The 72,089-nt window shown below is 39.3% G+C and overlaps 1 long non-coding RNA gene across 1 annotated transcript; it reads right to left on the bottom strand.

Annotated features, from left to right (window-relative positions):
- Positions 1–48,688: 48,688 nt before the first annotated feature.
- Positions 48,689–50,722, bottom strand: LOC135443174 (uncharacterized). Its single transcript, XR_010438858.1, has 4 exons — positions 50,530–50,722; positions 49,928–49,960; positions 49,323–49,420; positions 48,689–49,223 (listed from the first exon to the last, which is right to left on the bottom strand). It is a non-coding gene; the product is annotated as an uncharacterized LOC135443174 (long non-coding RNA).
- Between the last annotated feature and the right edge of the window lie 21,367 nt (positions 50,723–72,089).

Genomic DNA, 72,089 nt, shown 5'->3' with positions numbered 1-72,089 from the left:
ACAAGGGATTCTTTGAATTGTTCTGGGAAGCAGGCAAGGACAAATGTTTCCACAAGGTTGAAATGGTCAGCTGGTCCTCTGAGCTGATTTCCTGTTTGAGTATTTAACCCACAACATAGCAAATAGGAACTCCAGGAAGGCACATCAAAAAGCCAAACAAAATTAAATCAGCACACTCTGCCTGCCAGCTCTCCTCCTGACCTGTGTGTATTTGGCCGAGTCTACCAAGTACAGTAGCTGAGTGTCCAGTGTGAGATGTGAAATTGTGGTATGACAAAATTCTCCCTGGATCCGAGAAGTTGCCACAATCCTGTCCTCATTTATGCTATCAGCTCACTGGATGTCAAAAAAGGCATTCAGTCTTTCTGGGGCTCAATTTCTGATGCCATTTTTGAGAGTATGACTGTGCCCGGGCCCAGAGTTATCTGTGTTAAGCCTTCAAAAATCTCAGTTTCTGCAAGGTTTTGTATCCCCTCTGAAGATGAAGTCCCCTGCTCATAATTGGTCACCACCTGGTAATCTGTCCATTGTTTCAATTGCACTGCAGATGTGCATCCAAGGCAAATACACAGGGAGGTATATTCAAAATTAGCATTTTTCTTTCATATGTAAAACCTGGAAATTAAAACTGCTCCACTTTAAACTGCACAGAGATGTTTTGCCACTTTTTACTTGATTTCAGAGACAAACTCATTGGAGCCAGGTAACTGGGTTTTTGTGGCAAGGTTTTGGTAGCCGGAGGGGTGCTACAGGGCTGGCCTCTGTGAGAAGACATTGGAAATTCCTCTTGCAGCTCTAAGTGGAGCTCAGACTGGAGCAGCCTGTTCCAGAGAGACTGCACCCTGTAGAAGGGACCCACAGTGGAGCAGTTCAGGAAGAATGCAGCCTGTTGGGGAAGTTTGGGAAGGACTGTTTCCTGTGGGAGGGACCCCAAGCTGGAGCATGGGAGGAATGTGAGGAATCCTTCCCTGAGAGAGAGGGAGCAGTACAGATGATGTGATGAACCAGCTGCCAGAGGAGGTAGAAAATCTGAAAGTGAAGCTGTGTTTGGGAAGGAGGGAGGAGTGCAGGAGATTTGGTTTTAGTTACCTTAATCCTACTCTGATTTGACTGGTAATAAATTAAATTAATTTTCCCCAGGTCAAGTATGCTTTGCCTATGACAGTAATTGGTGAGAGATCTTCCCCTGACCTTATTTTGACCCACAAGCTTTTAATTTTATTTCCTCTCCGCTGCCCAGTGAAGAGGACAGTGACAATGTGGTCACGGTGGGCACCTGCTGTCCATCCAGGATCAACCCACCACAAATAGAAAGATTGAAAATAACATGCCATGGTTCTCTGAGTATTAGGGTAGCAATTTCTGGCCACATATGGAGTCCTTGTGGTGGCCATTAGTACAATATTTCTTATTGTACTCCATGCCCTTATAGAGGGTGGATCAAGTGCTAGCTGAGGCAGTTCCATGTTTAAAAAATCCCCAAAAAATTTACAAGGACACTGATGACCCCATTTTCAGATTTTTACCATCAAACTGCACCAGGCACTGGATTAATCCTTAAGCAAGTTAAGAGCTCAGTTCAACAATGACTTGAGCTGTAAATCAGCAAATAATCTCACTGAAGTGAGCAACACCATTTTGTGCTCATGGCTATGCACTAAGCCAGGCACTTGATCCCACCCCTATCAGAGCACACACTGACATGCCTGGCTTTCTGTGCTGGGCCCAGCCTTCCCATCAGCAACACTCTACTGTCAATCAGTGCACTTGGATGCATGACTTTTTGCTAACCTTATGAAATGTCATTTTTATTTTTTCTACTTTAAATTCTGTTATTTTTTCCACTCTGCCTTCTGGTTTTTGAACATTGTGAGAGCATTTGGCACATGTTTTTTGACTTTCCCAGTAACCACAAGGGTTCAAATCATGCTATTTTTGGTTATAGTGGTGTTTAAGTGAAAACTGGGGATCCTATCCAGTTGCCCAGTTTCAAAGGCTGGGGTTTTAAAAAAAGCAATAATAAATGCCACAAAGCCTGTGATGAGATCATGACATCTGACAATACAGGGTGTGATAGCTGTGAAAAAAGAGTTATTCTCTGTCACACTGGTAGGAGATAAAATCCCAAAAATTTATTAGGGACCACATATTTTGTTGCCCAATATTTCACAGCTACCACAAAATTCCCCTGGGGGAGAAGGTGGGCTGTTTCTGACCCTTTGTATGGCCATATTTTCTCATTTATTTTTCACTTCCCTTCCTTCTAGCACCTACTGAGCCTGTTTCCCACTTTTACATTAAGAAGACTGAAGAGTTATCAAAACTTCACCTTCCTGCCTGTCCATAACCGCATAAATTCATCAAACCCATAAATTCAAGGCAGCAGTGTGTACATCCTGAATGTAAAGAGCTTTCAGCTTTCTGGACATGTTGATTGAGGGGACTCTTTTTTCTTTTTCTTTTTTTTTTCTTTTCTTTTTTCCCCTACTGGACTGAACGATGTTGAGATGCTGCCACCTTCTGATAGACACTTGAGCTGCCAGTGGGCTGCAGAAGCACATTCCCCCATTTCCTCCAGACTTGTAAGTTGATTTATACTGATCCTCAACTGCATTGCTGCAATATATAACATGACAAGTTAAACGCAGTGCCTGCCAAAAAATCTTGATAGGCTCAGCTTTTGTGCAGAGGCACTTGAAAAGACCATTACTGCTGCCATCCAACTAAAGTATGCTCAATATTTTTGACAGTGAATTATCTGAACAGCAGTTTATCTCAATGTTCACTTGGTGTTATAACAATTTAAAGATTAAAAAGATGGGAGAGAGAAAAAAGAAATAAAAGGAAAACCTAGTTTTTTCAACTACAGAAAAGTGGAATTACTTTTTCTGTGAATTTTAGATCCATTCTGTACTTGCTCCCAAATGCATTTCAGAGCACACACATATCAGTGGGCTGATAATTAACATAGTTGTAGATCACATTTATTTTTTTTCATTTGTTGTCAAGATCTTATGTCTTCAAAAATCCACCCATGGTTGTATCTTCTCAGAGATATCTTGTGTGGGATCTTCAAGGCAGTGGCTTCAAAACTGAACCAGGGAGGAACAGATCTGAGTTTCCCATCTGCCTCTCTGTAAGACCTGTGTCCTGCTCTCTGAACCTCTTTAGAAGATACAAAATCAATAGCTGCATGACTGCAGTGATACAATGCACAGCCCCATCTCAAGAAAGCATCATTCTCACTCACTCCTTGTTTTTTGCAGCTTTATGCTCAGGAGAGCAGAATATGTTTTCCTCCACTATATTTCTGTAGACTAGAAATCACCTCTGGTTGCAATGCCAAGACTGTCCTAAGACCATTCTCAAATCTCAAATTTGACAAAAAAGATCCTTCTGCTTATTTATCTGAAAATAAGTAAACTTTTCTAGCTTAAATTCATTATTTAGGAGATAAGGATTTGAGTCAACTAAGATGTTTTGTAAACTCTTGTAAATTTCATAAAATTATTCTGGCTTCATAATTAAAGTAATTGTTGTAATAATCAGAATATTTTGGGCATTTTCTAAACCTAAGGCTTTGATTTAACAATCTACAATTATTTGGTAATCTTAGTTTTCAAAGCTTGTTAAAACTTCAGAAAGTTTTTTTTTCAGTTACACTGAAATTGTCATGTTTGTTTTCTGAAAGTCCAGCTGAACCAAAAACCGTGTTGTTTCCTACTGAACACTCAAAAGCACCTTGGCCAGAAACTATCAGGATTAGTGGCTTCAAGGTAAAACATCCCCAAACCCAGAAAACTCCAAAGCAAGTAACATGATGGGAGCAACACCAGTGTGCCCTCCCTGGCTGGCGTGACATGGCCAAGGACAAAGTCAGGAGGTGCCAAAGCCAGCATGGTGCCTCAAAGCTGTGTGCAGGAAAAAAGGGGCTAAAGCAGAAACTGGAATGTGGGCTTGCAGTGTTCCTTAAGCTACTGCGAAGAGGTTTGTCAAACCCAAAGTGGAGGGCAAGTCCCATGTCATTTGGTTTAAGTTACTTAGGCAGGATCTGCACCTCTATATTTAGGGGCCCATAAATCAAAAGGAGTGGCAGATTACTGGCCTGAGCTACTTATTATGATAGATGCCAATCACTTTGATATTTAAGACAAGAAAGTTCAGCTTCATTTCATGTTGGAAAGTGTTTCTGGTGGAGAAAAAACATTTCATGTGAGTTAAACAAAGCTCACTACACCAAACTATGCCAGGGTGTCTTTATGCATTCATACATGAATGTTTCACTCCTCCAGCAATTCAACACTTTCTTTCCTCTACCATAAACATTACTCTGTTATGTTATAATTCATTTCACTACTGTACTGGATAAAACTGATCCATTCTTCAAGCCATTTGTGGTTCATTTTCCTAAGTAGTGAGGTATTAACAGAATCATGAGCAAAACAAGACAACAAACTTTCATGTATTGGCTATATTTCTTTGGCCACATTAAAAGTACACCACAGTGACCAAAACCCCACACTTAATGGCAGTGCAACACAGAATGATTTAATGATTTTTCTGCATGTGAATTATCTGAATTAGGCTCCATATTCTGGCCTGGAGGAAAGCTTTCAGCAAGAACTGAGCAGGAGACCTGACAGCAGCTACAGAGAACTAGTGAGGAAGAAAAATTCTCTGATGCATTCTAAGAGATGTTGTGTCACCCGAAATGAAGGCACCTGTTTGAGTCCAAGAGAAAAAGATGAAAAAGATGAAAGAAAATAAGCGAGGCATATTTACTTGAACTTCAAAAAATTTGATCTTATCATGGTATGAGAACAGGAGAATGTAGGAACTTCTGCATCCTGATCCAAATCACTGTGAAATTATGTTTTCAAAATAAAAGTCAGTGATTACTGTTTCACAGATATAAGAAACATCCTGACAGCAATGAGTAGGCATGATAAAGTAGGTCAAAATTTCTACTGCTCTCTGCAGGCTATGGCAATTCCTTGGGGTCAGTGCACAAGGAGAGACCCTTTCTTTGTCAATACTATATCATTTCTGAATTACACTTCAATTGTACAAACTGTGTAGTTTAGAAAAATGGTGGCTATTCCACTGCAAACCAGATGACATTTTAGAAATACGATTTGACACGAGTCTTTCTTTTAAGAGTGAGTTCCTCCTTCTGCTAAAGGCTGTGAGAAATTCCCACCCATGTCACTTAGTATTATCATATCAGCTCCACCTTCCAGACCCTTAGCCATCTTGGTACTTATGGCAGCAATATATGGTGCTGTGACCTACAGAGCTGCTACGAAACTAGTTTAAAAATTGTGCAAGAAATACCCCTGGGTTTTAGAGAAATGTTTTAATTAACTACAGTCAAATGGATCACAGTCTTTCTATTTCCTAATCTAGCCATGTTATAAATTATTCTCTACCTTACCAGGGATCAGTCTGAGTGAGGCAGAAAGAGAGGTTCCACCAGGGCTTTGTGATCATTTTGAGCTCGGATGCCAGCCAGCCTCTGACTGCCTCAGGGATGCTTTTTTGCCCATCACCCCTCAGCAAGCCTCCACAGAGGAGTTCATATCCTTCAGGCAGTTCCTTTCTTCACAATGTGGAGACACAAATATCTTCTCCTCTTCACCTGGTATTTCAGATCAATACCTTGTCATTTCATTCACCAGTTGCTACTTTAGCCTGTAGTGAATTTTCTGGGGTGTTTGTGTTTTTTCATCGTTTTCTTTTTTCTTTTTATTTTTTTAATTAGTATTTTTAGCTCATTCCTTCAGCTTTCTTGCACAGCAGTGATTATCTTCAGTGTAGCTCTCTCCTAACTCCATATATCACTTCATTACCAGAGATTTCTTAGAAATCAACCTTAGCATTCTGAATAAAAACACAACCAGGCCTTTGGTTTCTGGAAAGTGCTGTTCTATGGGATGTCAGAGTACCACAACAATGAACTGCTGTGTGATCTGCAGCCGGCCTTTGCTCAGTGCCTTGAGCAGTATTAGCTCTGTTTTCTGATTTTCCATTTGGACCCTCTTTGGGTGCTGCATTTCTCAAATGCTGGAACGTGTTGCTAGAGTGTAAACATTGCAGTACCAAAATCAGCTGCTCCTCCATCTGTAACTATCATTTAAACATCCCATTCCTGCTATGCAAGAAGAAGGAACATTGGCAGATTTGAGGGGCATCGTTAGCAGTGCACTGCTGATAAGAACTCCTTGCATATTGCAGCTAGAGGTGGGAAAGCAATGCTCCAGGGAGAGGTCCCTTCCCACAGCCATGGCTTCTGCAAGTGTCAGCCCATTCCAGCTCTGGTGTTTTGCTGCTTTTTTTTTTTTTTTTTTTTTTTTTTAAATTAGGACACATTGTGCTGATAATTCATACTTAGGAAATGAAAATCAAAGTTGCTGGACATGTGTGAATCTGGAGCCACCATCACAGGTTTGTGTGCAAAGGGACATGGCCTCATGGGCCAAAATGTGAACTAGGTTGTTTTCGTCCTCTTTACAGAAATCAAGGTAATCAGTCACCTCCTGCTCCTCAGTGCCTTTTCTGCTCATGGAATGTGTCAGTCCCTTACTACCCTTACTTTAAGAGAAAAGTTAAAATCATTCAAATCACTGAAGAATCAGGTGTTATGCTGAGGATAGCCATGAAAGTAGGTTGGGAAGTAACGTCTAGATGTCAAGTTTCTGACAGAAAACAGATGAGAAATGCAATGGAACACAGATATCATTCAGGCCAAAATGCTGTCCATATTGCCAGGAAAGTACTTTGAAAGAAAAATTGTTACAAAGATTATTTTAAACTTAATCTTTTGTCTTAGGCGTGTATGGGAAGAAAGGAGGTTTTTTTAAGCTTGAAAAAATGTTGTATTAAAATATTATGCTAACCTTTGACAGCACTTCCAAAATCAAGGATTTTGACTTTTCATTTGCGCAAATTTTACAAAATGGATGACTATCCTGAAATATGTGTTCTGTGTTGTATAACTTGCTACTATATTTTTTTAAATTTGTTTTTGAGTGGGTTTTAACTTAATAAAACTGTGGAGGTTCTACCAAATTTTACTTGAATAAACAGAACTTTCATTTGAAAACTTGGGGGAAAAAATACTTGAAAGAACCATTCATCCATGCCTATGCAAACCTTCACTCCATCCACACTAACAAGCAAGAGGATGCCAATGTAGAAACACAGGCACTTGGCTCTAATCTGAGTGAGACTAAGAGGACAAACAGTTTTTTGTGAGGAGAAGACTGCCCATGAGGCATTTCTGTAGTACAGATGCCTATGCATACTAGGGTGAGCAGCAAGAATCTGGCCTGCTTATTTGAACAGCAGTAAGGTAAATACAAAAGCAATAAGATAAAATACTATTAGTTTTTCACTGCTTTCCCCCCCTTTCTTATTAAACTCCACTTTTCATTTTCTATTAAGGTCAACTGGGCAGTTTTTTCTGAAACTCCTATATGTTGAAATGTAAATAAAATAAACCAAGGAGGGACATGAAAAGAAATGACTGGTCCTAATGAGTGTAAGTTTATACTCTGCGCTACAGAGCCGACAGGAACGTCCCACAGGCAGGGTCAGATACTGAGGGGGATGTTTACAGCCCCACTGACATCAGCTGAGGGCTCAGCCTGGCTGTGGAGCCTGGTTTCTAGCATGGCAGTAAGCGTCGGCACGCTGCCTTTTGGCCGCTCTGCGGCATCTGCAGAGCTGAGACGCTGCTGCACAGAGGTGGCTCCAATGCCTTCCCTTCTCCATCCCTCGTGATGCAGCACCCAAAAGGATCAACAGGAAAGGATGTGTGTGGCTGTCCTCTTCCTCCATCAGGCAGTGAGAAGGAAGGGGGAGAAAGGAGGGGGAAAGCCCTTCATCCTCATGCGTTTCTCTTTCTGCCAGCAGCTGATGGGGAGTTGCCACCAGCCTTCCCATTAGAAGTTTACAGAAAAGGTGAGCTCATCTCATTTGATTAGGACTGTCACCATCAGACAGTGTTTGCAATTAGTCCACGCCAACCTTATTCAGGCTTTGGATGCCTTTCAGCAGCGAAAAAGGGAACACTTGAGCTCCATTGAATTGGAGCGTGGCATCTGCTGCATGCTGGGGGGAGAGGTTGGGGGTCAGCGCTTGATTTTGATAAAGCGTGCCAGATTAATTGTCTTCGGTAATCCTGTTTGTCATGGTAGATGTGCAGAGAAGTCTTTGTGGCACAGCCTGACATATGGGCTGGCCGGCTGCTTGCCTATTCAGTCCCTCCCAGCACATGCTCTTCACAGTTGGCCTAGTTCCCAGCGCCTTGTTTTCCTGGGGAGCCAGCCTCCTGCGCCTATTCAGCTGGCCCCCCGCTCCACAAACAGGCTCCCTAATCTTCAGGCCTGTCTGGGCTATTCAAAGTGATTGCATTATTCAAAGAGATCAAGAAAGAGAACGGGGCGGGAGGGGTAAGCGAGAGAGGGGGAAAGAGAGCGGTGCAATTTGGAAAAGAAATAAGCAGCCATGTACTTCAGGCAGAGCTCTTCAGGAGGCTGATTATAGACCCTCTCCAAATCTGAATCTATCGTGAAATTATACCCTGCCTCTTTTGTAAAATAAATGCTAATAAGAGGTAATTTGGACCCTGCTGATTATTAACTTCAGTGGAGATGGTCTTTTTACCCCATGTTTTGTTATGAATTCTTGGATTTCTCCCCCCTGTTAGGATCCATGCTCCACAGCAGAGGAAGAAGCAGGAGAGTTAAGGCGCAGGACAAATGTGGCATGACAGAGGATAGGGGAGCATCTATCTGGGCAGACCAGTCTGGAGTTACTGAGAGACCACAAGTGGATCAGTTTCCTGACAATGGATCCAGCACACCCGTGTTCCCACAGCATAAGTGCAGAGTCTATCCTGCAGCTGTACAGCCACCTTACAACAGCTTGCTTCCCCAGGGAAGGGGAGAAAGGAGATGGTTCTAAGCTGATGCGAAAACGAAACAGAAAGAAATAGCTGAAACTACCCTTACCTGGGTTTCTTAAGTGCTATTTGATTATACATTTAATTACACATTCATACGTCTTACTTTACAAGAGCTCTTAGGATACATAGTGTCTAGTTTGTTTTTTTTTAGATGCGAGCAGCTTTGGAGAGATGCTGAGAATTCAGTATGTCAGGCAAGCCCTGGACTTCTACAGGCCATAACCTAATCTATTTCAAAACCCATCTTGACTGGGCTAGAGTCAAGTCTTCTGCCAAAGAACAATCTTCTAAGTATACGTGTAACATATCAATAGGAAAAACAACAAGCCAAACCCAAAAACAACCAACCAACCCATCATGAAAAAAACCCAAACAACATCCATCTTCAATTAGAAATAAAGCACACAATTTCCTTCTGTGGTTTTTTTTGGGGGTTTTTTTTGTTCTTTTTTTTTTTTTTTGCTTTTTTATGATTCAGAGAAACATCAGAAAGAAACAGATGCTGCTGAAATGTATGTCCTGTATGAACATGCAGAGAGCACATTAACTGCTCTGACCCAGAGTGCACATACACCAGTTATTTCCTGTACCAAGGTGGCATTAGTGTGGTGTGATTTGCATGTGCTGTATGGTCGTCTGGCAGATCTTCACCGTCATCTGCCACATTTCAGCCAATATTGAAGAATTCTCTAAACCTCTGACTGATGCACTACTAAAATTTGGTATAGTGTCCTGTAAGGAAACAACAAAAGCATTGAAGAATGACACGGAGTATCTAAGTTTAAAAGATCTTTCTTTGATATTTTTTTAAAGCCAGTTTTACCTCTCTATGCTTTTCCCACAATGTCTTTAGCATCATCCTCTCCCATTGCCCAGAATTTTCTGATTAACAGCTTGACAAATCAGATCCTGGCTTCTCCTGAGCCCTAGAACTTCAGGCAAGCTCATCACAGTCACATGCTGTCGTCTGCAAAGGCTCAGCATCACCCAGATGAATTCAGTTTAACATTAAGGGAGCCATTGAGGCCATTAGGCTTTTGCTGGGTGTGTGCTGAAGGAGAGGGGTGGCATGCTCAAGTCAAGAATCTTATTTTTAACCACAGTTTAGTTGTTGTAGCAGGAGGATAGCTCAATTTATTTTTGCAACAGTGTTGGTTGTCTCTTAGAGATATACAAATCTTCATCTTCAATAGTGCCACTTTTATGGTCAACTGAAAAAAGGGATTTTTGTAACTCTGAATTTATTTGTTAATATATCTGCAACAATATAGGTTATTTCCCCCTAAAAAAAACTTCAGAAATCCTATTTGTTGCAGTCAGATTTATTAGAAAGAGGAAAAGCATCCCAAATATTCATATTCAAGGCAAGTGTTTTCCAATTCCCTGAGAAACTGTAAGTTTCATCCATCCTTGATAAAATATCTTGATCTAACATTTGTTTGTGAAGACAATTATCAGAGAAATTAGTAGAACTTCAAAATTTGGTTTTAATGCTGCACACCAACAAGTTCATTCAGAAGACAAAATTTTACATGACCATTGCGTCAATTTTTTCCCATAATTTCTGAGAAAAATGAGAAAAAATATCAGCAAATAATCCAAACTGAATTGCTATCATTCAGTGAATTTGAGTCAAGGTGAAGTGGTCACAGCACCAGCCCCCCAGAGTTCAAGAAACATTTGGATAATGCTCTCAAGCACATGAGGTGGGGTGAGATTTGTGGGGTGGTCTGGTGCAGGACTAGGAGAGCTTTTTTTATAATCATCCTTGTGGGTCCCTTCCAACCCAGGGTAGTCTAGGCAATTTTAGCTATTAAAATTATTCCAGTTACATTTTAAATAGAAGTGAGTAATTTAATCAATACCTTAAGCCTTTCTTAAGAAAGAGGGAGGAATCTTCTTTCCTCCAGTGTCTCTGAAAGTTGGCCATAGGCAGGTGGCAGCAACAAATAGGAGTTTCTAATACCAGCCATCCCTGATGCACATACATCTCCCTTTTCTTCTTGTTTAAATCCACAAAGATTTACGAGGAATGAAACATCTTCTTGCTTTAGGGATAGTTTGAATGATATCAGTATTTTTAGCAACCAAATGCACAGCGAGAGATTCTTCAAAGATTAAAATAAAGTAAAAACTGGGACTTTACTTGTGAATTTAGCAAAGTCCTTTAATACATTTTGAGTAATGCTTGCCATGTATTTTGATGGGAACCAAGGGCAAACTTCTGACTTACTGTGTGACCTAGTACAGCACACATAGAAAACAGCAGGGAAGGAAGGGAATGAGCTCATCAGTGCCCTCTAACTTGCAAGTTAAGGCCAGATGTGCAACATTGACAGGAAGATGCTATATGGAGATATATTTCACAGCATCAAGCAGTTTTTAGAAGAAGATAGTTGGAAGAGATTTGAACAAGGTCACCTCTCAAAAAATAGCTGTTCTCAGTGGATAAGTAAGTCATAAGTAGTGTGTGTCCCTGCCACCTTCTTAATAATACTGTTTTCCTTCATACCTTTTGCAAAATTAATTTTTTATTTCTACAGGGAATAAACTAAGTTCCAGGTCCTTCCTGGGTTCTTGGGCTTATTAGTTATCAAAAGCATCCAAAACCTGTAGTTGAACTGGGGAACACATGCATGTCGTTATGTTGTATGACACTGATAGTAAATGAAAAAGTAACATATGCAGTGAAGGGTCATTGACATAGCAAGAGTCTCAAGAGCAAGAGCAAGAGTTACTAGAGATACAGCTATTATTTTCTGCTTTTCTCAGTACATATCAGAGTGCAGGAGAAGCTTTTCCTAAGCAGGGAATGTCCTTTCATTCGTATCACTCACAAGATTACTGAGTTAAAGAACAAATTAATCTCAGCACACTGTTTTACATTCTTGTTCATGCCTCCATTTTAAGGTCAAAAATGTCCCAGTCATCTCACTGAATGTGTCAGGAGTGAGAGCAGGTCTAGGGCTGTAAGGACACATGCCTCTGACAAGGAGCACAGTTGCTGTGGCTGAGACTTCTCCCTTCTCCTTGGGTCCCTGTGAGAGCAGTGCCCCCTGATCAATCACTTCAGGGTGAGTCTCATTGTTCCAGCACTTGAAAAAAAAACATCAGAAAGATTTACAAAATATACAGGATTAAGTAAAGATCCAAAAATGATGACACACACAGTAAATGTCAGCCTAATGTTCTGCCATGCATTTTTAAAAATAATCCTGGGACAGAAACATGTGTTTTGGGTTGGGATTCACATCATTTAACTTCAATAACCTAAAAGTCAAGTGCCAGACTAAAGCTCAGTTTTAGAGCACACAGAATACCCAGGAGGAGCCACCATCTTCTCCAGAGGGCAATTAGTCCTGTTCTAAGATAACTGATCTCAGGTTTAACCTCTGGAATGACGCTTTCTGTATTAGCTATGAGGGATAAAAGTGGGTAGTGTAGTTCAGATGGATACATTCCAGTATAATGAAAACCTCCTTTAGTGTTACCAGTGGAATTTTTTCAGGCAAAAGACATTAGGATTTTATCTGACCATTGTTATTACACACTTCTATAATGCTGTGCGACCATAATGTTCTCCATAGTTCATAGAATAGAATGTTATTCTGCCCAATAGGGACTTGATATTTTCATGGATGCAGTTTTTACTTTAAAATAAGCTATTAAAGTAAACTTTCATGCGCTTTTGTTATTTGCTAAAAAATAAAATTATTCTCCACAGAAATGGCTCTGGTTTAATAAGACAGGTTGCAGTAAACCTGTTTGCTCTGGTTTGATAAGACAGGTTGCACCATTCAGAGGATTATTTCAGATAAACTGACCAGCCATTGTAAATGCTTTCCAAGAGGAAGAAGTGAGAACAGAGGCCCCACAAGTCAGAAAGTAATGCTAATTCCTCTGTGTTAGAAGACTACTGAATCTGCATCACCATAAAATCTGAAGTGCAATTAATGTGACTGAATCAGGAGACATATGCAACTGAGTATTTTTTTCCTTACTGATATCCACCCTAATACTGAAGTAGGCAATAGAGTCTTCAAAGAGTCAAAAGTTGTCCATTTATTGCCAAATTATGCAAAAAAACGTGGAGTGCATAAAGATTCTGTCAAGCTAAGAGAATGTTCACATGTAGAACAAATCTTACCAGTGATCAAGGAATCTGAAAAGAAGAATTTATCAGTCTTTTCTGGACAAGGTCTCTTTTAGCCCCCAATCCTTTTCTTTCTGGCTTCTCTCTTTCCCCTTCCCCCCGTCTCTTCAAAGCTTCCAACCACTGTCATCATTTCCCGTGTTTGCAAATGGATAAGCACAGGGCCCTGCTTCTCAGAAATGCCCTGCAATCAGCTCCCCACCCCCAGCCACTGTGCACAATGTCCTGGTGACAGGTGGCTGCTGCTTTCTGTAATTCTGGATACAGCTCCACTCAGACTCAGTGGCCTGTAAAAAAACCTAGAGCTTATGAAGAGAAAAAGCTCTGGCTCTGAAAGTGCTGAGACAGGCTGGTACGGGGACTCAGTACAAAAAGCATTCAGCACAAAAAGCCAAACCCAAATGAAAAGAGCTGCTGCCAGGATCATCACGAGGTCCTCTGCTGCACAGATGTCTACTGAACTAAGCTGAAACTGATGAGTCTTTTATCGCAGCCCCCACCCCCCCTCCCTGTAGATACCCACAGCAAGACTCAGCTGCCTGGCTCAATTATTATTATTCCAAGGGACACAGTATATGTGATAGACATACGACACTCAGAGAATTAAGCTCAGATAGGACTGTCTGGCAGAATTCCTCTTTCTTTTTTTTTTATTTCCTTTTTTTCTTTTTTTTCTTTCTTTTTTTGTTTTTTTTTTTTTTTGGTTTTTTTTTGGTTTTTGCTAATCCGCAAGAAGCTCATTAGTTAGTTACAGGAATGGAAAAGATTTGGGTGCACTATGGCAGCAGTAGAAGCAGTGTTTTAACAAACGAATTGTTTTCAGTATACTCAGGCAGGAGAGAGCTAACACAGGTGGCCTCTGCAGCTTGGTACTTACATGGGTGCTCTGTGGTTTATTGCCTCCCTTGCAGCATTTTGCCATTCCAGTTAAATAGAAACAGGACTGTTAACTGTGTGTTAACATGATCAGTCTGATCTATGCACATTTTACCCCTTTACCTCATTCTATGACTGAAAGTTCATTACACAGTTTCTTCCCTTGTATTATAAAATGGGTTTATAAATTCTGAGCCAGTTGCAAGCTTGTGATGGGCTATATCTCAGAAAGAATTCAGCACCTAAAAGCCCTTTGCTGTCCAAGGCTCAGTTGATGTTTACTTTTCAGTAAGTCAGAAGCACATGCTTATTTTCACTGTCGTGTTATCAAACATGGGACATAGACTTTGTCATGTCAGAGTGCCTGTCAAACACCTGTTAATTCCTCTGAAAGCAGCAGGCATATAAAGCAAGCAAGGGCAATGGAAGCTGGGCACTCAGCACCTTATGAACCTTGGCAATAGAGAAGTGAGTGAAAGAGAGCTGCCTCTGGTTACTGCAGGTGCTGCAGTTTGCTAAAGAACAATTTTCAAGAAATGTTGAACAGGCAAAACATAAAGATCCCATTGTTTATATATTAGAACGGAGAGCCTGAGGGGTTTTTACTTTAACCATCTGCCTTCCAACTTTTACATATAAATTCTGCTCCCTAATAAATGTTTAACACATTAGGAAATATATATTGCTGGAAAGAAACCAGACCAAACTCCTTCTACTTCACAAGGATAAATTAGCAAGTGAAAAGCAAGACTTTCCAAACCCTCTTTTGTATGAATACAATCATTTAACTTAGGTTTTGGAAAGTTGAAGGTCTAGTCACTAATCTACTGACTCCATCACAGAAGGGTGAATTTAATTTAGGAACTGCTGGCTCCAGCACTGCATTTAGTTATACCAACTTGAAGAAATTTATGTGATAATCCTTTCTATTAGCGTATCTATTCTTTTTTTTTGAGCCAAACAGCAGATCAACCAAACAAAAGATGTGCTTTACTGGCTAAGAAGTTAGCTGGTTATCTTTTTTGGCTGGACTGTTCCCTGTTTATCTGCAGTGGGTGATGAGACATATAAATCAGTGTCTACATGGAGAGGTGACAGGCTGTTTACACAGCAGGCTTGTATTATCATAGCAATCATATATGGGTAATAAATTAAACTGCATCAAGAAGGCAAAGATTTGCCCCATTGGAACAAGGTATATTTTCTTATAGTTTTACCAAGAGCCTGATAAAATATACAGATCTCTCCTGTAAACTGTACCAAAGCATTCAGACTTGACAAAGTTAAATGTAAAGCATTTCTCTGTTGCACTTAAATTTGCCTTGTTGGAAAGCTTAAATCTTGCATGTAGCCCTGAGCTGGCTTCGTGCATCTGCATTGCCTTGCAAATACCTGCTACCCTTGCAGGCAGGAACAAGGAAAGACTTTGTGACACTTTGTCCACCCAAGAAAGGCCTCATTGTTGATAAGGGAGTGGGGAAACAGGAAAGCAGCTGGACAACAAGACCAATGCATGTGGGTCTGCTCCAAAGGGGAGGATAGGGCCAGCTTTTCACCACTGGCTTGCTCCAGAGATTGCCTGGGTGGTTGGTGATGTTGGTTTGGAGAGTCCTGAGCTTCTGGATCATGACAAATGATGCAAGTGTAGCTGCCGTGTCCTGTATCAGCTGCTGTTTTCAATTTCCTAGTTAGTCATCAGAGGTATTAATGCAGACTGCAACGTGGGAGCCTTTTCTCACAGACAGCTACTTGTCTCTTGCTTCCAATTCCACCTCTGATTTTGTTAGGCAAAACTCAGAGAATCTCCCTCAAGAGAGGAAATATGTCCTTTTGCAGAGTATTTTAAGAATCTTGTATTAGGGAAACAAAATATAAGCACTGTGGAATTTAATATTTCAGCAAATATAAGCATGTAACTATACTTTCACCTCAAATGCAAATATTGGAAGGTTTTGGCCCATCTTCTTTTTTTACTTTGGCCATTTCAACAGGAGGAACTCCAACAAATATGGTGTCTTTCTGATTCAGCACAAGAAGTTTGTTATTGTTTAGACTCCTGTGTGCAAACAATACTTGATGTCATTGGGCCAAATTTATCCCTGGGTTAGGTGCTCTGACGTCAACATAATTACAGTAGGAATTAATTTGCCTCACTGATATAATTTTCTAGATCCTATATCTACTTCCAAAATGCAATTAGAATCCAATTTCCTCAGTCTTTTATTTTGGAGCTAGGCAGCTTGAGTTTCCCCACAAAGAGACTGGGCTAACAAAAAAATGTATCTCCTGGTCACTTACCCCATCATGGTTGTTGGTACCTGCACAAGGGAGCGCAGGCTCAGAGGTTCTGCACTTTAAGTGGAAGATACCTGCATCTCAGAATTGCAGATTAAACACATCCCAGGAGATTCACAGTCCTGGGTTAACCCCCCTAATTTTCTTTTCACAGGTTTTGGTTCATTCACTTTGACAAAATACAACATAGTGATTGATTTTGCTGGGAGTTTACTGGGTGTCTGTACACCATGAATCTGCTGTATAGTAATGCCCTTACTTGGGAAATATTGACTTGCTCTGTGCCATTACAAAGGATTACTGAATCAGACAATATTGAGCAAATGTTTATTATAGTAGGTTTTAACAGTGACTTTATTAATCAATTCACCAGCTGTCTCACCACTTGCACCAGATCCAGCTAAATATAAGCTTTTTAAAAAGTGTATCTCGTTACTTTCTAAAAGCTTCTGTATCAAATTCAGTAATTTGCTTGCACACAAAAATGTGCAGATCTCATTAAGAAACCTTCAAAATACTATAGAAAAAAAGAAATAAGGGTGTTTAAAATAATTATCGAGGAGATCCATTAAGGCAAGCATGAATTTTCCACCTCTTGCAGCAGATAGGTCTGAATGTGCTTTCAGCTCAGCCTATTCTGAACCACATTAAACACCATTGTGAATGTCAGGAGAAGCTTGAACTGAGGTATTGCTCACCACTTCATGGCAGCATGCATATCTATTTGCCAGGAGGGATATTAAACAAAATAAGCCTGCTCTTCTTCATAAAGGTGTACTGTAACTCCTTGCTTCTGGCTGTCATGCATAAAAGTGTAGCAATCCAAGGCAGAAATACTGCAAATAATAGAAAAAGTGTATGACACACAGAAGAAAAAGACAGGAAAAAACTGTGTGGAGCAGGAGAAAAAAATTGAAAAAATTAAACATTAGCAATTACTCCATTGTTAGAATAATCCATTAGCCTGGGCTCATACCAGATTTGCCCATTTCTGGGATAACAACAGAAACAGATTATATTCACTTCTCAAGGACCACATTTACCAAACCCGTGCCACTAATATACAATCTACAGCAGCAAAGTCCCCACAAGGAGAGAGCAGCCATGCATGAGGCCATCCTGGTCTGTGATGCCCCAATTGCACCAGCTGGAGAAGGGCCAGAACTCTTTAAAAAGAGGGGCTGCATAGGGCCAGTCACAGAGGCTCAAGCTGAGATCAGCTCTGCAAGGCCCAACTGTGCTTGCTGGTTGAAATCCCTTCATGGCACAGATTAAAGAAATGCAGATGTTTATATTAAACAGAAATGCTAGCCTGTGGCATATTTAAGATTTGTCAGTTTTAGCTGTCCTGTGGATTTGTCTTTCAGTTTAATCTTTGAGTCTTTTAGACATGGGGCATGGCTTCCTGTTCTAAGAAGCCAAAGACAGTGCATGTTCCCCAAATCTTTCTCAGATGTTTTTGTGTCCTGACTCAGTGTTTCTCCAGATAATGGGATAAGAAAGTAAAGCACTTTGGAGCAATGTCAGTGAATGTAATTTTCTTTATACATAATGTGCCTATTTTCCAGGCATCAAACCAGATTTTAGGGAAATCATCCTCCTTCCCTTCTCCAGGTCCTACTCAAACTGTAAACATGCTTCACATGGGGAAGCATGGCTGGCACCAGGTCTAACCAGATCACAAAACAATTTATATAAAAGTTTGGACCTGAACAGTCTCATGGAGGGAACCTTACTTAATCATCACAGAGATCAGAACTGGAACAAAATTTCCTGGCCCACAGTTTTTGGAGGTTACTTTAGGTCTCTGGCTAAAAGTTAGTCATTAATTTGTTGAATGCTTGGCCAGCATGCCAGGGAAAGCTCTCTGGATAACAACAGGTTTCAGCATGGAGGAGATTTTTCAGTGCCTGTTCTTGCAGCATAAGCTGAAAATGACACTAGAAAAGGAGTATAGGATCATATTTGCTTTGTCTGACAAATAGGCTCTTAAGCCTCTGGGAATTGAGACCTCCAACCCACTACGATAAGAAAAACAACCTCTATGAGCAGAAAGTTATGACCTTCCCCCTTCCCCATTCTCCTTCTGAGCAGATTATAAAACAAAGAGAGAATTTCTGGAGTTGTCTCCAGCTCCTGCAGAGTTTCCATGGACACTGGTTGCCTAAATATCTTTGTGTGTCTTAAGGGAGAAAAAGTATCTCCTTGTTTGATTCAGGGGGGTCTGTTCCTTTGAATGCCAGCCCTGTCCAGCCTCACAGAAAAGATTACTGGAGCATACCAGAAATGTAATAAAATTGAGAACTTGTTTACTTGTCCCAAGCAGCAGAAGCAAAGTTCTTGACTGGAGGACAGAAAGCTCCACCAAGTCACTAGGGCAAACTCAAATGTATTAATACATAAATTGATCTTGGGGTTAGTGTGTTTTTTGATTAGTTGGTTGGTTTTGGTTTTGAGTTTTGTTTTGTTGTTTGGGTTTTTGTTTGTTTAGGGTTTTTTTTTTGTTTGGGTTTTGGCTTTTTTGAGGTTTGGTTTGGTTTTTTGGGGCTTTTTTTGTGGTGTTTTGTGGTTAGCTTGGTCTCTTTTTTGTGGTATTTGGTTTTGGTTTCCACTGTTTATGATACACACTGTAAGTATGCTATACAAGGGAGATATGCCCTTTCCAGCCACGCCTCATCTTATGGCAGATTTTGAACATTTTGCTGTTACCATACACTACATGAACAACAGTGGGTTATAGGGATGGCAACCAAATTAAGAGTTGCACACACAAAAAATCAACATATTTCCTAGGCTGAGATATCTCCCACATTTTGGGTGAGAGGAGATGCTTTTACACATCTTAGTACCTCATTTGATCACTGATGTCTCACCGATCAAATTTTATTGATTATTACTCAATACTAATAATTTGTCAAACTCCATTGCTCATAGGTGTGTAAAATCAGATAGCTTTTGAACAAGCACAGTAGAATTTGGCAAATTTTGCCAGCAATTACTCTGTCTCCAAATTAGATGCATGGATATGTTCCACTTTAACTGTATCTGACATCTGTTGAGTGCTTTGGGGATACTGGTGATGGGAAGAGAGGCATAAGGTTAGGGTCATTGCCTAAGGGCAGCTCTAGTGCATGTTATTTCTTTGATCACATATTTATGCTGTGAGAGAACATAAAGGAGTCTATTCTGTGCTTGATAGACATATCTGAGTGTCATTGATGCTAGAGGACTCAGATTACCAGTTACAGCTTTGCACCACAGTCCTTTTTGTATATTAATTAGCTTGAGCATTGCATAAGGCTGTTTTGATAGGGATCCTTAAAGCGTACAGCCTATATTACAACGACACTCCTGTCTCCTTCCATGGGAGCCCTGCCTTCTGTTAACATTTTGCCTGAGGATGAACTGAAGGACTTTCTCCCCCCACCCCCCACAGAGCCTCCATCACCTCCACTTCATGTTTAAAAATCAACCCAGACTCTTGGCAAGGTGAGACAAAAAGCCAGGCACGGCAGACTAATGCAGAGTTTGTATTAACATTTTGACTCAATCTAGATTTTTACAACGGTTCCTGAAATGCTATACCGGAGAAAACACCACTGAGTTGTAAACAGAAAAACTGCACACAAGTGGCAGAATTTGCTTTACAGACTTTGTTATCTGTTAAGTAAGCAGGAAATGATGGTACTAATGCAAACAGAAAGGCAAGATTTATTCCCAGAACGGAGGGCTGTGGAAGTCTATTCATTCAGAGACATTGCCCCTGGGGGTCCCTGATCCATGCAATGTTTTCACCCTCCACCACACCCGGGCAGAAATTTTCCTGATGACTTCTATGCTGAATATATATTTTGACTTCTGAGGGCTTTTAAGACTGGTGATAAATACACAAATGTCATACATACAAACAGAACATACGTGTCAAATATCACAAGAGCATTAAATTTACCTATCTGGCCCCTGGGTTCATTTCAGCCCTTTTCACTGCCGTTTGCCCCGTCAGTGCTATTTCCTGGCCCAGCTCAATTAAAGGACAAATTCATCACTGCACGTGTCCTAAGGGCCCTAATGAAGTCAGCTGTCAAACTCCCATCATGCAGCTGCCTGGCTGCAGGATCTGATGGCCACTTGTCAGCTGCTTCACCAAGTCAACCCCGGACAAAGGCCCCTTTGATGGGCTGCCTTTCTCCAATCAATCTACACCTTCTCCTCTTGGACTTCAGCATCTGCTTCTGTGTAATTTGATTTTATATTCAGTGCAGCCTGACCCTATTGATAAATTAAATCTATCTAAACCTGATATCCTCATGCCACCACGGGGTAAATGACTTGCTTTAATTTTGGCTTTTGCCAGACATGACATGGTATCAATACTGACTCTTTTTTGTGTGTTTGTGTTTGGGTCATTATTTGAATGGTTCAGGCTCCAGGTCACAATTAGGGTGGGGGGAAAGAGGAGAGAGCCATTTTAGAAGTATGCACAAAAAAGTAAATCAGAATAATTCCTTCTAGTATTTTAGCATTGCTTTCCATAATTATGTTTGTTTCTTTCCTGATAATCACATTTTATTTCTCTGCCTTCCAAATGTATTTGACGTACACACAAAAAATCCAGCTTTAATAAACAAACAAGAAAACAAACATGTAACATTAATTTATAAATTCTCTAATAACTAGAAAAACTACTCACAAAAGTCAGTTTTCTATGTAGATTGAAATAGACCATTTTTTCATGTGCACAGTTTGTATTTGTAAACCAATATAACACATACACAAAAGCAACAAATGAGAAAAATCCTGAAACTCTATATACCTTAGCTATATCTTTGCCATGCTTCAAAATTAAAACAAATACAATATTTTATCTTCCCAACATCCCATTTGATGTGTAAAAATCATAGAAGTCTACCTTCCTAGGAAATCCAGCCCTTTTCCTTCAAACTACTGACAGTTCACAGTTCTTAACTTTTTTTTTCTTTCAAAGAAGCCTAAAAATTCTGTGAGATCTTCTGTTTCCACATATACCTGCCCTCTTCACCAAAGACTTTTTGATCCCATCTTCTCTTAATCTATTTCCTTCTTCTCTTTTCCCAGACTGAGAGGTCCACCTACGATCATAACCCCCCTGAGGTCTAGGCAAAACAATTCCAGGGCATTGGGAAACAGATTGTACATAAATGTGTGCACAGAAAACACTCTGAGGTATTTTGGTGAAGAAGAAAATTCTTCTCTTTCCATTGTAATAGTCTGAGTATATTTCAGAAAAGGACCTTACTCTTCCTACGACCGTCCACCTATCCTTTTCTAGCTGTGTGTTGCCCTAAAGCTACCGTGTGAGAACAACTGGTGCACACTGAGTTCTTCTGGACTGGGAGCTGGAGGAGGAGTGAACTGAAATACTTTGCAAGCTGCCTGGCAACAAAAAACCCCAACCAACCCACCAACCAATCAACCAACCAACAGAAAAAAAAAAAATTTAAAAAATTTAAAAAAAAAAGAGGAAGGAAGGCAGAAAAGTAAAAAAAAAAAAATAAAAATCTTCATACTACATTTGGAATGAGACCATCTGAGAGTAGGCACCAATTCATCATTACATGACAAACTGGATTCTCCAGTCATAAATGGGCAGCATCTCCTGTTATAAAATCCTGTTACCTGGCAACCAACAAATATTGTAAAACCTTCCCCAGGTGGAATAAAATTTTCCATATGATGTTATCTGGTTTGAAGTTTCTCTTCTTTTTAAAAGCTAAAAAGTTCAAAAGTTTTAGAAGTTTTGATTAATGAACAGTGTTCCCTTATGCTCACCTCAATTTCCTCACCCAAGAAGGCAGAAATAACTTCTTTGCTTAACATAACACCCCCTGCTTACAACCAGGGCAATCAGGGCATCCTGGTCCTAGCATCACATGAAGGCATCTTGCTGACCTACTTGTCCAGGTTGAATCTCCTAATTTTCTTGAAACCAGAGCATGCTTTGCTGACAGTGCTTTTGACAAGGGGGGTTTACAAGAGGTTTCTCCTCTACTGTCTACCTGTGTCTGCAGTACGTTTGCAGACATGGCAGCTCTAGCCCCTGTCAGCTTTCTGGTTGGCTTCCCGGCTCGGGCACTAAAGCCTCTGAGGAGCACTTTCTAAAGTGATGGCAGAGCTGAAGTTTTACATTTCAACCTAAAACTAACAGTTTAGTTTGGATTGTTTTTTTATTTTTTTTTTTTTTACTTTGATAGGTGAAATGTAAACTTTTATCCAACTTAAGAGAAAATGTCAAAGTAATTGTGTATTCATGAAGAAAACCACCATTCTTTATTTGTGTTTGAGATCTAATTACTCAAAGACTTTTCTCAGCTGTTTGTGCACTAGCTTGACAGTGCCTTGAGAGTGGTTTGAAATTGGAGTTGCTTTTCAGGAAAGAAAAGAGTCTAGACTACAACATTCTCCAATCACTGATGTTGTTCAGGCCTTTGTAAAGGACTGAGGCCTCTATAAACAGAAAGCAATCGGTGACCACTATCAGGATTACTTTATTTCAAAGAAATGACTGTAGACATTTTTTAAACCAGGACACCAAACTTCCAAAATATCCACTTATTATTATTATAATTACATTTTATCCTTCCTTACAGCTGTGCAAAGTGGAATGAAGTGCACAGCTGCACCAGTCTAGAAGAAAATCTGTGATCTTCCACCCTGCTAAGTTTTGTCTATCCCACCACACCCTAAGAAACCATTAATGCTTCCAGCAGAGAAGTGCAGAGGGCAAAGCCAGGTCCCTATTTGCCATGTAAAGTGGCCAAAGACCAACACTGCTGTGAGGAATCAGCCATGTGGATTGGGAGGACAAGGGTGTATAACTCCACATTAATGCATCTGCACACAATCTGTGAGATTCCTTAAAACAAAGCTACTCAGCTTTGGCCATGTCCCAGAATAATGACCTTAGGAGATGATATTAAATGCCTGTGGGTCTGAGTCAGTCTCAGTTGTGCACCTTGATCTGTGTTTTAGAAACACAGTAGGTTTGGTCCAACATTTGAGTAACTCCCTAGGACTAATCCCACCCATGAAGGGCTGTCTCACAGTGGCAGCCTCACTACAGCCAGCCTTGGGGCTGGGTCCTGAGCACCATGGAAGAGGTTTGCCCTGTCACTATCAGAGCTGGTTTCATCAGGTTGCTGTCATTACACTTGTGTCTGGTTTCATTACACTTGTGTCTTGTTTCTACAGGCTATAGTTAGATTGTTTTTTGGATTTTTTTTTGGTTTTGTTTTTTTTTTGTTTTGTTTTGTTTTGTTTCAGAAAGTGAAGAAAATTCAGCAAGCCAGTATAAACTGCTTTGGATTTGGGAATGATTGGTTCCATCTTTTCCTTCAAACCTTATCTTTGCTGAGACCTAATGTAACACCTTCTCAAGTCTGGAGTGTAAAAAGCTTCTCCACAGAAACCCTGAAACTCCAAGATTTGTCCAGAATGAGTGTGATATCGCATGAGTAATGCGATGATTGATGCTCACAATTAACAAATATCATGTCTATAAGTTAAGAAAAGTTTTATAGGTTTATAGTTATGTTTTACCCCCTTGTGTATCTATCAAGAGACAGCTGGAGTTGGGACATCTGGGAGGGTTGGACTGTCACTATGGCAACATCTGACCTCCAATCAGGATTTGAGGAAGCAGTCTCCACCACTGGACAGTGAAGAAGGGGGTGATGGACAGAACTTTGGGAGGGGTTAAAGGATTAAAAGGTGAAACCTCCATTGTGAGAGCGAGAACATGGTGGGAAAATCCTTTGCCTTTTTCTCTGTTCAGTCTTCTGTTGTATTTTTGATAAGGTTTAATAAACCTTTTTAAATTATGAGAAGTGAGTAACCATTTCTCACAATGAGGACAAAAATAAGCAGCCAACAGGTACAAACACATCTGCCCACTCGGAGCAGCACAAAGGAACAGTGCATGTCCAAAGGGCAGCACAGCAGTGCCACTTCCAGCTGCAGCTGCACTAACAGAGAAACTGTTAGAAATCCCATCCTTCCTGAACATTTCTCATGCTCCCTAATTAGCCTGAGATTTTGGGAGGGACTGTAGCTCTTAGCTACAATATTCAGTTTAAATGCATATTTATAAAATGCACATATAATTTATGTGAATATAAATAACTTTATTTTAAAAGTTTAACTATCATTTCTGTGAAAACTCTGAAAGTGAGAAAAAGTGCTTCATTTTTGGGTGAAAAAATAATTTTTGCAAAGCTGCTGCTGTTAAATAAATTTTGACAGCTGTCAGAACTGACAGCAGCCAGTGGTACTTTCACTGTTGCCTTTATTAATCTATATGAGCTTTTAAAATTTGAGGTATCCTCTTCCAGCTGTTGAAGTTAGGATAAAATTACAGCTTCTACATTGTTCAGCTCTTAGTTGTTCCATTTAAGCTGCATATTCATGGAGGGATTGCAATGTGACAAAATTGCTTAGAAACTAATGCCATAGTGAATTATGTCCATCAGTAGTTACTGAAAGTCCACTGACTTAACACAAGGTAATTTCAAGTTGACCTCAGTTCTAGCATTGAAAGGGAAAAAAACCCGTCTTTATAAAACTTCATACTCCAGCCCATAATTTCATTACTGAGATGAATTGAAGAAAGGTTTGGATTGGAAGGGACCTCAAAGATCCAGTTCTAGCAGTCCCTGCTATGGGCAAGGACACTTCCCACTAAACCAGGTTGTTCAAAGGCCATCCAACCAAGCCTTGAACACTTCCAGGGATGGGACATTCACAATTTATGAGGGAAGCATGTTCCAGTGCTTCACCACCCTCACAGTAAAGAATTTCTTCCTAGTACCTAATGTAAATCTACCCTCTTTCAGTTTAAAACCATTACCCCATTAGTCCTATCACTACATGCCCTTGTAAAAAAAGGCCCTCTCCATCTGTCCTGTAGACTCACTTCAGGTACTGGAAGGTGCTAAGAGGTGTCCCTGGGACATTCTTATTTCCAGGCTGAACAATTCCAAATATCTAAGCCCATCCTCATAGAGGAAGTCCCTTGGTCATCTTTGTAGAGCAGGTATGGTCTCACAAGAGTGAAGTAAAGGTGAGAATCATCTCTCTTTATTTGCTTGCCATAAATCTTTTTCCCTTTTTAAACCTGGGGGTTATGTTTCCCCATTTTGCAACTCCTGGCAAACTTCTATCCTTGGTTTTGGTGGCATAGAGTTAATTTTCTTCACAGTAGCTTGTATGAGGCTGTGTTTTATATTTGGGCCTAAATCTTTGTTGTGAATGTAGAGATGTTTTTGTTATTGCTGAGCAGGGCTTACACAAAGCCAAGGCCTTTTCTTGCCCCTCACACCACCTCACCAGCAAATAGGTGGGGGGCATGAGAAGTAGGGAGATGACATAACCAGGATAGCTGATCCCAACTGACCAAAGGGATATTTCCTGTGACATTATGCTCGGAAATTAAAAGCAAGGTGAAGAAGAAGGAAGGGGAGGATAGCTGGAGTGATGGCATTCTGACTTCCCTGGTAACCATTGTTCATTATGTAATCCTGCTTTCCTGAAGATGACTGAACATCTGCCCTCTGCCCATGGGAAGGGGTGAATCAATTCCTTGTTTTACTGTACGTGTGTGTGTGGGTTTCACTTTCATGATTTAACTGCCTTTATCTCAACCCATGAGTCTTCTCCCCCACCATATCAGGGGAAAGCAAGCAATTGGCTGCATGGCACTCACTGCCAGCTGTGGGTAAACCCAGAGAGAACTTCACTAGTCTGCAACAACTTTTCAAATATGATAGAATGGCTTATTAACTTCATCTGCCACTTCCCTCAAGACCCTTGGATAAATCCAAGGTGACTTGTGCACAGTAAGGTTCCTTATAAAATCAGCAAACCAGAACTACTCAGTGGTTGAGCGTAGACAACTTAGAAGGAAATCAATGATAATCTCACTTCTGAAAACCTGACTTTGCTTACTGAAGCATAGTTAAGTTGCATCAACCTCACCTAAACCAGTCATCCCTTTATATTTAACCATATGAGTGGAAATAAGCAAATAGGTAAAAACAAAGATACACTTATAAGTCTTTCAGTAAAGATGGTTATCTACCTTCAGTGTAAAAAAGCCACTTGTTTTATACCTGCTGGTACATATCCCCATGAACCCAAATGCTGTGCTGAGAACATGCCTAAACTAGACTAGAAGTTGGCTACTTGACAGAGTAGTACACAATACTTCTTTTACATTAAAAAACGAAAAGTAACTACTAATTATTTTCAAGACATTGTAGAGGAACATCAATGCCTTCATTGTGCTCTTACACTGGAAAAAAAATAATCCATTCCTTTTATTTTTTTGCCAAAGTTTTACTTTTTTACTGTTATCCCTCTTGCTGCTTCTGTTTTAGAAAGGCCAGTATTTCCAGGTATTTAATTTGGCAATGCAAATGTGAGCGTGGAGATGAGTGTCGAGGACAAGTGGTCTAGAAAGCTCAGCTGTTTCTATTTTGACAAGGTATAAACTTTGTGACTGCCTTCTCTTTGCCATACTAGCTCTCCTCACTCCACCCAAACATCTCTAAATGATGTCTCCTCTTTCTCTAATAAGACATAAGTTCAAAAATCAGTCTCTATTATGTAGTTAGCAGGTCAACAGTGCTGGGATTAAACTTAAGAGGTTTAAGACAAAGTATCATGTCTCAACAGGCTAGAAAAGCTTGGGCATGCAATGACATAGAATTCTGATATGAAAAATTTAAATAGCAACTGACCAATTTTCTGATTTCATTACATTCAAGTCTGTTGCTGTTTTTCCTCACAGATATTCTACCTTTTTAGTTATTTAGTCTGAGAGGTATCCTTTTAATGTACCACATAGCAAGATAATGTAGGTGTCCACTGTGATTTTTCATGGCTTGTTTATCTGATAAAGCCAACCAAACTCATGTGATCTAGGATCATTAATCAAACTCCTCTTTAGCCAGTGAGAACTCCAAGCAGCACCCATGCAACACTGTGGTGATGCAAGTGCACCTCATTTACAAAGAGTACAAAGTTGATCTTGCTTTGAAAGAGAGGCATTGGCTCACTGCATCTCTTCCTGGCAACAATAAATGAGGATCTTAGATGGATATCAGTAAGAAGTACACAATAATAGTTGAGGCTTGAGTTTTTTTTAATTCTCTTCAGATAACTATTCACAGTACTCTGTGAGAGGGAAAAATCAGATCAGGTTATTTTGCTACTCCTTTATTACACTTCTCTGTTTTGAAGTTTCCGACTAAAATTACTGAAGGTCTCTGTCACAATTTATTTGATAGTCTATAGGTGTAGGAATCACAATTATAGAACTGCAAACAAAATACAGGGTAGAAAAAGGACAAAAGAAAGTCAATGCAACCCTGATATAGATCACTCTCTACACAAATTTATTTGCTATCTGTTTGGGAACAATTTGTTCATTATGCAAAGTCATTCAGGCTGACTTTTTCTGTAAAATGCTGCTAAGATTTGACCTGCTAATGGAGGTCATTTCTTTAACTGCCCCTTCATCACTAAAGGTTCTTGACACGTAGCTGTCATCCTACAAACATTCTGAAACTGAATTTCATAGCTTTTTGTTTTGTCAAAAATTCCTGCTAGAAAACAGGTACTTTTCATAAAGGACAAAAAATGCCACCGTAAAAGCAAAACAGTGTGAAACTGATTTTCTTTTTCTTTTTTTTTTTTTTGGGTGGGGTGAGGTGTTTAGCACACTTGTAGCTAGTTTAAATAGAAGCTTACAACCTGAATCCAACTCTACATGGGATATTCACTTCCTATCTTATGAACATTTCCACCCTTTTCTGATTTATGGCCTTTTGTAACTTGTTCTACAGCAGTCACAGCATGCTCTGATCAAACTGGTTTTTACTAATTCTTCTCCAACAGCAAAATATTATACAACAGCAACTTAATGAGTGGTCTGTTATGTAAATAAATGGAATATAACATGTAAAAGAGTAGCTGGTGTTGGCAAAAGGAATGACTGCTAAAATTTAAAAATCAACAACTGATATGAATGCTTCATATTCATACTAAATATTTTTTTCATATTCCTTCACTCCCCTAGATCAAGACCTTTGCTAGGGTAATTATAAGTGTTAAGAGCTAAACTAAGTCATCAGTTTCGATTTTTTTCTTTTTAATTAGACATATTATATTAGACACTAGCCTGCAAAAGGCATTCCACTGGACACCCTTAAACAGATCAGCAATGCTCAGCTGCCATGTTATATATTAAGGGAAAAGAAGAGAGCAACAGAGAGATGGTGGAAGTGGGTTGCCTGGGAGATGACTTACCTCAAAACAGCCTGGAAAGAAGCACATGTCAGGGCTTGGGATCAGGGTGGAGGGATGACATCAGTCTTCATGGCCTTAGGCTTAGCTGATGTGTATCCATTTTTAAATTCAGTAGTTGCTGCTGTACAGGTTCATGAAAAGTACAGTACACCAAGTTCATACTTGACTCTTATGCTTCAGTTTGCTCTGCTCTGAGTTTCAATAGTATTTAAGACAAACAGACTTGCTGCTAGATGAGCAGGAGTCATCTGGAAGCATATTACATTTGGCTGGCCCCAGGAAACCTACCACAAGAGGTGAGGTAAGCACAGGAGTACTTGCTATAGGAATCTGCTGTGATGTGCATTAAAAACATGGAATGTTTTAATAAAACATGGAATGCTTTAATAAAACAACCAGGTAAACAACAGCTTGATGGACTAAAGAAGTTCAAGGATCCTTCTGCCTTTATCTCTCTCTCCATTTTTGCAGTAGAATATTTATCAATGGAATTGATTCTGAACAAGATTGCAGAACATCTGTTTTCAGCCTAAACATTGCTCCAGCTGAGTCCATTTGACTTTTTGCTCCCTTCATTCTGAAACCTGCACCATCAAGATTTTAAGATGAGAATAAAACACAGGCTTCATTAATGTTTTTAGGGATAAATATTGCCCCTACAGGGATTATCATCAGAGCTTGCAAAAGTCAGATCTCAATAGTGTATCTCAAGTTTAACAAAAGCAGAAGTAAATGCACCAACATATAAACAAGAGTACAGAGCAAAGTCATGATATGTACAGATAGAAGTCCAAAGGCATGTCAGAAACACTGAATTTTACGCATAATTTCACAGTCTGGAGTCCTACACAGTTTGAACTCTAACACAACATGTTTTAAGGGGTGGGGAGTTGAACATCCACTTTGCTATGGAGAAGGCAAATCTTACTTGCAAATGTACCAAGTTTGGAGTATGTTTCCTACCAATGATTCTAATGTTAACATCCACAAAGGGAGCTGAAACATTTCTCTTTGACATTTAAAGTAAAATGTCTGTGACTTGTTTGCAAAAGCCTTGATTTTTAAATTTAAAAGAATAACTCATTTTACCAGGACCTGTATAAATAAAGCAAAAGGTTACCAAAAACTGGAAGAAAACAATTTTGTTTTAATTCAGGTTGAATTTTACTTATTGAAAACTTTTATTTTCATTTTACTCAAAATCCTCCAAAAATTCTTGGGTTTTTTTTCCTGAACTTATCCCAAATATTTTCTTAAACTTTTTTCTTTATTATTTACCAAGTTTCATATGTAAAGATTTTTATTTATATATTTTAACTGTATACTATATTGTACATGACAAAGTTTTTAAGAAGAGACATGGCACATCTTATTATCAGACTGAGGGAGAAGTTGACATACACCCAGGATTTTTCTCAGACCATGTTTCAGGCAGCAGCTGGACCAGAAAGATCACCTATTTTTCCCCACCACATATGTAATCTGATTCAGTAACAGGGATTTTACCATATAATGAGCCCCTTTGCTCCAAGTATTTTCTTATTTTTCTGCTTTTACAACACAATTGCAGGACTACAAAAACTATTTGCAGGCTGAAGCTGAATTAGTTAAATAGTTTCTACCCCCTACATTTACTTCCTTTGCTTTTGTTCATAGAAGTTGTAGATGTCAAACACTTTGACACACATTACAAAAAATATTACAACACTTTGTTCTATTTCCCTTCGGAAAGGATATTTTTGGGTATTTTTAATTGAAAAAAGAAAGTCATAATGTTAGCAATAGCAAAACAGTTTTATTTCAAGGTCAACTCTTTGCCTCTGCATGACCTTAAAAGTAGTGGTCAATCATTTGCACTGCCATTGACATGAGCTTAGAACTTGGAGGATGAATGGTAATGTCTCAGCCAGGAAAACTTCTTGTTTTCCATTAAATGGAGCAGTAGTAGAGGACACTGCACAGCAAACTGGGAACTTCTGGGCTTTGTTCTCTGTCTTCTCTTGCTGCTATTCCTCCTTCTGGTCATATCTTTCTTCATAACCATCTCTTCCAAGAGAGGCAGGTGCAGCCGTTGGTGAAAAATCTTCCACATTTCACATGAGAAGTTATGCTGTCATGTTAAATAGCACACACTCTTTAAAAAAGAAAAGGCAAGATGAAGACTAATTTATCTGTGCTACTGAGATGTAAATTAATGGGACACATGCAAAATGTTATTTTAAAACAAGATACATCAAATTCCAAAACTGTGAGTACATATGTTTGCCACTTTACATGCCAATATTGCATTCCTGAGGACATCGAATGTATCATTTAAGACCATTTTTTTTTCCTAAAAGTATTTTGTATCTATTTCTGTGCTCTACATATATTCTTATGCATTAGCTGTCTCTTCTACTGGGACGAAAAAGACCACACTTTTGTTGCTGCCAAAACCAGTCAGCAACAGTCATAAAGAAAAAAACAGGAAAAAAAAAAGGTATAGGATTGCTTTTGCTTTGAAACTAATTGCAAGTGTAAAAAAAAGAGTAATCACACTTAGAGATGCAAACATTCTTCTGTGTGGCTGAGTCGATGGGGTGCTTGCAATCAGAAGAGAGAAATCAGAAATCTCTGTGTGTCAGCTGGTTTTTCATAGGCAGAGGGAATCATCTGCAATTGTTCTGCAGCGGTGACAGGCTGTGGGGCCTTGGGGTCCCACACAGCACTGCCAGGGAGGAAGGCAAAGCCTGCTGTCATGTCTTCGGTGTTTCAGAGGAGTACAGGAAACTAAATAATGAACTCGGAACTTCAAGACATTTTTCTCTCTCTTCTCTTGCTGCCATCCCTCGTCCTGGTCGTATTTGTTCCTACCCAGATAACTCCAAAAACAAGGGAAAAGAAAAAAAAGGCCCAAACCCCACTTATCCAATCTATGCTTGCATTCAACATTTTATAAAACTCTGCTGTCCACATGGCTCAGTATCTGATTGAGCTTGTGTTTCAGATGGTGCCTCCTATTGTTTCAGATATCTTACTCCAAAAGGGGCTTAATTGCTTCTTCTGTTTATTTGAACAAAAAAGTAGCATCCCATCTGCATACCAGATGCAACAGGACCGAACCCAACTTTTCAACAGTATTTTAAATGAAGTGCTTGTTTGCTGGTAGCTGACAGCCTGTAGCAGCAGACTCATTCTGGGAAGATAAATGAAATAATGAAATAACTCAATTGCCCCCTTCCAATTACCCTCTGCAAAAGGGCACACAAAAGGGAGAACAACTAGCCCAATCCGTCCTTAAACTGCATGCAAATTCAAGATCTAATTAAGCTCATCAGTTTGCTGGTGTGGGTGTTTCCTTCATGTTCTTAGCTTGATTCCAAGCTAAACAATATTTCTAAATAGTCATTGCAACTCCATTGGTTTGCTTTTGCAGTTTTGGAGTAACTATTCTTAGGAAAGTAGTCTGTCTTTTCCTCTATATTTGTGAGCATAGATTGCATCATTAGAGAGACTGGCTAGTCTTTTGGGAGTGATCTGAGTAGAAGAAAATATCTCCCTCCTGCAGCTTGATCATAAAGTATGCATTTTCTGTTTCAATTTATAATCAAAATCAAATACATTAGTGAAATGTAACTAGTCACCTTCGCACATGAGGCTTTTCTCTGTGAAAAATTCAAAACTAAAAACAGGATTCTAGTGGAGCAACTGATTTTTACCAAGCAGAAAAAATCCAGAGCTTTCCAGATAAAAATTACAATAAACCCCAGGAGGTTATTATGGAATTTTCAATTATAGACAGTCATTTTCTAGGGAAAATTTCATCTTAACACTTTCTGTTTGGGGTTTCATGGCTCTTACAGCTCAAACTGCAAGGTTACTTGCTATAAAACTGAACTTACAGTGTATACTCAGACACGTGTGTGTGTGTGGGGGGATGTTCCATGAATGTAGTCACACTGATGGCTACAAATAAATAAGAGCATTAGGACCTGACCTGTTCTTCCAATACAAGAAAAAACCCCCTAACTGTCCCAATAGATAGACTTGTGTATCATTTAGAATGCTATTTCAGGACTCAATTACAACAAATAACATTAGTATATGCTTTGTTAAGCAATTTCTGTTTTAATAAGCTAACCAGAGCAGCCTCTCCTAAGAGGCATGAAAGTCAAGGTTTTGAGTAGTCCAGGCTATTAAATGGAAACACATATTGAATCCTTTTTATGCTTTGTCAACAAAAAAGAATTCAAAAGGAAATATAAATAAAGCATCATCTCAAACACTCATGACAACTACAGTAAGCCAAAATCATGTTAGTCCTGCCACAAGGATAAAATCTACACTAGTCCTACTTTAGTGCTGCTAGGTAGACTCTGCAGTGTTTGCACATACCTCCTAAATGCAAGTCTTGCTACTCAGGTGGCAAGAATGCTGTTAATCAAATTTAAGTCTCTACTTACAATGCAGAGAGGAGGACATTTTTGAGGAAGAATTCTGCCCCATTGAGGAACACTTTGCAAGCACCTCTACTTTCCATAAAATTCTGCCTTTTTTATATTTCTAACATTTCTGGTCACAATCCTCTTGCACACAGGGATTCCTCAGACCAAGAAAGTCTGGCGTTCTATAGGCAGGAACTGCAGCACCAACAGAGTGTATTTTACTCCATGACTTTTGATTTAAAGTGATTTCCTAAAAATGGTTTAAGTCCTGTAATGTTGGATCAATTAGCCTAAAGGACTGACAGGATTACTCAGCTTAGCATGTAATTCTGCTGCTGGAGATGCTGCACCCTTTATGACAGAGCTCCTTCCCCATGAAAATGTCATATTATTTTGATTGTGGTTGGGAAAAAAGAAACAGCTATTAACAATAAACTTCCAGTTTTATACAGAAAGCAGGAGAAAGGAAAGCCAGAGGAAGATGTACACTACTCAGTTTGGGGGGCAGAAGATGCTCACAAGGCCCCATCTCCCAACTCCCTTATAATCACATGGAAGAGACCAGTTCTTTAATTGGTTGCTCCAGAACCCACAACCTCACTCAAGGTACAGTCACTTTAACTCCTGTTACATGCCTGCAGTCCAAGGCTCCAAATATCCACAGCACTGTCCCTGGAGTTTCAGCCCAGAATTTTCAGCCCTGTTTTCCAAAGCACTGAACACCATAACAATTGTGGTATTTGCTATTCTAACAGCACAGAAGAAAATAAAAGTAGGAGTTTCTCATTCTAGCAAGAAGCCAGATTCCTGTCTACATTTTATTACTTTCCAGCTTCAGGTTTGATGCTTTCAAGTAACAAAGGCACTCAGGAAAATTATGTTTTCTGGAATACTAGGGACTCTCTGAAGCTTGGGTTTGGGCCAGTATCTTCATTGCCTTTATAAAACATGTGGTCTAATTGCAAGAATATGGACTTGCTTATTGTCACAGTACACATCAGAGCTTTTGTTTTAATTTTATGGTAGCAAATTCCCTTTACTCTCACCCTGAAGGATACTAAAAGCAGCAGAAAGGTAGGATCTCAGTCTAGCAGTGACTCTTACTCAGTGAAGCCAGACACATACTCTTAAAGAAGTGCTCACAGTGATGGGAGAAGGCTGTGTGAGGAGGATCTCACCACTTCTTCTGGACATGATGTTCTTTCTCCTCTTCCCACTACAATTAAGAGTTCTTTCCAAACAGCAGGTGCTCAGGCCCATTTTTGTTTTAAAATGTGCATGTTTCCAAGGCCACAGAGGTGCAAAATATTTGGAAAAGGAGGTAAATAGAGATTAGATTTACACCTGTATGTAAATTAAGGAACAGGCTTGCAACATGAATTAACATCTGCTGGGTGAACTATTTATTTTTGCTGTTTAACAGCATCAGATCTGTCTGTTCAAGCACAGAACCTCTCTCACCACTGTGATCAGATTGCACTGTGGTTGTACCCAATCTAGGAAGACAATTGTTAATTAAATTAAAGAGAGCACATGGTGTCAGAGTATGTGGTACTCATTCATCATGCAAACTCTAGACAAAAGTGCTCCAAACTGTTATAAAACTTGTTGCAAACCAGTGATTTACTCCCATGCCAGGACCTTGGGAGAAGTTTTTTGAACACCTGATCCTGAGGAAGCAGCAATCATCTGCTGGCACTTCAAATCCTGTTCCGTGCCTTCCTTGGAAGGCCTATTAAAAATTTATTTCTAAAATAAAGAATACTTCATTATTATTTTCATTTTTTTTAAACAAACCATAAATCTATATGGAGCAGTATGGGTTACTGCTTTGTTTTCCTGCAGTGTTCACCAGGGTTCCACAAGTTTCTTCACATATTTTAAATAGTTATATTTGGCTATCTGATTGCATGTTCTGAATACAGAACGGCAGCAAAGTAATTTTTCACTGCAATATTAGATTCATGGAGAACTCAATCACCAGCTAGATGGGATGTCTTATGCACATAGAGAAGACAATGCAGATTTGCAATTTCATTTAAGAAGTGTTAACAGAGAAACTACGAAAAAAAATAGTGACCCCTATGTTAGCAGTAATTAGTCAGTGAAAAAATGCCAGGGACATGGAAGACATTCCATTTCCATGTGACTTTATCACCTTGTAAATCTCATTTTGCAGTGCCAGGACAAAGGGAGCTTGTAGCTTGCTTTTGTACAACAGCTCCAATACTTCCTTGTTAAGGTTCCATCATTTTGAATACAATTATAGAAGAAGAGAAACAGACGTAGCAGCTCCCCTAATTCTTCTCCCCCTTCTCTGAGCTCAGAAGTAATTTGCCCTTTATTTGCCTTTCCCCCTTAGTGTTGGCCTCAAAGACAGCCCCCACAAATCTTCATTGCAGGGGAAAAAAAAAAAAAAAAACAAAAAAAGTGGGTTTTTTTCCCTTTAATTGATACACTGTTTCTGATACAAGTGCCCCAAACAGAGCATCTGAATTTGAATAAAATCATATCATGGTAAATGATAGCTAGGTACTGCCTGTTGCTATTAATAATAAAAATTAGCAAGCTCTTTTGAAGATACTAAATGGAGTAAGGAAAAGTAAATACTTCACCCAGTATCTTGAACAAAATCTTACAGGATTTAGCTAAATAATCTCAAAATATATGGTACTTACACAATCACAATAAAAAGACAGCAGCTAGATATGGTGTTAAAAGTAAAAATACGACACAATAATAAAAGAACCATATTTGAATTGTGAAACATTGATGAACACAATAACATGAAAAAAAATGGTTGATTTTTTAACCATGAAGTCAATTCTGAGGAAAGCTCCAATCCACAGTCTCATATTTGTGTCTAACAGGATTTTCTGAAATGTATGTAGGTGCCAAAGTTTAAATAAACTTCTCTATGTGTAAATAATTTAAAATTCCAGGTTATGTTATTACACCTTTTTTTACAGCCCAGAATAATTAAACTAATTTACATAAGAACTTTCAAATCCAACTGAATAAGCATATGTGCAATGCACCATTGAAGCACACTCCATCACTTAATGCAGTTTCTGAAATGGATCTGTAGAAAGGATTCATTAAGATAAAGTCCCAGCATTCCACCTGAGGCCAATAAAAATTCTGTGCAAACCTCTTCAAATTAAATTTTCTTCTTGAACATATCCTGTCTAATTATGTTTAGTATTATCCTCCTTTAGGAATTCTGATTCATCAGTGCTATTAAGGGAGGGAAAAGGAAAACCAGATGCTGTGGACCGGATACCCAGCTGGTAAGAAATCACTACAGTTTCACAGAAGCCAAAAGAGCTACAGTGATTTATATCAGCTATGGGTTTGGTATATACATAGGAACACACATATGGACAGATGTACAGAGAATTATATTTATATCTGAAGTTACACGAGCAGAGAGTAAGTCTGTGGAGTTGCACCACCAGAGAATTTGACCCAGAAGCTCTAATAAGCTGAAGTTTATAAAAGAGCCACAGCTGTGTTGAGATTTCTTGTCTTTCACTCTCTAGAACTGAAAATAAATGTAAGAAACAGAAGTGCTCTAATTAGACATTTGGCTTTAAAAATCAGGAAGATAGCCAGCTAATGTCTAAGCACTTTTTTGTTCTGGGGAGTTAGGCTAACAAAGATATCATAATTACAATCATACTACATACAGATGAAATGCACAGAATATATTGGTAAACCAAGTTGAGGGACTGAATTAGATTCCAGCTAAGTTGTTTCAATCTTTAATGAATACCATTTTTGTTGTTCTTGCAGTCCATACTGTAAGCCCAAATTTAGAGTGAGATTTCCAAGTGCATCTAACCATGCTGCAACCTGAAAAAACAAAGTTTGTGGATAGCACCTGTGTTCTTCTATTCCACTGACATTTCTACATCTACAGCCCCAGACCTGCCTGCACCACGGACCAAAAAGGTACTGCTCAGGACAGTGCTTGGTGCCTGCCTCAGTTTCCATGAGCCACCCAACTCGTGCTGTAAGCTCTTGCTATGCCTTTGCCTTTCCTCACCCTGACACTTGTGCCCCAAACATCCCCTGCACCTCCCATTTGTGAGACCCTTCTGACTTAAAGGCCAGAAGAGAAGTGCCCACTCCTTTGCCTTTATCAAATAACATTATATGTGAAAGTCTAGCATAAAATTTACTCTACACCTAGTCTTCCCAGCACCTGCTCAGTGTTTGAAGAGGACTTCATCCTTCCCCTGGCTTTACATCTGGCACTGCAGTCAGTCTTTGAAAGCTGAACAGGTAATCTTCAAGAAGCAATGCTTAGGTATCATAGCCTGAGCTCTACTCTGTTAGACAGAGGGCACCTTAAAAGAAAACTGAGTTGGAACAAGGTTGTTTTTCAGTTTTCGAATATTTTATCCAGCAGCTCAGTGCTAGATAACACAGACATGGGACACAGCAAACCCAGGCTGCATTTCCATTCCTTGGAGGGAAAGCAATTAGCTGTCCCACCGTTGGCAAGTGTGTGCTGCCTGTGACCCCATTGCACAGAGCACGTCGAGGCTTGCTGGTCAGGAGAGAAACAGCCCCAAGCCACCACAACCACATGGCTGCACTTCCATTCCTCTGTCAGGGACTGTTTTCCTTAGAGGAATCAGTCCTTGAATGAAAGAGCTAATTAAGCCTCAGGACAAGGACCTCAGGCTGCTCAAATCTTTCACACTTAGAAGCACATAACAGCAGGAATTGAGAGACTCTCTATTTCACTGACCTTTTTATCCAAATAATTAGGCCATTTATTACAAGATATACAGATTTGACCTCCTGCTGCACAAGTGCCAAATCCCCAGTTCCCATGTTCTGGACATGTGCTCTAAATACTTTTTTCAGAGAGGCAGAGAAGGCAGCAATACCAGCTCCTCTACATCAGGGTTTGAAAATGAGATAGACAGATGCCAAGACTCTGACTGAGAGCTCACTACAGTGGAAACATACAGAAAACATTTATTATACTGATCTGGTGTCACAGAACAGCCCATTTTGTGGATTCCTGCAGTGCTTAATGCTGAATTATATTTATGCATACCAAAAGCAGGCAACTTCCGTGGTTACTCAGAAACAGAATGCAAAATAATACCTCAAATCTCTGTTGACACAATCTTCCTCTTGATCTAGGGTATTGTAGAGTTAAATGGCAGCTGAGAAAATTTTGGGGTTTCAACTTCAGATGCCTAAGCCCTCCCCTCAGTCCAGCCGTTTTCACATCTTATGCTGCACCTTCACATGTACTATTATTTTCTAGGTGTATCTCATATGTGAAATAGAAATTTGAGCCTATAAATGACTTCACATTCAGATCCAAGTTCTCCTCAAGAGCTTCTGATTGCTCTGCAGATAGCTTTTAATCTCCAATGTGCTTATAATTATTATTATGAAAGTGAAAATAATTTGAAAAGAAAGACCCAGAGCAAATAGTGCTCACTTTCCAAGAAACATAATTTTACTTGGAGTTAGGAATTGGAATTATTTGATAAGTGCATTAAAACATAACTATAATTCTTCTCCTTGGCTCTGAGATACTCCCATAGCTACTACTAAAGCTTTATTGGAAAGTCACAGTCAGCATCTTTATATATCTCATAGGAGTTATCCTTTAAGGGTAATTTATGTTCCCTTTCTGGTGGCAAAAGCATTTCTTTGCATGGTAGGATGTGTCATTTGCTATTTGAGTTGACTACACAAATATTCAAGAAATATGTCTTCAAATACAGGTGTAATTTGCTGTAGTAATGTCTACAGGGACAATGAACACCATACCTTGTTCCATACCATACCATAAATTACATTGATTGAGGTACAAAAACATATTAGGTCTCTTCCATTTATTCATTTCTCCTTAAGATAAGTCCATCCATGACTATGTCCTGGGGTCATGCTGAAAATACAGCACATTTCTGAAAAATAATAGCAGCAGTCTTAATGGACAGTAAAGTGGAGATGTTTCTGGGGTATTTTGGAGGAAGATGATATTGCTGTGCCTTCAAAGGGAAAGAATACAGCAGGAGCTCCAGAGAATCAAATGCAAATGTTTAAGACCAAAAGCAATTCTGCCACCTCAATGTTTTCCTTCACCCTCACACGTTTCCTCACCTGGCTGGAAAACTAGCTCCAGCTGGACCCGTCCTTTTCTCTAACACCCTGGACTGATTAACTATAAGAAGTTAGGTTTTGGATGAGGTGGTCTTTTCTCACCCCTGCCCCCATATCCATGGGATGCCTGAAATGGGACACCCATGGCAGGACCCACGCAATTGATGCCTCACATGCCCCTGGCAGAAAAGATTTCATTTCAGAGTTTTTTCCAGAACAGCTTGTACAACAAATAGCTTTTAGTATATACAATTTGCAAAGTTGCCAGTTTATCATGAATAGAGCTATTTGTAGTCTAGTCATATCATAAAATCTTGTTAAAAGAAACAACACAAAGAGACTGCTCACTTTTCAGTTATGGCGCTTTTGAATTAATTTGAATCCAGATTGCCTCATGAGTATTGTTTGTTCCAATATGAAACAGTTTATGGTGATAAATTGCAGCAGCATCACTTGAAAACTGCCTGGTACAGTGTACTGCAGCAGAAATTGAGTCAGCTTTCATACTGAGTACGCACTGTAGCTACAGTGCACCCAGGTTTTCTGGTTTGGGGGAAACCTAACTGAGAAAGTCAGCAAAACCAGAGTGTTTTGTGGCATGTGCAGGTATTGGACAAGGTCAGGGGTTGTAGGGGAATGAGCAACCAAAGCAAGCAGTGAAAATCTAGTAACCTACCTCCTATCTGAGCCCTCCTGTCCCACTCAGCCAGGTATTTACTCAGCATTCAGAAGTACCATCTATAGAGACTGACATTGGGCTGTTTCAGACATACTTCCAATACTAAGCCATTGAAGGTACAAGAATTTTTCATCTAGCTCTAAATTTACTATTACAGCAGATGCTGGAGTCAAATCTCATTAGCCAAGGTTTCAGTAATCTGCAGAGTAATGACAAAAGATTTCTGCATCCTCTCAGTTATAACCTTAATTAGGACTAAGCAGGGTATGTTGTGTAATGTATTGCCTGTGAATGCTCACTGTCATGTAAACCATCATGGGCCTGATTCAGAGAGGGAGCAAGCATTTGTCCTTCCCACCAAAATCATTAATGACTCAGGAAGTCAGTACTCCTCCATTGGACCATGCCTTACTACTGCATAATGCAGTATCTTAAAGATTTTCTGTAGTCACTGAGAGGAAGAGACAGCAGTTCCCTAACTCAGCCAAACATACTGATATCCATAGCCTAATGACAAATATTTAAGGTCTTGCCCAGTGCTGCTAGATCTTGTCATAAGGCAAGAGTCACAGCTGTCACCTCACACTTGAAATATTTTTTCACATTTAATGAAATTAATGAATTTGATCAGGCACTATGCCAAATTAATCTCTAGTGCCCTTCCATCACATGCAAGCGAGTTAAACAGGGATTAATTGAGGCCCATGCAATTACCTCTTAATTAACCCTGAAGGATTGGGATTAACCCTGCTGTTCAGGGTTAGATATGAATGTGTTTGTCACGGGAACTCCTATACCGTGGGTATCACAAAGTCAGCAATATTGACCAAAATGTCTGTGCCAGAACACATTTGGGGAATGAAACAGATTGCTCTTGCTCTCCTGCCCTCAGCATGTTGCAAGATTCTGGGGGCTGCTCTTACTAGAAGGAAAAATCAAGGGTCCAACCAGTTCCTCCAAACTCATCTATTAACATAATGCATGCACAGCAGGAAGGCAGACAGCAGGAAACAGTCCCTTTCCTTCTGCTTCCAAGCATCTTTTCAAACACTGTCCTACTCAGAATCTTGCTGTAGGATCTTCTTAAAAATTGCAAGAATGTTTTATTCCTGGGCTTGGTTTCCTAGCTGCATTTTCTCTCTGAGTATGCCTACATATTATTTTGAGTATGCCTACATTGCAGTCTGGAGTGGGAAGCAGAAGTGCTGGAATTAGCAAGGATACTGAGCAGAAGCAGTATTCAGCAGACCCTTACCTACATTTCCACCTGCCTGCAGGAGTTACTATTTGCAAAGATCCAAACTGATCAACTGCTGCAATGTAATTCAGTGCCATGCAGACCTTGGATATCTGCAGGGATTCCAAGACATATCCACATTTCTACTACTCTTCCCTCCTCCGACATACATAAAGAAATTGTTCATTCACGTATTTGATGTGTATTCAGATACTCAAGAAAAAGCCTGCAGCCTAACCAGGCCATTCCTGTGTTACACACAGTCAGATTTTCAAGTACTGCCCTTCTCTTTGTCTGCTGATTGCGAAGCTGGAAGGTCTGTGTCTATCATTTGGTCTGAATGAAAAAAGCTGTTGTAGCACAGAGTTTCAGTGAGGCAATAGAACCAGCCAGTACCCAGCAGAACCCTGCACAAAGATTGCCACAGGTTGTTGTGTATGCAATTCCTACATGTTTCATACTAATTATGACTACTACAGTGGCTTACAAACAACATTTAATGAAACAGAAATTTAAACCAAGATTGCTGTATTAAACAAGTACAATCATAGCTATCCTGCAATTGGTACTGTAAGGCTCTGCAAATAAAAAATACATGGGTTTTGTCCATGTGAAGAAGAAACAGAAGAAAATTGAACTTCTCACCCTCCTCTTTCATGGAGATCTCATCTTTTGACCAGCATCTTGAAACAAGTAGAAAAGCAGATTCTGGAGCGCAAATGCATCTTCTTAGAGAATGAAGACTGAGAAGTCAAAAACAAATAAAGGCTCCTACAAGAGCTTATCCAGCAATCAGCTCTTTAATTAAACACCACTCCCTTTAAAACCATCAACCCATACTAAAATAAACCACAAAATGGTTTATTTTTGTGAAAGAATTTAGTGGAACCATTGGCATTTCTTTAATGTAGAGTCAGAGGAACATGTCTCCCTGAAAGAGAACTGCTGGTTTGCATTTGTCTTTAAATTATGAAGACACCCAGGAAAATGGAATTTGTGTTAAATTATGCTAAAACAGACCAAGAAAAATTTTCGTAAGGATTTGACTCAACAGACAAGGGGAAGGAAGCAGGAGACAAACCAGTTCTTCTAGGCTTCCCTGTCTCTATTTAACCTTTTAAAGTAATAGCAATATCAACTTAACATATTCCTATCGTTTCCCAGGATGAAGACAAGTAGTTACAGCATGCCTCTTATTAAATTACAATACTCAACACACAGGAACACAGTTTAACTAAAAGGTTTGCTACAGCATCCTGCAACAGTTGGCGAAATTGCTCAATTTAGAGTTGAGGACCCAAATTCAACACTAATTTAAGAGTAACAATTTGAATTCTCATTGCCAAATATACTAACAACTATAGAAAATGAACACAACTTGACAAAATGCTTTGGTACAGCTGAACTGTTATCAGCATGTAAAAGATATCAAGAATATATTATCATAGTGACTCTGGGTCATGCCAGACTCATTTCAGACTTCAACAGAAATAGTTTTGCATGATACAAAGGCACTGAAATATTATTAAAATGCACTACACATCTCACTATCTTAGAGATCAGTGCATACATGAAGTCTGAAATATGTTAAGGAGGTTTTTCCTCAACAATTTTAATCATCCATAGTAACTGCTGATACATGGTAATTCCAAATCATAGTGACAAACATTTAAAAAACCCTTCATTTATAATGAATGTAGAGTATCACTCAGAAAAATAAGAAGTGTATTGTGCACTACCTTGCAGAACAACTTATAAACCATATCCATATGAGCAGTAAATAATAAATTAATATCCTTTTTTGCCAGCACAAATTTTGTACCTTCCACCCACAATTCAGTTGGCAAAAGTTTTGCTGTTGAAACCAGTGAAAACTATATGCCCAACAGCAAGGAGCTGAAAACTTGCAGTGTCTTTTTACTACAATATTTTGTTAGCTTCAGTGTCTTATATTGCAAAAGAGTTGAAAATGAAGCTATTATATTTTCTGCTTTAGACTACAAAACAACCCCTGAAAATGACAGGGTTGGGGGGACAACAGACATATATACATACCCACCACACACACACAGACAAACTTTGTATCCCTCATTCAGTGTAAAGAACTATGGCTTCTTTTCTGGAATTGTTTTTAGGAAGGAAGAAATTGATTCACCTCACTGAAGTTTTTAAAGATGCAGGTGAACACCAATGGTCCTTGTGCTCTTGAAATAGTTTGTTAGGTTTTCTAATGCTCCTTAGGTGCTAATATATACCTTTTTTTTCCAAAGAAAAACTCAAACAGCTTATCTCAGCAAACATTAATTATACAGACCACAAACTAAACACCTTTCACCTAGCCTTTCTTTGGCAATAAAGTCTCAGCCATTCCTAAGCCCTCAACTCAGCTCTGCACATCTCTGCCTATGCATTCATTCCGTCTGGCAAAAGATACTGAAGTACAGTGAAATCTTTTTTAAAAGTGTAAATTAATAATCACTATATGTAATTGCTTGTAATCACACTAATTTTTTTCCCATGAATCCCATTTTTAAGACAGTTCTACAAAGCAACTGGTGAGGAACTCAAGCTTTAGACCCAGAACTTGTCAGCTTCCTTCACTGCTGAATGCAAACACAGGGACTCTTTTACTCAAGAAACAGGGAAAGCTTTAAAACAATGGAGACAACCTGCTTCTTAGAATTACCAAGTTACACTGAAAGGTGAGGAAAGCTTGATCAGTGTTGTGGTTTGACCAACACCAGGCACCCATGAGAGTTGCTCGCTCACCACTCCTCTGCCACAGCTGGGCAAAGGAGGGAAAAGGGGAAAAAAGTTAATGAAGGCTTCATGAGTGAGATGGAGGAGAAATATTTCAAGGGCAAAACCAGCTCAACTTTAGATACAAAGTGAGTTTATTACTAACAGGATCAGAGGAGTATAATGAGAGTTAAAATGAGCCTGTAAATCACTGTTTCCCCCCAGGCCCTCCCGTCTTCCCACTGACAGTGCAAGGCGACAGGGCATGGGGATTTTGGTCAGTTCATCACTGAGGTTTTCTTCCACTACCCCAGAAAAGGAGTCCTTCCCCTGTGAGACTGTGGGGTCCCTCACACAGGTCCACTCTCAGGAGCAGCAGCCCAACCATACCTGCTGCAACGTGAACTCCCCCCACAGGCAGACAGCCCTCCCAGAACAGCTGTGACATGGGCCTATTTCCATGGGATGCAGTCCTCCAAGGACAGGCTACTCCAGCCTGGAAGCAGGACTCCCGCTCTCCACTGGGTCTCCCACTGGATCACAGCCTCTTCCAGACATCCACATCTCTAGCATGGGCACCTCTCCCAGGGGCTGTGGGTGGATCTCTGTATCCCCTTTGGATCCCCATGGGCTGCAGGGGCACAGCTGCTTCACCATGGTCTCACCACAGCCTGCAGAGGAATCTCAGCTCCAGCACCTAGAGCACCTCCTGCCCTCCTTCTTCGCTGACCTTGGTGTCTCACATGTTCTCACCTCCTCCTCTTCTCTGACTATAAGCAAAGCCCATGACTTGATTTTTATTTTCTTCTTAAATATGTTATCACAGAGGAATTACCAGCCTTTATCAGTAGCCCTTTTTCAGCCAGCAGCCTGCCCATCTTGAGAGCCATCGGGAATTGTCTCTGCTGGACATGGTGGGAAGCTTCCAACAGCTTTTCACAGGAGCAATTTTTGTGGCCTCCCTGCTACCAAAAATCAGGCCAGCCCAAACCAATGCAATCAGGAATATCCTAAGTGCTGTTTACAGTATTGCAATTGAAGTAAGAGGGGAAAAAACACCACAAACCTAGAAGAAAAAGCCCAAGTAATTAAATAAGAACTGCTAAGCTGTGTCAGTCCATCAGTCTATCTGGTCAGGCAACCCAGCTTTACCAGGGTCTATTGGTCAAACAGAGTGTTCTGTCAGAAAATAATAGCTGCTTACACAGTTAAAGATGTTATATTGATATATAGCCAAATGCAATATAGCCACTTCAGGGCTAGTGTTGTGTGGTCTTATAAAATGGAAAGAATTAGACCAGAACAGGTGTATTAGAGTGAAAAAAAAAATCCACTATAAACGAAAACCAGCTTTCAAAATTATTTTCTCTGACTTGAACCAGCCCTTTCTATTACACTGTTACTGTATTCACCATTCAACAAACACTCTTGATTGAGTAGTAGTGTCTAGAGCAGAAATATGAACATAGAATTTAATACTGAGTAATGACCCATACTGCCTGAGTAGATCTCATGGTCACAGCACCAGTCAAAGGAGCCTTGGGACAACATTGCCCTTCACCAATCCTGGCAGAGACAGAGACAAGAAATGCTTAGGTTACACTATGTACTTCCCAGCACAAGTGTTAGAGACACAGCCTCAGATGAAAAGCTGACTTTGTTTTGTTTCACCCCAAGCCCCAGGGATGGTGCATTTATAATCACTTTCTTCTAAACTGTTCTTTTCTCAAAACCATCCTTTTAATTTTTAGTTACCTTGTTATCCTGTTTACCCACAATACCCACATAATTACCAACAGCCAAATCATCATCATGCTGTAACATGGACACTCAATAACAGTTGCATGCATGAATAACATGTAAATGAGGAAGAAATTCAAACTAAATGGGTAGGGGGAGGAGGGGGGAGGGAGCAGCTAGCAGCTCTGAGGTAAGAAACAAATTTAGTCATGTAAATCCCATATTCATTTATTAAGCTTCTCACTTGAGTCCTCTGGCAAAAGCATGTAGACATCATCACTCAAATGAAAATGCACAAATTATATGACTGTGAAATAATAAAAATAATAAAGCAAGAGGCATAAACTGCCATATTCAGGGGCTTTGGATTACATTTTATTGTAATTGTTACTAAGCATGACCCATTTGCAAAATGACTGAACAATTCTCATACTCAAACCTTCAGCAAACACACAGACCATAAGACAAGAGAGTAGCTTTTAAAAACCTTACTCGATACTTTCAGGCCAAAAATTTTGCAACTTCAAACTTTTTGTCTGGTCCTTGCAACCCAGCTGTCCAAACTGAGGGTCAGCCAAGAGATCCACACTCACCATCCTGAAACATTCCCATCAGCTTTGCCACTACAGAAATGAACAAGGGCCTGAAGCTGCACTGCTAAAAACTACAGTTTGAGAGGAAGTAGTGGTCCCAAGTACATTTCCAAGCCACTTGGTTCTCTCTTGGCATGTTGGGTAACCTTGAGGAAGACCTACTTGATTGACAAACACATCCAAGAAGATACAAGCAGAGAAATCACTTTGCCTTCTCACCCTTAATGAGTCTCGCTGTGAGGGCACTGAACTGTGGTGTTTGTGAGGGTCCCCAGGATGAGGTGAGAGATGAGAATTTGACTCCATGTTCTCAGAAGGCCGATTTAGTATTTTATGATATGATATTGTATTAAAAGAATGGTATACTAAACTATACCAAAGAAAGATAAAGGATACATCAGAAGGCTTAACAAGAATTAATAATAAAAACCTGTGACTGAGTCAGAGACTCCAACACAGCTGGCCATGATTGGCCATTAAGAAAAAACAATTCACATGGAACAAATCAAACATTCACCTGTTGGTAAACCATGTCCAAGTCACATTCCAAAGCAGCAAACACAGGAACAGAAATCAGATAATTATTGTTTTCATTCCTCTCTGAGGCTTCTCAGCTTCCCAGGAGAAAATCCTGGGCAAAGAGGATTTTTCGGAAAATATCATGGTGGCACTGAACCACTTAGTCCTGGTCTGGACTGAGGTTATCCTTGCATTCAGAGAGGCACAGCTCCATGCTTCAGGCATGCCTCTGTAATCAAAATGAATTAAGTCAACCTACAACCTACACAAGAGAGCAGTAGCTGAGTAGGGCCTGTTAAAAACACCATTTTGGGATTCAGACAGCTCAACCTAGAAATTATTCTCCAGAGGGAAAACAACAACAAAAAAAAAGACATAGAAAAGCACATGTATAACCAAACTACTCAAAATCCTCTACTTCTGCAGTAGACCAAGGCAACAGCAGATTCCTCTGTGCCAGTCCAGGCATACCTGCTATGTCCAGGAGATGGAAAGCAAGTGACTCCAGATTTACCAATTAATGAATTACTGCACTTTTGCTGTTTTCCTTTGTTTCTGCTAACAAAGTTGGAGCAAGTGTCCCAACTGCAGAGTCACATGTTAGATCACAGCAAAATCTGAAGCTCAAAAAAAGTGGGCCATACTAATTGAATCAAAAGAAACAACAACAGAGGAAAACAGAGTCCTGTGTGATAAATGTTGGTCCTTTGATCCTATAGCTTCTGTAGTGGATGAAAATTAGGATGGGCTGTTCAGCTAGATTTCAGCTAAACATATTAAAGGATCTGTTGAATCTTTCCATTGCTGTGTAAGAACAGCCTCACAAGCCTACAGGGTCTATCAAGTATAAGTGGAAAAGATTGGTTGTGCATTCATTTAACGCCTCTCTTGAGCTGCTGTGGGCTGGTGGTAACTGTGTAGGAAATCATAGAAGAGAGGGCAGAAAGACAGAAAAGGTATCAGACACTTAGGGCTATGGAGGAACAAGGAAGGAGGAATGACATAAAAACGCATCCCATAGAATGAAAAAAATATTGTTAATGTTGTATATGCATCGCCTCATGTATTTCAAAGCACATGAAAAGTTATACCAACACCAACAGGTTTGTGAAGAAAGCTGAAAGGGAGGCAAACATTACATTCATTTGGAAACAGTTATCAGGGAACAGAGCAAAAGCCCACACAGACACAGACCGGCCAAGGTACCCTGATTTTTGAAGTGAGAAAGGAGTAGTTTGGATTGTTCACAAGTCTTTCTTTTCTAAATTGAAAAACAGAGATAATGGCAGAAAGGCAGAACAATAGAGTAGCAGCTATTTTATTCTTGCTGTTTGACTTTACTGCATTAAATTCAGACTGGGCAAATAAAGTTCATCTAAAAACAATCAGCAACATTTCTTGACACTAAGCCCAGTTAGAACGGTCTCTCCCATAGCCCAGGGAGGAAAACAACCTGTTTATACTTGAAGTAGTCCAATAGCCAAGCCCTTTACTGTACTTGTAGCTCATCAACATCATACTACGTTTCTGATGTCCTTCACAATTAAACAACATAAACCCATCCCTTATTCTGGCATCTGCATGACAAACCAGAGGCTGCAGTGCCTTCTGACCCCCCTCCCTCTTCCATCTGAGGCAGATCCTGTGCAGTCATTCAATTCCAGCCTTATCTGTTCCCAATTACACATGGATTAAACTCAGTGTAGCAGGTTTATCACATGTGCAAATCCACTGCTGTTTAATCTTGCCATTGCTCTGTTTGGTTTTGATATATTCTGACTGGCTTGCCTCTCAGCAGCAGGCTGAAGAATATTAAATAGCTTGATGCACAGTAACACACATACTTTCATGTGTTATTTATTTGTGCTATGTGACTTCTATTAAATCAAGCATTTCCAAATCATGCAGCGTGGACAAAACCACAGCAAGAAGGTGCTTCAAGAAGGTGAGCAAAAGTGCTTCAGAAATATGAGGTGATTCAGGCGTGCAGTGTGGGGAGACATCAGCCCAAGGAGATGTCAGACCATAGGAAAACAAGCAAGAAAACCTTCAGACTGTCACCTTTCACAAGCTGTTTGCTCAAACACTACTACAGCTCTCAGCAATGCTACTTACAAACACCCAAGCACTGATGCAACATGCACCCAAGCACATGCAACAAAGCAGAACAAGGACAGGAGAGATCCAGAGATTCTTTGTAACATCTGTTATGCCATGGGGGTTGCAATCCCACATAATTAGCTACTGAGGGAAGAAGTCCTTGCTAACTTCCTCTGCCCACAGTCAGCTGACGAACTGAGTCTTCTTCATGCCCTGCACTCAGCAGGGGTGAAGGCCAAAATCTGTGCTCACATGCTGGACCGGACCTACCTCCCTTCTAGTTCCTGTAGCTTTGGTCAGGTCAATATCAAATTCAAATGTTCATCATTCTTCCCCTTTGCCAGAGAAGAGTCTCAAGTACCCTTTGGAAACTTCTGCTAAGGGCAGAAGGGGTTCTCTCCTTCAACCATCTCACCTCTACTGCAAAAGAAAAGTCATCACAGACTTCAACAAACACTATTTCCTTAGGCAAGGTTTTAAAATACATTATAAAATCTGATGTAAAATTTGATCTTTCACCTTCCTCATTTCCCTGCAAAGGAGTCTTTCTCCTGCTGATGTCAGGCTCTGATTCTCCAAACATATATTCTGCACATGCAGAGTGCTGCTGGCATTACCTAGAGGCATGCATTAGAATAAATACAAACAACAACAGGCAGAGGCCATTGGGATAATACTAGCAAGATAAAGTGTCTACTGAAAAATGTATCTTCTTTAAGATAAGCAGAACATGCTAGTGGTCTTTCCCCTATATTTGTTTCTTATAGTTCTTGTGCTAGAACAGTGTTTTAAATATTTTTTAATAGTCGGGGGTGGGGGAACAGCTGACATTTATGCTTTCAAGACCTATATAGATTCCTATTTCACTGTAAAACTTACCAAAAAGGCTTTGGCAGGCCTCCAGCAGCTGCCTAAGGTACTGCATGCACTCATTTCTTCACATTTAACAGAGGGACATGCAGAAGTAAACATATTTATTGTTGGGTTTAATTCTTTTGGGGCAGGGACTCAATTTTGCTCTGGACTGGTGCATAGCCAAGCAGAAGATGACTATAGGGAACACAGAGGATGGATTTTGATGTCAGTTAAGGATTAATAATGAGGTAATTGAGAACATAGCAAACCTGGATGTTTCCTGGGAGAATATGCTTCATTGACTGATGAAACCACAAGAACAACTTCAAAATAAAGTTGGTTCAGTTTTCTGAAACTGCCCATTCTTAGTTTGCTAAGGTTTCCCCCAAAACTATTAGCTTTCCTGTGAGCTAGCTGTCATTTGCAGATCTACCTATCTTCTCTGAGATGTCTCATGTCTATTAACACCCCACTGAGAATTTCTTTTCTTTCCTGAGTATCACAGCACACATACGTGTGTGTGTGTATATATGCTATATATATATATATATATATATATGTATATATAAAGACAAAACACATGTATAACCCTTCAGAATCCCAAATGGGTGAGAGAACTGGGAAGGACCACCCAGGCACAACATTCAACTATATAATAAAAACTTTTCTCAGGAAAAGCTACAAAACACACATTTTACACATGCCCTCATAGAAAGCAAGCTGGGCCCAGCTCAAGAGCCCAGCATCCCCATCACTCTCCCAGATCCAGGACTCTTGCCTAGGGCACCATGACCACACAGTCATGCAGACCCCTGAGCAAAAGCACTTTCCACCATCAGCTCCATATTCTCTCAGCACAGCCCACCCCCACCTAAAAATCAGCTTTGCCTGCATTTCCACTTGTCCTTTGCTCACTAGACCTCATTTAGAGAGTTGAGAAGTTAAGACAGTCTTTTATCTCTCTGGCTTCAGCTTCTGGTACTTTATCCAAATTCCCCTCCCTGTTCAAAGAAGTCAGCTGGTGAATCCCTCAGCTCCTTTCCCCAGCCTCAGCCAGGAGGCAAAACACCTCTGTCATTCCCTCAGCCCTCCCAGCAGGTTCCCCAGCTTCCTCTTCCTTCATTGCTTTCATATGCTGCCCTGCCCTCTTAATTTGGCTCAGCTGGGAAGAGTTGAACTTTCCTCACCTGGTGCTTCCAGAACCACATACACAACTCCACACACCAACACATTTTCTGCCAGGCTTGTGTGTTTGCTGTCCCAGAGTTTCACAGTCAGTGTCAGTACAGCAAGGGAGGGCCTAGAGTTCAGATGTCTGTGAACCAAATGAGGCGTACAAATGTTACAAACCCATCTGGAAAAAGCTTATGAGGAAAAAAAAGACAATGGCAGAGAATCCCATTATAGAAGCACAAAATTACTTCTGTTTGCTATATTTATTCCAGGATGTTTTTTACTTTTTTTTTAACATTTATTTATTCTATATTTTCTATATTACTATTTTCTCATTCATTGATTACCTACTTTTTCCATGTAAAACCTTTCATAAGTCAGTGGTCCATGTTCTCAACTGCAATTACTGCTCTGTAACTTTCTGGAACTGTAACTGTGTACATAAGCTGACTAACTGGTGATTCATCCCCCAAAGCTGCTTTTAAGGTCATAAACAAGTGTCCTCACTGGACTGCTCATAAACATAGTTCTTGTTGTAGCAAAGCCTAAACTCTCTCTTCTAACATGTGGGTTTATTAATAACAAGGGGGAAGCAGGAAAGCAAAAGACTAGCTCAAATCTTTCCAGGTTTTACTACTTATAAAATTTATTTCCTCAAGTTTGCTTGATCTAAGTAATTGTCCTTAGACAGTTTCTCCTACCACACTTATAATCATGTAGAGGCTGAGTCCCCTGTATTACTGTATCTATAGAACCTCGACAGATATCAGAATAACTGATATCTGTCTGCCGGATGGAAAGATCTGTTATTGTCTTTGAAACAGAGTTTCTGTTTCTCCCAGAAACATTGTTTTATGAATTACTGAAGACAACTTGTTTATCTGAGAATTATCTGTGGAAGTGAATGAGTCCTTAATTAAGATGCTGGAAGGAAGAGAAAATGCTTCTCTGACCCACACTGGCCTTCTCTTTCCAAGGAAGATGTGAGTGAGACTATTCCAATAAAACCACTAGGACCAGGTGGCCTAGGTGGGCTGCTGCAGCCACACTGGTTTTGCTTTGCTTTGGCATTCCCTAATAATACTTGGCCAAAAACTGCTGCCTTCTGCACAGAAGAATCACCATGCCAGTCATTGGGTACAATAATTGTTAACCTACAGCAGAATTTGAGTCTGGGCTACGATATTCATCATTAGCAGGTTTGTCCTATATTCCCTGGGCCAATTTGCCTCTGTGTGTATAATAATTTTTTAAAAGCCCCCACACAATGCAGTTTTGGCTGCTGGAAAGAATTCCATAATTTGGTGGGTTTTTTTCCTGAACTTTATTTTACTCAGTCTTGCATTTCTTATTAAATATATCAAAAGTTCCAGATTTCGTTTGAACAATAAAAGAGCTTTGCAAACTAAGCTTCATTTCAGCATTGATCAGGCCAAGGACATAACCTGGCAGAGCTATGAAATCTTGGCCTTAGAGGAATTCAATGGGAGCTTTGAAGTGGATTTTTTCTGTAGTATTTCATTTCACCTTGAATTCCCCTATTATCCTTTCAGAAGTTTGTTACTGAAGAATTCATTGCATTTCCTTACCCTGTAGGTCTATATTGAGAGGTCTTAGTATGGCATCCACACAAACAGCCAAAGATGGGTCTGTTACAGAAAAAGGAGAGAGAAAAAAACAACTGAATTCTTTCACTTTTAAGAAGGGAGGAAGAGTAATGAAAAAAAGCCCACTCAAATCCATGGTACACTAAAAGATGCCTGGAGATTTTAATTACTTTTGCAAAGAACTGCATTGAAAACATGATACGTTGAAATAGCATTAACCATTTTTAATTAAAAGGGGCTGATTTTCCTTATTATAGTCTACCAATTTTAAATATTGAATAGTACTAAAATACCCAAACACACTAACTGAATATTTTCTGTGATATGGAAGATCAGATAATACTTTATGGTGTTTCAGTACAGTGGGGTGTTGAAATATTACTGTGGCCTTTCTCTCAGCATGATTTCATTTGGCTTTGTTTGAAATTGATTTTGAATTGAAACAAGAACCTGAAGGTCTGATGTAACTTAAGCTGACCTTTGTTCCATCACGCTGTTTTCATCATGTAATTCTGAAACAATTTTTCCCTACTCTTTAATAGTACATTTGCATATATCTTCACTTCTCCATAGTACTTTCTTTTGAAGTATGTATTGCAGGCTAACAGCACTCATAGCATAAATTTCAAGGTGAATTCTCTAGAATTCTGTTATAAAGAACAGAATTCTGTTATAAAGAAAAAGAAGGCATATGAACTTTTCCTTGTCTTCCCATTAAAAATTCTTGTAATATTTGAATAATTGCCCTCTTTGAACCATGGCTTTCATATTTAAGAAATTTCAGCTTAGTTTGCACTAAGACCAGTGCCCACTGCTCTGTGCTGGGCCCTTGCCTTTGCACTGTGGTGTATTCTTACAACCCTCACAAAGGGAGGAGAGTTTCTCCTAAACACAAGGATCTACCTTCATGCCAGTGTTAACTGGGTAGCCTCTGTAGGCACTACAGAGAAATAGTCTTCTCTGAATAGTACTTCAGAGTAGAATCTTAACCTGAGGGAACAAAGCTGTCTTTAAAAGAACCTTTCCTGCTCAGTATCTATTAGAACATAAACACAAAAACAACCTCACAACTAAGGCTTATAAATTGCATGACTGTCCTCTCCACTTCCTGGAAAGTGTATGAATATATAAAAATACTGCATGGTTTGCAACAGAAATTTGAGTTAATTTTAAACAAGATATTGTTGGGAAAGCTGTATGAAAGCCAGATGAGACTTTAATGATAACTCAGATAGGTCAGCATCTATGAGGAAAAGGAAACAGGTACTAAATTAAAATAATTTATAGCCAAAAAAAGTATACTGTTTAAACTACAACACTTGAAACTTTAGGGGCATTTTAATGTTTTTCATCTACACCTAGAGCTGAGGGAATAATATCTTGACAGAAATCAGCCAACTGCTGAGACACCAAAGTAGGAGACACCAAAGTTCCATGGCCTAGAGAGATCTTGAAGAGAATGGTTATCACTGAACCAGTGGGAAGGTGGCACCTCTGAACTCCCTTCAGGAGTTGAAGGGCCTCATTCAAATCCAGTACTTGGCTATGTGGCATCTAATTTTAGCATGTCCTTTAGCAACTTCCTTCAATTTCACATTAAAGATGGAGAGCAGAATCATCCACCACATGAAATATCATAAAATAATTTCCCATATTCTTCAAATTCCCCTTTACTCTTAGCTTTTTGGTTTTTTGGGTTTTTTTTGCTTAGGTTTTGTATTTTTAGTTTTTGGGGTTGTTGTTGTTGTTGTTGGTTGGTTGATTGATTGATTGTTTGGGTTTTTTTTGTTCTTGTACTAATGCCACTTCTGGAGCAGCTGGTGAAAAATGTCCCAGTCCCCAAGCAGACTTGGGTGACATAGCATTTGGACCACACATAGTTTTTACACCCATCACAGCCTCCTGCCTTAAGTCTGGTCTTTGCCTTCTAAAGTGATTTCATTGCATCGTTGTTAATTGCCAGCGTGCTAAGCTGTGTCCGGGATCCTGATGACCCTCTGATTCATGGCCTAATTTATCTCCTTCTATCAGGGAATATTTCCAATGAAGAGGAAGGACTGAGTCAGGCACTGATTTCTCTGCCCCCCATTTCAAAGAAGAAATCTCTAGTATTTACACAGAACAAGTGCTTAGAGATTTATAAGAAAAGAGGGTATTTTTCTTAAATGTACAGTGTTAGGGGACTAAAATCACAAATCAAACAATCTGTTTTGAACAACTTATTTTTTATTAATCTGAACAAAAGAAGTCAAAGAAAAGGGTTTATCAAACTACATACAGCTCCTACATAAGTGAATTCACATCAGGTCTATTACTCAGAGCAAAAACTCTTCCTGGTCTAATATTACAGAGATGATTAATTGAATAATGCATTCAGTCACAGCATCAAAATGTGTCAATATAGTAAATGGACAGTATTCAATCAGTTCCAGTAAACACCAGTTAAAATACTCTGGGAAATGAAGAACTCTTTGCCAGAATTCTGTTTAACAGAAAATTATTCACAGACAATTTGACTGGCCCCATACAGATGAATTATTTCATGCTCAACTAGGAATTAGAGGGGAAAAAAATACCGGACACTTTAAGATTCTCTATTTCTTGCTAATCTAAGTCAGAAATTATATTCTAAATCACAAAAATAATTGGAACATGCTATCAGAAGTCAAAAATATTGGAAGGTATTTATACTAAAAAATATATATGTGATTGAAAATTGCATACCATTTTGCATATACTCACATTCTTTTCATCCTAACTATTTGCACACAAATGAGGAATCCTTAAGTGCATTTTAAATTCTACACTACCTTGAAAAATAGAGAATTTTAAAGATATATTTATTATTCTGTAGGAAAGGTAACAGTAATATGAACCAAATAATTACTTTGTTTTAATAGTGGTAAGATTTATTTGTAACAAAATCCTCTTATAAATATAAAGAAGAAGCACTGAACATTATGGAGCTTGACAAGAAAAATAACAGAAAATGTCATCAAGAAAATGTGCATTCATAGGTGAAAGACTTTCAGTAGATTACTTTTCAATATATCTCTACTACCAATGTGAGAGTAACATGTCAAGCCATATCCAGCATTTGTCATGTTTATCAGGCAGAAATAAAATGTAGATTGACAAAAAAAAGTCAGAAGTGTCTGAACTTCTTGCACTTTGGAGGATTTTCTTGTGAAACAGTTTTTTTTTTTAAAGCTGCTGAACCAATGTTTTAATTTAGTAAAGATAAATATAATTTCCTGTGTGTGACCTTGAATTTTAAGTCTTAGCCCAGAGGGAATATTTACAACTTGTAAACAGACTCTGATAATGGAAATTCTAACAAATCTCATCATTATAATGCTACTTACATTTATCCTCCATTTTTTTCCTTCTCTTCCCCCTCTCTAAAACATAAATATCCATAGCTGACTAAAATCCTTGTCTTAGGTGTCTATCGGAAAGTGTCAGACCTTTATAGTATAAAATCCACAGGATCACTTCTCATTTACTTTGACTTGGCTCTACCTTACTGTGTATAAAGCCAGTTTGTATTCAGGCCTGTATTTCATTTTGGAGCCTTTCACAAAGTAACTTATATTGGCAAAATTTAAGCACATGATAACCTTTGTTTTCACACAGACTGTAGCAATCAAAAAGTGCTTTTTTTGTGTGTTCAGACTGGCTTTCCTCTCTCCTACTGCCACTGTAAAGCAGGAGGTGTCTCTCCCACTGTCTTTCAGAGTCCATCCATCCCCCACCTGGTGCAACACTGACAATACAGGCAATATAAGCACTTTTTGGGGACAAAAAGTGGAGTGTCTGGTTCTTATGAACACATATTATGTATGCCCACAAGCAATGCTGCTCTCAGGTTACACAGAGTCCCTTTATTGTTTTGTGGGGAGAGCGAGATGGTGAAGGAGCTACACAACTACTGCTGATGACAAACCTCAGTGGTCACGTTTTCATACTGCAGCAGGGTTTTGCTCAGCTCAACAGGGACCATGGAAACGTCCTCACCAGCAATGATTTCCAAGAGTGGACTTGCATATGCCCTAAAACTTCCATGTGCTATCCAGGTGCTCTCTCTCTGTATCATGAGTGCTCTGTCTCTAGCCTGGCAGTCAATGTCTTTTGCTCCAGCCCTTCTTATCATCACATGGCACACATCAAGTATAAATCCTGATCAGGTCATGCAGACCAGACATGCTTTGACAAACTACCAGCTACCATCAGCTCCTCTGTAACCTGGAGAGGCGGGTCAGAAAAAGACAGGACACACACCCAAAGTCCATGTGGCAACAGAGAGCTTTATTCTTTGAACCCAGCCTTATATAGGGGCTTTGAAACATCCCAGTCTAAAATGCTCATTGGTCTACTCTTAACACCTCCCATTTCTTTGTCTAGGGAGATGTCTGCAGCTTAGGATGGAATGTGATTTTTTGAGGTTCCTGTGTGCCAACCCAGGAGGTGGTTCACAGAACCAGGCTGAGTTTCTTATTTATAATTAATAAATAAGAATTTATTTATTAATTATATTAATTGCTCAGTCACAGACTGGCTGTGACACTGCTCCATGGGCCTTATTCCAGTAGTAAACTTGGTTTTGTGCAGTGGTCTCACAAGACCTTTTCTGCTCCTTACACTGCCCCACCAGTGAGTAGGCAGGGAGTGCACAAGAAATTGGGAGAGGACACAGCCAGGACAACTGGCCCCAGCTGACCAAAGAGGGTCACTTCAATATTCAATTGCCAGATTTGTTTACTGCAGTATATACAGGTGACTGAGGAAGCAGCCTTGTGGTGCTTAGTTGCCAGGTGTGTTTTGGAGATTGGGCTTTATAAAGCCAGACCTACAAACTGTCCCTTGATGATCACTCTAATTCTTGTGCTGAGAACATCATTAGCCTGTGCTTGTTCTTACTTATTGTACAGTTCATTTTCATCATGGCTGCAACTCGTCTTCAGAGAAAAGGAGGTCCAGATCTTAAGTTCTTCTCAACCACCTCTTTTGGTGGGCAGAAAAATGTTTTACCATACCAGTACACTTCACACATTGTAGTGTTTTTTGGGTTTTAGGATTTACAGTTATTCATGTCTACTACTGTTATTTTGGTATTTGGGAAAAGAAAGAAGAAAATAAAATCTTCTCTAGAATCTGTCTCCTGCGAATATATTCATTAAATTGGAAGTCTGTGAGAGGCCTTGATGTCAGCTCTCTTGTTGACTTGGAACTGTACCACTACAGGTTGTAATAAGTGTCTTTGTGAAAGTCCTTTTCTATGTGGCATCACAAGCTTTTCCTCACACTCTGGAAAAGAAGTTCAGATGTTAATTTGGGGAAAGCAGTCAGCAATGTGATGACTGAAATTCCTGCCTTATTGCATCAGATAGATCTAAGGAGAGGGCAAACCTTCCAGCAAGTGAAACACCATGTTGTATGCCTTTCAAAATCCAGAGGAAAGATTTGTCCCTTATTCATGAAGAAAATACTAAATGCTCTCAAAAAAAGCCAAAACCTCCAGCACCACAAGCATTTTATCTTTTAATCTGTACCTCTTCTCACATATGTTATCTTATAATAACATGCTACAGAATTACACTACGGTGCATCCATTTTTTCTTGTTTGTTTGTTTATTTTGCTTCCTAAAGCTGCAATTCTGCTAGGAACATTCTGGCCTAAACTGCTTTTTAAGCTCCAGAATCATATTGAAAAAGTAAAATTCAGTGCAGCTATTTGTGCAGATATGTTCAGTAACTGTGATGGAAAAAGAAAATTACTCCAAAGCAGAAACCGGCTGTATCCAAGTATGTATAGCAACATGTATAATTTTCCATAGCCTTGGGCAAGAAATCTATCCATAGAAAAATTTCTAAGGTGTCAGAGTAACCAGAAATGCATTAACAAGTAGATAATTAGGGACTGATTATGAAGACTTACCAGATGGGTATAAAATTGAAGTTTGGGGTTTTTTTTTAGTTTTGAGTTATTATATATTACCCAAGTAACCTGTATTTAGCTGCAGTCCACAATTTTATTCTTCCCGTTCCCCATTATAGCCTAGAAGTTATTTAAGAGTTGTTACTGGAATTTCACTCACACATTTTTCCTAATTTGATTCAAAATGCTTCATCTGGTACCCAGTTCATGCCTTTTTTCACTAGGCTGTCAAAAGGTTAAAAATAATCAGTAAATAAGCAGAAGTATTTTTCATTTTGAAGAAGTTGTAGAAGGAATTGCCTTTTCAATAATATTTCCATTACAAGCAGCTAGTTTTCTTGCAAAAAGTACTTTTCTTCAGAAAAAGGGTATCCTATATGTTGTCTAACATTCATAAAAATGACCTTAGTGAGGTACTGTGTTTAGGAGTCTAGGTATATAAAGTTCACTGTCCAAGCTTCCTAGCTAATTTGATCTCATTTACACACAGTGAAAACTTCTCTCTTGGCTGTATACAGCAAACAGTGCCAACACCAAAATATTTGCACTACCTGTGATATCTAAGAAGTTTAAAACTAAATTGATTAGACTAGCAAGAGAGAAGGAAAAGCCAAAGTTGCTATCAACAGGTAGACTGAAAATGTCTTAAGTTTCATCACAAGATGGCAGGTTCATCGTTAATTAACCATAAGTCACACAGGAATAAGTTTTCCATTAACAAAGCACATGACTGTGTAAGTAAAATACAAGCAGTGCAAATTTTCCAAAATGTCCTTTTGTCCACAAACCACTACTGGCAGGGCAGCTCCTGAAAACTGTACTGTCAGTTCATTGCTGCCTCACTGAGATTGCAAGTGTGTCAATAAATGCTTCAAAAAGAAAAGCTTCACCACCAAAAAATGAGTTCATTTAACATAATTTTCTAAACAGCTGTCAAATGGTAACAGCTTTTGTTTATTACTACTAGAGTCAAATCATTGCTCTGGATTCAAAATCTCCAGGTTTGAATTATCAATTCCCCAGCCTCTTCAATCTCTCCAATTGTCCATTCACATGTCAGCTCTAAGGGCTCTTGCTTTATGAGAGAGCTCTGGCAAATACATGCATTATGCAAAAAATATTTACCACTCAAAGAAATCTATGCATGAGTACACCCTAAACTCACAGCAGTGCTCTGAATATCATCTGGGTGATGCCATTAGATTTTAAATCTCAGGAATGCAGAGACCCCTAATAGCTCTCCTAAGTCCATCCTCACCCTGCATTCCCAAAACAAAGAGGACTTGATGCATGAACAAAGAGAAAGAGAAAGAGAGAGAAATTTTTGTGTGCTCTCACTAAATAAGTTGTCTGACAGGGAACAAGGAGAGTTGTACTGCGCATATGTACTATTGTGGGAAAACCTATTTGGGTCTATTACAATAAAGAAACAGATGAAGAAAAGTCCATCTGTGCACAAATATGACCCCTGTGATGCTGCCAACATCGCAGTGATCTGCCAAATGATACCATCTGCACAAATGGAAATTCTTCCATGGGCAGATTGAGCTCACGTGCAGATTTAGTGAAACTCTTAAGGGAGCACTGTATTCAAAGGGGCTGTCCACTTTGGAGGTGAAGGAGGCTTGCTGTCTGCTAATGCTCGTCAGCTGCATGGCACACTGGGGGTCTGAAGGATGTTGTCCTTCCCAGAAGTGAGGAGAAGGGGGTAAAGAGAGTAGGGCAATGAACTTCTCCATCTCCTGGAATCCTTGAGCAGGACAAGTGCATCTTGTTTTCCAGTCAGAAAGATCTAGCCCCTTCCCTTGCACTCTTCAAGGATAATTCCTCCGTGTCACCTCAGTGACAGCAACTGAAAGACCCTTGTTCAGGGCTGCATTATCATTTCATTACAAGAACCTTCATTACAAGGACCTTATGGCACAATGGTTTGGGATTCCTGATTTTGAGTGGAACACCGCATCTAACAGAGCTCCTAACCTGCAGAGAAGAAATTTAACCCTCTGGCACAGGACCTCAAGTGATTTCCAATTGTGACTCCATTTCTGTGTGAAACCTGTTATCCCAAAGAGTAGCATAGTTGGTTGAATCCATGTGGGCCTTAAACACTTCCCTGAGAACACATCCTAGAAAGAGGACATCTGTAACCTGGAGCACAAGGAAATGGCCCTAATTTCACTGACACTTTCACAGTTCACCTTATCTAAGGGACAATGCAAAAAAAAGCCACCAGAATCACCTGGCAGGGAGAGAAGCTGTCTGCTGTGGAAGTAAATTGGGTCCCATGCCTTGAGAAAATGTGTTGCTGAAGTTATGCAAATATTCATGCACAGGTACAATAATCTTTGAAAGGGGCTGTATAGGAAATTAAGATGGTGAGGCAAGGATCTGCCCATAGACAAAGTTGAAAAAGAGTCTGATCTAAAACAGAAAGTCAAAATTAGTTTGGAAGTTTTACCTCTTGCTGAGTCCTCTTGACAATTTCTCTGGGTTTACAATCACATTTTAAAATCCTCATGTGTTGCTTTCTGAAAGACCAGTACATAAATGAGTAGATCAAGAAACTGACTTTGTCCTGAAAACTAAATCTGACTATGCACAAAGCACTGCCAAGAGACAATTGTCAAATTAGAAAGGACAAAAATATACATTTTCTTTAATCCTCTTTTTGGAAGACATTGTGAGTACTACTTATAACAACAAACAATAATAAAATCAGACATATGTTAATGATATCCCTGGAAAAATACACAGAACAAGAACCTTCACTCATAATAGGCCTGATGCCACTTTCAGTCAGTACTATTTCTGCTGATAAAAGCCTGGATATTTTAGCAAAAATGGTGTTATCTTTACATATCTTTCTTTGCATATCTTTCTGGATGTCCTTCTAACACAGGGAGATATCTTCATTTTTCTTATCCAGAAGCAAAAAAATTATAACCAGTATTTGCCGGTCCCGGTCTGAGATACAGGCCTTGTATCCACAGGTATTTATTAAATATAGCCCAGTTCCAAAAGTGGCCTTAGTCTGCAATGATGAGCACTGAAATAATGAGCTGGAGGAGTTAAATTTCTGGAAGAGGAATTGTATTGCTGTGGCAGGTACTTGGGGATCTCCCCGGGCATCCCAGAGGTGGGTGTCCCATGCAGCAGGACCGCTGTGGGCAGGCACGTGTGTGAAGCACCGTGCTTTGCCAGGTGCCCCTGCCCCATGCAGTGCAAACTAAAGATATTTTGCTCTCTCCAAAGCCTTCCTTCCCCAGAAAAAATGAACAACTTGCCTTTTCCTCCCCTTGGAGAGCAGAGTTACTGTAGGACATGGCCTCACCCTTTTACATAAATAAATCACCTTTCAAAAATGCAGAAGAGCCACTTTAACTGTATTCCTCAGCCTGAAGGGATTCACAGCTACACCTCTCCCAAGAGCATGTTAAAGCTACCAACTGTTCAGGAAAGAAGGTATTCTTCTGTCCTGTGGCAAAAAAGAACATAGTAAAAGTGCCTTGAGAAGTAGGTACCAGTTAAGGAGGTTAACCATCAATGATTTTTCACATGAAACTGAGGCAGTGTGTGGAGCACAGAACTTCTCCAGCTCCTGCAAGAACGCTGATTACAAATTTATAACCTAAATCGTTTGCAATTAAAAAAAAAAAAAAAAGGCAAAGTTATTCAGTTTAATGAGAGACGCTACCCCCCAAAATGATCATGCTGAATTTAGTCTGTTGTTTTTTGTTTTTTTTTCAGGGAAAGTATTAAGATATTCAAACATGTTTAAAAAAAATAAGAAAAGAAACAAAGGAAAAAAGATCCTATATACTTGTGAGAGACGACTGATTGATCCATGCTGTCAGTGGACCAGTTTCCAAGCTGATGGTGACAGCTCTTCCAATACCGCTTTAGAACTAGGTTTTGAGGGTGCAGGGAAATATGTATAAATATAGGTACAACAGAATGCCTTCTGTTCAAAATTATTTTTCTTCTTCCAAGAAATGTTTTAAATGTTGACAACCAAGCTGTATCAGAAAACTAATCAGCACATCGACACCTCAGAGTCAAAATGAAATGCAGACTCCACTTAGCTTGAATGGCAGTTGCATAGTGACACTTGTCTTCTGTGAAAATTATTATGGAACAGAACCAAGACCTGAAACATTTGGGTTCTTTGTTTTGCCAGTCTTCTTGTGAGATACTAACCAAGATACAAGACTTATTTTTGTGTCTGTGTTTTGTGGGGGGGTTTTGGGTTTGGTTTTTTTGGGGGTTTTTTTGTTTGTTTTTTTGTTTTTGTTTTTTTGTGGTTGTTGTTGTTGGGGATTTTTTGTTGGGTTTTTTTTGGATGAATAGCATCAGCCTGCTGTGTACATTTTGCAATCATACTAATCACTCAGGGACACATCTGCGTTAGGCACTAAAGAAAACAGCAATATACCTAGAGGGAAGGTCCAGTGTTTTTTTCTTCAGGAGCAAGAAGTTGTCTGAATAAAAAAATCTTCTTCAGTAGATATCAGTTCACATAATTTCAACATGAATATTTTTTGCTTCCAGTTTGCTGCATAATTTTATTGTAACAGAATTCAGACAAATATGGGCAACCTTGGATCAGTTTCCTAAATTTTTCTTTTGAACAATTTAACTTTTTTAAAAATGAAAATGTATATAAAGTAATGTAATAATATATTACTGTAAGAATAGACATATGTAAACCACTTAGTAAATTATGATTTTTTTTTTTTCTTGTCAGCATAAGATATCTTGTTTCATCCATCTTCATTCTGCATTAAACACTTAGGAAAGCAAAAATATGGACACGTTCTTACAAAAATCTGATTAGAACAGAGCAATGTATATCAAAGAGAAAATAATAAAAATGAGCCTAATGTTAATGAAGTTTAATTTTTACCTAATTTTAGAATTCCTGCTGATAATAAAGCTCTTGATGCAATTCTTTTTCAAGAAAAAACAAATAGATAAAAGTAGGAGTAATCGTTTGCTTTATGCAAGATGATAATTTAGCTAGGTATTTTCTACTTTTGTTCCAGCTGAGAAGTCTTTCAATTAAGGCTGCATAGGTTGTGTTTTCAGCAAGATACTGCCTTTCTCTGAGTATTTTGCACATTTGGGAATATCCTAAGGACAACTCATGTTCCTCTCTTGTCAAGATATTCTATAAACTGTCAGGTGACTACTTATTCCACCCAGCTGAAGGTCTGTCTTGAAGGATATTTGATTATGTTAATCTGATCAAGACCGAGATCTTGCATTACCACAAGGATGGTAATTTCTATTGCCAAGTTAAATGTTCAGAGGTGTATGCATTTAACAGGGTTCTCTCTCCTATTTCAGACCCATTGTAGATTAAGTTTCTTCCCTGGTAAGACATCGATCTTGTTGCAAGTTCAAGACTGCACCAATCTCATCTGACAGCACTATCTTTTATGCCATATTACAAGATTAATTTACTCTGCTTCATAAACAATAAACTTGCTTCTAAAACTTAGCTATTTCTCTAATTTAAAAATCTTTATGAGTAAAAGCTCTTAAAACTGTGTGGCCCAAAACGTGAAGAAGAAATGGCCATGAGCTGACTTCACACCTCAAACAGTTATTCTCCTTAGATTTTGAGCAACCATATCCTATATAGTTTAAATAATTTAGTACTTTTGGTTTTTTTTAATAGAAAAGGAAAAGGAAAAGCTTGTCCAGGTATTATCAAAAGCTCTCCACCAAGGTACCAAGCATACAAAATTTAAAAGATTAATCGACCTCCAGGAAAGAGATGGATGACCATCGATTACCATGCACTCGTGTCCAAGATAATAGATGAGTGCTGCTGGACCATTGATCTTTGTGAATGAGTCTGCCTTTGGTCAACTTATCACTCGTCTTTGGGAGTCCTTCCATTAGCAGCCAACATTAAGCAAAGAAAAACAAACAAAAACTAGCACATTCCTCTGTGTTCTAAGCCACTGCTTTGAGCACAGTCTCATCAATACAACCATAGCTCATAATAGTGCTGTTCTGCAAAAAGAGAAGAGATCGTTTCATTTTTTCACATTTCTTTAAAAAGATCCACAAGATTTTTTGTGTTTTTTCTGCCCGGACCTACTTCCAATCTCTTGCTCAGGTCATTTTTTCTGTTAACGTTTACATTTACATTTTGAGAACAGGTTGAAAATGTGACAAACCATTCTTTAAAGAAAGAAATGTTTGTCAAAGGTTTCCCCTGGCTCTCATTCTGATGTTGTACTTTTATACTTACACAGTGTCAGATGAGTTTTAAACAAATGCTTCTGCTATTCACCAACAGAAGCAAGATACAGAGCAGCCTATTGAAAATAAGTATTAATGTTCTGCTGACCTTTGCTGTGCTGTAGAAGATCTGGGCCAAATAGCCAATGTTTCCTTTATGACATCTGTTGGAGGATGTCAAGCAATCTAAATTCTACCACAGCAGGAGACAAAGGAGATGGAATAGATAAATTTTTGAATATTATCCCTATTCCCTATTCTTTTTCTGAGATTCCACTCTGAAGATCAGCTGTAATTGCTACATGCAGCACCAAATTCAGAATCTGATCTGTGTATGTAGACACAACATATTTTGAAATTAAACAGCTATATGAGGAAATTAAACGTGCCTATTTTGCCACCAGCTGTGCACAGGCTTCTTGGAACACAGCTATTGATCATGTTTAGGCTTGTCATTATTCACAGCAAGATCCTCAGCTTCGATTTTCAGAGTTCATTGACACTGTATACAAACTCACAAGTAACAGATGATTTTTAAGCTTGATGTGAACTTCCAAGAATGACCGTGTCTCTATGCTGTTATTAATGTCAAGGGAACTCAGCCTGGGCACACACGGGCCTCGTGCCCAGCGAAGATTATAGAAACTGCTGGCCAGGTTTCTAAGGATATATATTCCTGACAACCCAGGAAACATTTCAGCATGTGTACTGCCTGAGATTTTAATTCTGATAATTAAGAGAGAAAAGTTTAACAGGCAGGAAAAATTCTCATCAAACATGATCATTTCATCCACAATTCCTTCCTTGCCCCCAAAGAAGGTCTGGTCTGACAGCAAAGGAAGAAATCACTCTAGGAAAGGGGTTGAAACCAAGAAAAGTGAAGAGTGGATTAATTTCATAATGTGCTCTGAACAAGTATCTAAAAGCACTTGCCTTAGCAGCAGATAAAGCAGACTATATGCAAATTTTACTCTTAATGTTACATAAATCCCGATCTGAGGTCTAAAAACTACACTTTATTAACAACTGTGCTTCACAGCTCCTAAAAAGCAAAATCAAATATGTTTATGCAAGGGAAAGAAAGCTAAAGGTGTCAATGTTACACAGGGCCATTGCAGGTGAGGATTGAAGAAATTAATTATTTTACCATACTCAAGGTAGAAGTACAAAAAAAAATTATTTGCCATATCACAGGAAGTTTGTGAATTGTTAAAATCCATTCAGTGCCTAAACTGATTACAGAACAGTGTTGGCCAAAATCAGTTTCCACCACATGGATAATTCAAATATTTCAGTGTTTGTTTGCATCCAGAATTAAAATGAAAAATCCATGCTTTCAAATTATTCATGGAAGGGTTCAGTTTCATAGAAATGCCTCAGATATGTCAAAATGAAATTTGACATTGCCAAGAGAGTCAAAATATTTTGTCATTTGCAAACTTCTCTCATTTCACTTAACAGCACGGGAAGTTTTGGGAGGGATGAAGGTATGTTCGGCACATCCATTTTCCCCAGCAGTGCTGCAGAACTCTGCAAATCACAGCCTACATTGCCAGGTCCACACACTCCTTGGTGGATGTGATCCTATCCTGACAACAGATGTGAGGATGCTCTGTGCCCAACTGACTTAAAAGGTGCCCCTTGAGCTCAATCACGTGAGCTAACTTCCTCTATCATTTTCTAAATCATTTAGGGAAAATTTCTGCTTTATGAATACTGTGTCTGTTATATAAAGCAATAAAAGACTAAAATTCACAAAGAGTTTTAAAAAACTTAGCTTAAGTTCTAGTGTTGTTGTAAGAACAGCAAGACTCAAATTATAGGGCGCTTAAGCACCTTTTCTAATACAATTGTAGAACAAATTGCTTCAAGATCAACTCAAACCCTGTGATTGATCTCTTGTACTGAAACCAAACAAAAATATTCCATTTCTTTTCTTTCTTCTGTGTAGCTGCTCTCACTTCAGTCTGCTACCAGATGCCTATTTTCTGTCAGACTGTCATATTCTTTTAGGAAGCATTTTGCTAGCTTTAAAAATGTTTCCACTTAATCATTTCACTTGACCAAGGTGACTTTTTAACATTAGTTCATTCTGACTAAACTTGTGAAGTTCTAATCAATGCAAGTTCTGAGCCTGTTTTTCATTCAAATCCCTTCTGTTTTCACTGATCCACTTGCTGAGAGAGCAATTTAACATCCTTTGGTTATCCTTCATATATCATATATAACAGCTGTTGTACAAATTTTTGTCTGTGCCTTCCACACCACCATCTTTCTAGTTAGCAAGAGAGGACTGCTGTATTAAATAAAAGCCTTTTTATGCTTTTGGGGTTTTTTGGTCGGATTTTGTTTGAATTTTATTTCATTTGTTTTAGGTTGGTATTGTTGCTATTGTTAGGTTTTTTAGCAACATCTACGAACATGTGCCATCCATGTGTATTATCACAGGATAAATCAGTTGGAAGGAGGACACCCAGCCCTACACTCTGCTCTAAGACTGCACAATATCTCTGTGGTCCTGCTTGGCTACCCCCATGGGGAGTCTGAGCCTCTCTTATTTCAGATTGTTCCCATTGTCCCTTGTGCTCCTGAGCTACCACAGGCATTTGTAAATTTTAGGGAAGTTCTCTTGTTCTTTTTTCTGTGCTCTTGTTCTTTAGCTTCTGTGCTAGGTTGGTGGTGACTCCATACCTGTACTGCACAAGCTCTGTGTAAAGCATGCTCAGGATACCTTTGTTTGCTCAGGTATCTCCAGCTACCACTGTTAGTGTTAGCAAGGGCATCTCATTTTGGGTGCTGGAGGTATATTATTTAGCCCAGAACTCCATCCCAGAAGGAAGTGACAAAGTCCTGATATATTCCTCTGCAGGTACACCAAGGCCTGAAGCCTTGTGTTAATTTTAAAAATGTTGATCTTTAGTTATAGTTTATTGGTGTAATTCATGTAAAATACTAATTTTTAAGAAAATAACCCACTGAAGTGAAAGCTCCACTGTTTCTGAAGAAACTGCAAGGAAAGTTATGAAAGTTTCCCATTATAAAAATAGGAAAGATTTCTAGTAGTAAAGAAGTAATATATGTAGTACCTCCTTGGATCATCTTGCATAATTATATACGGGATGATATATAATCCTGTCCTCCCATAGTCATTTCACTTCCCTCGTTCTTCTCTCAATCAGGCTGGCGTAATTCCAGGAGGTTCAGTCATCCCAAACTCTTCTGCAGCCAGTGACACTGTTTCTCTTCAAGCCGCAATGGAGATATCTGCTCTTCTGCCTGTCAGGAATGGTCCCACAAACACTGCAAGCACACCTAGTAAACATTCAGAATAGTGAAGTATGAAATTATATGCAATACCATTGTTTTCTATTCACAATCATTTTCATAGTCTCTCATTGACATCCTCTAAACACACTCTAAATCCAGTACAACTTTCCATGCTTTTATCATACCCAGTAAAAATACTGACTCTTGTTCTTAGTCTTGGCTGTAAGTCAAGACTGAATACTCTGAGTGCCTCCTCTCAACCTGTCAGTCTAAGAATCTATGATACATGTGAAAAAATATCCAGTTGAAATACGTATATGTTTACCTGTTAAAAATTCAGAAGTAATCCTTAATCTTGTTTGAAGATGAATTCTGCTGCAACTGAGCTTCCACAGCACAGTCCCCATGTTTCTCCAAACTCCTCTCAGGAATGACATGATCTGTGGTTACTTTGAAACCCATTTGTAACCTGGACAGATATTCATCAAATTCAAGGCAAATTATGCATAATTTCTTTGACCCAATCACATGTTGCACTGCAATTAAACCAGACAGCCATACAGTTATATGCCCCCTTGAGTTAAAACATGTGAATGGTTCTTAAAGTCTCCTCATTAATCAGAAAAGCAGGTTAAGCACCTTGCACATCTCACAGTATTTGATACCATGGAATATACACCTACTCTTGAGCTGGCAGCATTAGGCACTTAGGTTTGAAGTTACAGGTGTTAAATGTACACTCACGCCTCTGCTTTGCCTTTAGCTTTACTTGAGTCACGGGACCATTTCTGTGCCCCCTTTTCTGTTAGGAAGTAGATTTTCATTGTCTGAACTTGTTCCACATTTTCAAGCTGTTCAATGGAATAATCATTATTTTCTGCACCTGTTTCCTCAGCTATGTTGTCCCCCGTGTGTCATCATTAAAGCTTTGTGCAAAGAGAATTTTCTGAATTCATCCTAAATTTGTGAATAGCTTTGGTCATATACAGTTCTACTCTTCAGACAATTGGTTTTTTATGTGGAATATTACCATTCTTCTAATTAAAAGAACAAGACTACCTCCAGTTTTATAAGACCTAACTTCTGTGATGCTTTGTGCCAAAATATTTCTAGAAGGTAAGTTTAAGGAGTAATTGTCCCAGATGTCAGCATGAAAGCAGTTCTTGGAGCCTTAAGAAGTGCTTTGACAACTCCAGATGAAAGATGTAGGTAAGACCTAAGGGAATTCTCTGTATTTCTGGCAATGTGTTCAATTTGCTGCAGGATTAAGCTTCTGCATCCACTAAGTTTCTGCAGCAAGTGCAAGCATTTCCTTTTATTCTTCTCTGTAAACTCATAAGAGTGAAAACTGTGGGCACTCCCTTTCTTATGGCTAATTGTTATCCTCATTCTTCTGAATTTTTAAAGGAAAACACATTGTTTTGCAGCTTTATCTCCTTTAAAAAATATATTTGTGGCACATGCTAAGGATAGGAGTAATTATGGTTGAAAATAGGGTACATTGACTTTGGACCTTTTTTTAACACATGTGGCCCTATTTGGAAAAATTCCCATTAACATTATGTCTGTGAAGAAAAAAAAGAGAGGAGGGATGGGGCATTTTAATCCTTTTTGTTTAATACAGGAATAATTTACAGAATATTTTCCTTTCAATCAAATGGGGAAAAAAAGACCAGAAAATGAAAAAATTTCTTTCAGGTCCCCTCAGGGTTTCTCAACCTGGTTAATTGCCCTACCATGAGCTTTTTAGTTTAGAAGACTGTGGTCCATCCAGAGAGGCACAGCTTTATTAAAGACCCTGTCAACGAGCAAGAGCATGAAGCATTGAAACAGCTGTTCCTTGGCTCTTGGCCACATCTTGGAGTATGTTTATCATCCAGCCCTGTATAAGATCTCTGGGTACTGCTGAAGTCAAAACAGTTTTAAATGAAAATGAACACATTCAGAATGTAGCTATATGCTGTCCTGGACATTTGATGGAGTTGAAATGGTAAATTATGATTCCTTTGAGATAACCAACATGTTGAGAAGTAGGATTCCAATAGTGCTGTGTACTTGCTGTGTAGAAAAAAGTAATTATTATTCTGACATTATTGTGACCATAATCAGAAGGAAAGCTTTCATTTTTCTTGGCCAAGACAGTCAGAGGTGGCTTGATGACCTGTTTGATGTGTACTGATAATTATTTATTTCACCAGAAACGAATCTGCTAAGGTGTTTCATGTAGCCATGAATTTTTTTAAAACAAGACGCTGTCTGAAATGTATTTTTATGTATGTCCCTCTCAGTCAGATCTACTGAAAGCAAATACAACAATTATAAGATAAGCACAATTTTAAATATGTCTCTACACATCCAAAGAAATAACAACCTAATTCTTGTCCCATCTTCTTTAATATGATCCGGAAGTAGTCCATCTTTGAATGCATTGGCCATGAAGAGGGTGTATCCTGGTTGGTGTGTTTTGACTAAAACATGTGCATCTGAACCTTGAGGCAAGGGATACATCTGTTAAATATGAAAAAGAAATTCATTTACCAGCCATGCACATTGTTGCAACCTGTTTTCCATGTTGGAGTTGCACAGTCTTCTGCCACAACTGAGGTGGTTTTCCATCCTAAAAATAAAGAAACAAATCTCATCTATTCCACATAACAGAGGTGGGAGCTGTTAGCCTTTTCAACATCTACTGGGTATGGTCTGCAGAGGGCCCGAGCAGAACAGAGGCCAAGGCTGCACATGGCCAAGGCTGCACATGGAGATACAGGGCTACCCTTCACTGGAGAAATTACAGCTCAGCTTGTTTTTTTATTAGGGGAAAAGAAAAGCCCTACTGCTTGCCTGCCCTGCTTCTTGTTTTCTAAAAAGTAGTGGGTGTTTCTCTGCCAACAATAGCTTCACTGCTGGGTCCCTGGACATTGTTCAAGCAAAGGAGAGACAGGAGCACAATTCCTCAGCTCCAAGGAGAGCAGTTTACTAAAGATGTTGCCCAAAGCCTCCAGAACTGGGTTACTTCCTTCCTGCTTCAGGTGGTGCCACCCTTGATTAGGCCTCTCTTTACTAATCATTAGTAATGTCTTTTTATCAAACAAACTTTTTGTTAAACTTTCATAAATTTCTCTTTATTTAGCCTAAAAACAAACAACAAAAACAGACAGCCTACTGTACTCCTGCAAGAGAAACTGCTGAAGCAAAGGACGTGCTATCCACAAGAAGTAACTAACCATGTGGAACATCTTCCAACACTTGACTGCAAGGCAGGTTCATATGGAAAGGCCATGTGAGCATAAGCATCCCTTTGTACCCTGACAGGGAAGGACTCCCAGAAGCCCACAGCAGTTGCCTCTCCTCCCTACACACACAGGACCTTAGTGAATCCCTGCTGCTTCCTAGGGCTGGCCATTAGCACAACTGATGGCTAACAAAGCCTTGCTGCTTGTCCTGGGGTGACTTTACAATGCTTATATCCCCCTAAACCAGGACACTGCTCCATTCCTCCTGGATTCTGCTCCTGCCTAGGGAGAAGGGTGGCATATTGTACTTGGGCCTATTCCTTCCTTCCCAGACAAAGGAAGGAACGATTAATCTGACTCCATGTTCTCAGAAGGCTAATTTATTATTTTATGATACTATGTTATACTAAAAATTACCATGCTAAAACTATACTAAAGAATACAGAGAGGATACTTACAGAAAGCTAAAAAGATAATAATGAATGCTCGTGACTCCCACCAGAGTCTCGACACAGCTTGACCCTGATTGGCCAAAGAGTGAAAATAATCCACAGCAGAAACAAATGAAACAACCACCTGTTGGTAAACATTCTCCAAACATATTCCAAAGGAGCAAAACACAGGAGAAGCAAATGAGATAAGAATTGTTTTCCCATTTCTCTGAGGCTTCTTAGCTTCCCAGGAGAAAAATCCTGGGCAAAGGGATTTTTCCAGAAAATATGAATGCCACTGTGGCCCACAGCGAGCCTTTCCCAACATTACGGAATGTCCATTTGGGGTTGGAAGAGCAGTGTATTCAGGCCACATCGCGGCTGAGGGGAACCTGGGCTGCTCCAAATGTGTTCTGAGGCACCCCAAACACAAGTCTGCCTGAGGAGATCCTGTGCACAGAGTCTGAGTTAAACTCATGCCTGTGTAATTAGGATGGAGAAACTGAGAACAGAGTTGTGAAAGGAAATGC

Source organism: Zonotrichia leucophrys, chromosome 2 (genome assembly GCF_028769735.1).
Source record: "Zonotrichia leucophrys gambelii isolate GWCS_2022_RI chromosome 2, RI_Zleu_2.0, whole genome shotgun sequence".
Taxonomy (NCBI): Eukaryota; Metazoa; Chordata; class Aves; order Passeriformes; family Passerellidae; genus Zonotrichia; species Zonotrichia leucophrys.
Note: the sequence above shows the minus strand (reverse complement) of the source record. Positions and strands in the feature narration are given on the sequence as shown.